The sequence below is a fragment of the Terrapene carolina genome, unplaced genomic scaffold (genome assembly GCF_002925995.2).
Source record: "Terrapene carolina triunguis isolate 2854851 unplaced genomic scaffold, T_m_triunguis-2.0 Scaffold131, whole genome shotgun sequence".
Lineage (NCBI taxonomy): Eukaryota > Metazoa > Chordata > Testudines > Emydidae > Terrapene > Terrapene triunguis.
The window spans coordinates 21,605,442-21,677,530 of NW_020664482.1; the positions used below are offsets into that span (position 1 = coordinate 21,605,442).

The 72,089-nt window shown below is 42.5% G+C and overlaps 1 protein-coding gene across 2 annotated transcripts; it reads left to right on the plus strand.

The window, feature by feature from the left end:
* The first annotated feature begins 15,899 nt into the window (after positions 1-15,899).
* On the plus strand, positions 15,900-54,684 carry CUNH8orf48 (chromosome unknown C8orf48 homolog). 2 transcript variants are annotated; one of them, XM_026653002.1, is made up of 7 exons: positions 15,900-15,935; positions 20,013-20,158; positions 27,273-27,535; positions 30,967-31,089; positions 49,353-49,585; positions 52,242-52,394; positions 53,863-54,684. In XM_026653002.1, exons 3-7 carry the CDS (start codon positions 27,328-27,330, stop codon positions 53,965-53,967), a joined length of 822 nt encoding a protein of 273 aa, XP_026508787.1. In that variant the 5' UTR covers positions 15,900-15,935; positions 20,013-20,158; positions 27,273-27,327; the 3' UTR covers positions 53,968-54,684. The 2 variants fall into 2 exon arrangements, with proteins under 2 accessions (XP_026508787.1, XP_024065047.1); XM_024209279.1 differs by lacking the exons at positions 15,900-15,935; positions 20,013-20,158 and adding an exon at positions 24,924-24,957.
* Positions 54,685-72,089: the final 17,405 nt, after the last annotated feature.

The following is a 72,089-nucleotide window of genomic DNA, read 5'->3' on the forward strand; positions in this document are numbered from 1 at the left end:
CAGGTGCTTCCCTCCGAGAGGGACCCGCCTCCGAATTGCTGCGGAACAGCCCGATGTGCCGCCCCTTCCCCTTGGCCGCCCCAAGCACCTGCTTGCTGGGCTGGTGCCTGGAGCTGGCCCTGAGCTTGGGACTCAACTGCAAAGAGTAAAGATACAGACCACTTGCTAATGTGCAAAAGAGCAATAAAATATAGACACTGAATGGCAGTAAAAGAGTGCGGGGGAAAAGCCTGGGGAGAAGTGGCACCCTTCTGATGAAGTGTTAAAGCAAGGTCTGTCTTGCGCACCTTTGGTGATTCTCTACTGAGTTGATAGATGCCCAAACTTTGCCATGCCAAAACCCCATTAGCAACTTGCCAAGACCCTGAACGCGACACCTTATCTGTATAGGAATTAGCATTTTTTTTTAACATCAAAAGTAAAAATATGCAACATGCCTATTCATTTGAACTTGTATCCTCAGTTAACAGGCATCACTGGCAATAAGCACCTTTAGTTGATCTGCTTTGTTTTACTCTTTGCCTTGTCAATAGGAGAGGGCAGCTGCAGGCAAAAAATTTTAGGCTACCGCAAGCTGCTGTTGGTGCTCGGGCAGCGTTCTGCACTCCTGTGATCCAGGTGGAAGGGAAAGATACCAAGTTACTTTTCCAAAAGACAAAGGGGTTAACCCCAGTTTCCTGCCCACACATTTATGTTCTCTTAGTGAAAGCTATTGGGTGAGATCAAGTGTTAGGATTATGCCAGGTTGTTTAAGAGAGAGCCACGCTGCCTGTCATGACGGGAGGTGAGATTCAATGAAAGGGGGCATCCCTTCATTCCAGCAACTGAATTCCATCTCTGGATATTGTTCAGCTTGTGATGGGATGGCTGCTTTATTTGTACATGCAGGCCACCATTCTGCCCACAGAGACACAGGTGCCCCCTTCCATTTACATCAGCATATCTGCAGGCAAAATTGAGTCCCTAGACTCTGCTACTTATAGTCTTTTGTGCAACCCATTTCTGGATACCCTGTAAAAGATATTTAAGAAAGCTAAAATTCTCTTTTATTAAACCCCATAATGCTGCTCATTAAAGGGATCATCCTGCATTCCTTATACACCCAAAACTCCCAGGCAGCAGGAATTTTGGATGTACTGACCATGCAGGATTAGGAGCTAGATACATCATTCCCTGATTCAAACATTTTTTAAAGTCTCATCATCCCTTGGCACCACAGGCTGAGTTTGGTGACAAGATGCTGCAGTACAGTCAATAGCTCCTTAAACCTTTTTGTCATTCCATTGACTGAATAATACCTTCATCCTTTCACTCAAGCCTGGCATGCTCCCTTGCACTGTGTATCTGCAGGACACCAGGCCTCTGGTAGCATGCTAAGTATTATCTCGGTTAAAAAGCAAGAGCTAGGTATACTTGCTCATACAGCAACTGCATAGTACCATCAGCAGATATTTCCTGAGAAATACAAAATTTCTGAATAAAAACCTGATGTTGCTTTATTTTCTATCAATCATAAAAATAGCACAAACTCTCTTTGTAACTGCATCGTAACAAAATGAAATGCAATGAGTGGGGATTGGATATTTACTTTGACACTAGATTGTTGTAATTCTATAACATTGCAATGTTCTAAAACACTGCAATGAACACTAACCGTTCTTGAGGTTATTTGGTAAATTCCTGCATAATTCTGAGGTACAATCAATACAGCCTGTAATCACTATGACGTTATAGGGTCTATACTAATGTGGTTACAAGCTATTTAGTGTCTTCTAAAAAAAAAAAAAAAAAAAAAAAATCTGTGGAATTTTGACTCAGTGTCATTTGCACTACAAGACCCAATTGCAGGGACAACGTTAGCAGAATTAAATTTCTGCAGTATGGATTCTTCAGTCTACATCACTGACCAGAGATTACTGAACCTTTGTGAAACCTGCAAGTGACACTGGCCAGTGATACTGATCACAGCCAGAACCTATGCTCTGGAAATTCATCATAGTGATGGCAAAGCCATAACAGTAGGAGATAGAGATTGTGGCCACCACCAGCTTTTCATCTCTGACTATCAGAGTGAAGCTGGGTCACAAACAACTTTACATTTTGTGACAAAGTTCTTCCTCTATCTTGGTGGGTCCTGCGCTTATTGGAGGATTTTCTTGCCGTAGAGATTCACCATGTGGGTTGGGGAACAGCCCAGAGACCTTCCCCTCTGGAAAAACCCACAGTCCAGGTCAATTGGGAGGTTTGGGGGGAACCCGGGCCCGCCCTCTACTCCAGGTTCCAGCCCAGGGCCCTGTGGACTGCAGCTGTCTATAGTGCCTCCTGTAACAGCTACATGACAGCTACAACTCCCTGGGCTACTTCCCCATGGCCTCCTCCAAACACCTTCCTTATTCTCACCACAGGACCTTCCTCCTGGTGTCTGATAACACTTGTGCTCCTCTGTCCTCCAGCAGCACACTCTCAGCTCCTTGCACCTCTTGCTCCCAGCTCCTCTCACACACACCACAAACTGAAGTGAGCTCCTTTTAAAACCCAGGTGCCTTGATTAGCCTGCCTTAATTGATTCTAGCAGCTTCTTCTTAATTGGCTCCAGGTGTCCTAATGAGCCTGCCTGCCTTAACTGGTTCTAGCAGTTTCCTGATTATTCTAGTGCAGCCCCTGCTCTGGTCACTCAGGAAACAGAAAACTACTCATCCAGTGACCAGTATATTTGCCCTCTACCAGACTCCTGTATCCCATTGGTCTGGGTCTGTCACAATTTTTATTGAACTTTTTACAAGCAAAATGTCATCCCAAGGCCCTTTACAGCAAGGGAGGAGTGTTCATTTGAAAAGCTAAACAAATCAATGATGTCTTATGGTGAGATTTAAAAAACATGCAACAGTTTTAGAATCATAATTATTTTAAATATATATACACACACACACAGAGTAAATTTAGTGATGGTAAAAGGAGCTGGACTGACAGCCCTGGAAACTGATGTCCACTGTACTTGAAGAATTAAGTGCAATTCCGCCACTGGGTAATAAATCTCATTAAGAGAGCCCAATTAATTCTGTCTACAATGTTAACTGAGAAATGCACACATCGATCAAGTACGGATGCTTATGCAGCCCTATGGTTAAAGGATATTGCAGTCTTAATGGAAGGAGAAATCAGAAAGCACATTCAACAATTGTGTTTAAAATTTACCATAACATATGAAGAGATGGGCTACAATAAAAGCCTATCAGTGCTTCTCACACAGCACTATTTATAGTTCTGTGCAGCAAAGAACACCAAGACATTAGTGTTAGTAAATCTTAATATTCTCTGACACAACTGGGTTGGGCCATCCATTAGCACCTTCAAATCCTTTAAAAACAAATATCAGTTCAAAGAATTATGCTGTTAAAAATATGAACTTCCTAGGCACCAAGGGGGACATGATAAACTGACCTATTTAGGAAAGACCAACAAAAAGAATTATTTGTCTTGTGTAGCTATTATTACTTCTATTTATGCAGTGCCATCTCCATTTAAGTTGTGCTGTATTTGTCAGGGATTTCCATGCTGATTGGCTAGTGGTGACAGCTGTTTACAGGAGCTCAACTGCTATCTATTACAATTCTGACCTTCACAGCCATTTTTGTCATGTCATACTCTGATATTCAGTGCTAGCCTGGGCAAGAATATCATACCACTTCCTTAGCCATGGAGAACTCTATCTGCAACTAGGAGCAGGGGGTTGAATAAAGTGCCTTCATTAAAAGAAACTTGATGCTGTCTACTATCCAGGTAAGATGTGAAGAAGGTGAAAGCTTCAGCATAAAGATATAGATGTTATAATAGGATTGCCTGGTCAGCACAGCATCAAAAGAAGTTCTCAAATCCACAAGCACCAGCATGAATATTCATCCAAAACCTGTGTTACCATATAAAGAGTTTACTGCTCTGATAGTTGATCCTGCACAATAAAGTGCTCATAAAAGTCAGGTGCTTTTTAAATTGTGGACATGCTATCTACAGATATTCAGGTTTCTACCCTTGCAAAGTTTGAGAGGGGGATGGGACACATGCATCTTCCCATGGTTTGATACTTAGCACTGTATTATACCCAAGAGCAATACTCTTGCTCGTTTGCTCTACATTTTGCCTACTTTCTCATAGTATAGCAGATGCACATGACACTATATTGGAAGGGTGGCCAAACTTACTGACCCTCCAAGCCACACACAACAGTCTCCAGAAGTTTGAGAGCCGAGGCACAGCTGCCAGGGCTCAGGGCTTCAGCCCCACGGGAGGCACCTGCCGGAGTGTGGGGCTTTAGCCCCGCTCCTGCTGAAGCCCCGAGCCCTGGCAGGCATGCCCTGCGGGGCTGAAACCCCACAACCCCCCTCCCTGCCGGGCAGAAGCCCCTTCCCCAGCACTCTGCTGCAAGGCCGAGGTCACAAGCTCTCCTCTCCCCCGCCAAAGTCTGGTAGGTGAAGAATGGGGGGGGGGGGGGGCGTGCGGCGCTTCAAGAGTCACATTTTAACTCTAAAAGAGCCACATGTGGTTCATAAGCCACGATTTGGCCACCCTTGCTATACTGCATGATTTATAATTTAATGGGTATTGGCGTTGGCACCACACGTAGACTACATATCGAATTACACTTGAATACTTGAAAGTCTAAACAATTTATGGCCACTGGTAATGCTAGTGCTTTATCACGTGTTGTCTTAAATAAGTTCTAACACAGCAAGTCTGTTGGTCATTGTGCGCATGGATGTGAGTTGTGTTTCCCACATTTAGTGCCAAACTCCCTGTAACATCAGCACACAGTGTGCTCACTGCTTTTCACTTCTCCCAGATAACCCAATGCTCAGCCCAGCCCTCCTCACCTGATCATCTCATTGTGGAGCCTTTGAGGACACTGAAGAAGAATTAGATGAAGAAACCAGGGACTCCTTGAAGCCCACCTAAAAGCAGTTGCTAGTCAAGGTACCTATCAGAGGAACTGTTATAATAAGAATGCCCAAATGATGACTAGAGCTGCTCAAATAGTCAAATTCATTGTCTGTGAGGATTAATTTTTTAAACTGCCAAGCAACCAAATTATTCACTATTTCTTCCCTGTCAATCATTGAACAAACTATTTGCTAATAATTCAACCAGACCCCTGAAATCATAGGTGAAATCTGAGGCCTAATTGCAGATGAGGGGGAAATTACTATTCTAAGGACATACAGCAAGACCTTCCACTTCTAACAATTTAGGAGCTCATACGTCACCATCCACACATCTCAAGAACCCCACATTATACATGATATAACTGAATATAAATGGGGAAAGGTCAGATTTGTCTGTCATGAGCTGGTGTATGGACTAAATAAACTTGCAGTTCACTCAGCCCACAAAATGGCCTTTTTTTTCTGACAGGGACTGTAAGATGGTGCAGTAGTGATGCCTCAATATGTAAGGAAATTTTAAAAATCTGCATTAAGCATATTAGGACTATGCAAATTAAATAATAAGTAGGCATCTGAAGCCATTGGGACTGCTGTCCAGAAGCAGCACTTTATGCAGTGATTTTTTTGGATTTTTGTTTTTTGACACTATCTTTTTTTCTACTTTGCAATTAAAAATACACATCTTAGTGTGCAGGAGTGACACTTAGGTTGCATTGTAGTATCAGTGTAAAAATGCCTGGAAAAAGAAGTGGTAACAGATATGAAATGCTTGCATAGCCTAGCACTAAATGTCAGGGTCCGTGCCTTACAGATGGCTGTGAAGATCAGAATTCCCAGAGATGGCAGCTGTGCTCCTGTAAACAGCTGCCACAGTCAGCCAGTCACATGGAAATCCCTGACGAACACAGGACAACTTAAATGGAAATGGCGCTAAATAAATTATAGGGGGCCAGTCTCCAGACACTGGAAATAAATGGAGTTCGCCGTTATTTCAAGTTGCATCCAAATTAGAAAAAAAGTTCGTATTTACCATAAAAGATTATAATTTAAAAAAAAGAAAAGAAAATAAATTTAGTGTGGGAAAAAGTTGGCAGCCTAGGTCAGAGCCTGGAAATCCTGCATCTATCACCAGATTAGGGACCGGCTGTGCAAGCTTTGCTTCCTGCCATCCAATATGCTTCAATACTAATGTGATTCATGACCCTCTAGGGATGAAAGGGAAGTTCAGTCTCCATGGCTCATTTAGTCCTTGGCCTCTCTGCAGAAACTGCCCACAGGAGGGCCAGTTACTGGTGGTTTCTGTGATGCAAACCTGGTAGTATGCCTCATAGTAAGGAAGGGACAGGACTTGGTTGTAATGAATATAAAGGAGATTCTTCACTGAAATTGCTGGACTCAGGCACTGTGGCTGACACAAAATGTCTTCCAACTTCATAGCTTAGACTAATCACTTATGGAAGGGACTGGCTGCAGACCACCAATTCATTCCACATCTACAAGTGAACCAGTATTACATGGTAGTGGCTTTAGATTACTACAGCTTTGACATGCATTTGAACTGGCAACCTAAAGGGGAAAGGTTCCATACCCCATTACCACATCTCATAAGCCCATGCACACATTGCAACAACAGAGGAGCTGGAAGCAAACTTTCCCAAAGTTAGGAATTGTACAGAACTGGAGGGGTTTGGTCCAAGCCCACATGGAGTCCAGGGCAATAAGACAGCTCTGGTAATTCACGAAGTTGGTCCCTGCTTTCCCACTCCAGTCCAAATGTACATGGTGCCCCAAGTTCAGACAACTGAATTTTAAGTCTAGGATACTATCTCCCCCACGTACCCCTTTTGATATTGTATAGTGGTATCACTGAAACCTGTTGCACAGAGATCAATATGATGTCATGTAGCGAAGACTATAATGCTTAAGAAGCATCTAAAAAACAGAGAAAGATGATGCATCTCTCCAGTTGACTTAACAAGACATTAACTGCATTTGACAGGATTTGTGAGCTGCTCTTTAGGTATGCTGAAAATTCCCTTTCATGCACAGACATTGGCAACCCCCGGTGCACTTCATCATTTACTCTGTCTGCCAACTGAGTATTAGCTTTCTGCCATCTATCTCCTTTCCTGACACCTATCTCCGCCCTCCTGTAGGTGGTTCTGAGACCCAGTAAAGTGAAAGACATGCAATTATTCTTCAGAAATATCCATCATATTACACTGTGAGAAATAGCATAAGATATACTTTAAGGGCTTATCCTGCTATGTACTCAAGAACTCTATGGTATGGTGATTCACCCTGCATGATAATGTATCCAGTGTGAAAGGAATAAGAAAATCAGAAATGGGAATGTATTTTCATGATCAGATTAGGAATGTTATGAAAGTATGAAGGATCTGTACCTTGTCATAGCAAGGGACGAGGAGTCAGGACCCCTGGATTCTATTTCTGTGTGAACTTGCGCAAATAATTTAACCTCTGTGCTTCAGTTTCCCTGTACAGTGTCTAACTTATATGTTTTGTGAGAATTTAATTAATGTTTCAAATATGCTTTGAGATTCTGTGATGAATCAATGCAGTATTTGGCCCAATATCTATACACTGGTTGCTTTTTTATGTACAATCTGCTCAGAACAATACATGACAGTATGCATCATATGAACTCTGCCTACCCTCTAAGAAATTAGATATTTTAATAAATTAAGTTAACATATATTCCATAATCAAGCTACATGAATTTGAAATTCCTGGTGCTAATGGGAACTCACTTAAAGTTAATTTTTCCCCAACTATCTCATGTTTTCCTACAATCAATTAAAATGCATCTGAGGGAATGACAAACCTGCTTGGTGGTTGCAATACCATTCAATTAAGAGCCATTAGTGTGTGCACCAAAGAGGAGCTGGAGGCATCTTATTGATATCTGACGGCCACAGCTAGCTATCAAAAAGGAGCTGGTAGCACCAGCTCAGTTTCTAGTGAACTGCCATCCACATCACAAGAGAGAAGGATAAGTGAACAGATAATATAGTAATGAGTAAAGAGCTAGACAGACATACAGACAGAATATCAGTCAGAATATCAAATGTCTGGGATGTTTGCCTTAGTCTATCACCCCAAAATACAAATATAACAGGCGTTTATTGCCTGTTCCCTGACATGCCCCCTATAGGGTGTGTATATGTACTGACATATATATACACTCTTAACTCAGGGGTGGGCAAACTTTTTTGGCCCGAGGGCCACCTATGGGTATGGAAATTGTATGGCGGGCCATGAATGCTCATGAAATTGGGGGTTGGGGTGCAGGAGGGGGTGAGGGCTCCAGCTGGGGGTGCGGGTTCTAGGGTGGGGCTGGGAATGAGGGGTTGGGGGTGCAGGAGGGAGATCAGGGCTGGGGTAGGGGGTTGGTGCATGGGACAGGGTTAGGTGTGCAGGCTCTGGGCTGCGCTTACCTCAAGCAGCTCCCGGAAGCAGCAGCATGTCCCCCCTCTGGCTCCTATGTGGAGGCACAGCCAGGCAGCTCTGTATGCTGCCCTGTCCGCAGGCACCGCCCCTGCAGCTCCCATTGGCCGCAGTTCCCAGCCAATGGCAGCTGTGAGGGCGGTGGCAGCGTGCGGAGTGGAGCCCCCTGGCTGCCCCTTCACATAGGAGCCGGAGGCGGGACACGCCGCTGCTTCCAGGAGCTGTGTGGAGCCACGGCACGCGTGAAGCAGGGCAACCCCCCGACCCTGCTCTCCGGCTGGAGCGCCGGAGTAAGGCAAGCCTTGGACCCCCCCACACCCCAGTGGGAGCTCAAGGGCCTGATTAAAATGTCTGAAGGGCCAGATGCAGCCCCCGGGCCGTAGTGTGCCCACCCCTGCTCTAACTAAAGAAAATGTCCATCTGCTTGTGACCAGATGCCAAATTCAAGGTTCTGGTGCCACTTTTCAAAGCCCTGATGGGATAAGCCCAAGCTACCTAAAAAATTGCCTCTTCCTCCACAAGTATGACCATCTGTAATAGCTAGTCTGTTCCCCTGGAACAGGGGTTCTCAAACTTGGTTTGCGGCTTGTTCAAGGTAAGCCCCTGGTGGGCCGCGAGACACTTTGTTTACCAGAGTGTCCACAGGTAGAGCCACTCGTAGCGTCAAGTGGCCGTGGTTTGCTGTTCCCAGCCAATGGGAGCTGCAGGACGTGGCGCAGGCCGGGCCACCGCTTCCCGCAACTCCCATTGGCTGGGAATGGTGAACCGCAGCCACTGGGAGCTGCGAGCAGCCATACCTGTGGACGCTCAGGTAAACAAAGCGTCTCGCAGCCCGCCAGGGACTTACCCTGAACAAGCCGCAAACCAAGTTTGCGAACCCTTGCTCTGGAACAATCAAATGCTGAACCACAAGGGTGAGACTCATGCTCACAGAAGACTTCTCAGAAACTGGTCTGTGATTGTGTTCTTCATTTAAACAAAATATTAGAAAGACCACGAATCTCAATGTCTTTGAAATAACATACAAAGTCACTTCTTCAGCTTGGATTTCTCTAATAATGATAGTAACCAATCAACAGAGGGATGGCAGGGGAGAAACAGAGATCCTTGCTAATTCTTTTAGAATCTGTAAGATTCTCAGATAACACAGTGATAAGCATGATATAAAAACCTAGTTAAGAAACCAGTTAAATATTGTGTTTAAATGGTAGAGCAATAAGTTAAACACTGTGTTTCTGTGGAAAGGCTTCAATTTCTAATAGAAGGTATTTACTGAAGTGTCAAAATGGCTCATCATTTTGAAACAGAGTCTGACAGATTCCAAAGGGAGCCAACCTATTATTGAGGAAAGCTGCTTAGCTGCTTCCAGTACTGATCTGAGCGAAGCCTGTGTTGAACTCTGCTTTCCCTTGAAAAGCTCTCCCTTTAGCAGCAGGCTGGGAGTGCTTCAGAAAAGTCCATGGAAAAATCCCAAGTGAAAACAATAAAAAAGGAAGAAAACTCAAGCATTTACTATATATGTTCTGGATTCACTTCTCTTTCAGACTCTGACTAATTTCAAGGATATACACAACCTGCCTAAAGAAACATAACTACAGATGCACTATATTAAAGTACCTGGATATGCAAAGAGTATCCAAAAAAGCACCTGCGATATTTGCAAACTAACTATTTTGCACTGGGAAAAAATGCACATTACTCTTGCAAACAGGTACACGTGAAGGCAAATGGTTAAAAATCCACATGCTAAATAAAGCACTGTGTATTTGGGAAGAAATCTAAAAATGATGAAAATGGGAAGACAGACAATAAGGTAAAGATAGAGGGCGGATTTTGTTCTCCCACTGGTATAAATGAGGAGTGTCACATTTCAGGGTAATTGCACCTGTATTTCCCCTCAGTGGTCCTGGAAGGGCATCCACGCTCAGGCTTCCGGATTCCATGGCTATTTCCTCTCTTGGGTTGAGACCGACATCTCTCTCCCTTCTGACCAGGGTATTTCCAGGTTGTACAGTTCCCTGCCTTCACTGTGTTATCCCCAGCAAACGACAGTTTGCCTGAGCAGGCCTGCTTGTTTTCTATTCTGAGGTGGTTAACCACATACTTCTTTCTAAGCATGCCTATTTTATCTTAAGAGAAAACAGGGTAAAAACAATAAAATAACCTACATGCATGCAAATAAGCCGACCAGAGATCACCCCAACCCTAACATGGGCTCTGGCAGGAGCAGTCCTTCCAAACCCCACCCAAAAGGGTTTCCTTGTGGTTTCAAGTATCTCACAACTTCAGCTCAGAACAAGCATACCGTCTTATATGGCCTCAGTAGGGCCAGTCCTTCTAACATTTCCCTAAGGATTGGGGCGCTCTGTGCTGGATCAGGAAGAAGGACTTGAGCCTGTATAAAACCAGGCTATTTATCCAAAAATCCTTTCTTTGGCTGGGTCTACACTACAGCGGGGGTCCGACCTAAGATACGCAACTTCAGCTACGTGAATACCGTAGCTGAAGTTGCGTATTTTAGGTCGGCTTACCTGGCGGTGAGGACGCGGGAAAGTCGACCGCCGCCGCGCTGCCGCCGACTCCGCTGCCGCCTCTTGCTGAGGTGGATTTCCAGAGTCGACGGCAGAGCGATCAGGGATCGATTTTACCGCCTCTTCACTAGACGCGGTAAGTCGATCCCCGATAGACCGATTGCTACCCGCTGGATCGGCGGGTAGTGAAGACATGCCTTTTGTCTGGTTGTCCCTGGAGAATCCAGTTTAAACTAGCATATGTGAACCTCTCCAGGGGCTGGCTTCAAAGGGTCTGATAACCAGAGCAATTATATTAGCATCCCCCTCCTTCTAGAGGAGTTACATACAATCCACAACAACACATACACAATTGCATTTTTAATACAATGGATGCAAAAGGTATTAAACCTAATTCAATAAGGTTTAACTTAATTCAGTAAAGTTTATCTTAATTCCACAAGATTTGTCCAGGATGTTGCAGAATATTGTTCAGTCTGTCACAAGCAGTAACTCTTTTGAAGTTAGTGGAATTATACCGGTGTAAGGTAGAGGAAACTCAAACCTAAGGAACTCAAGGACATGGAGAAGCAGACAGAGGCAGTTATTTTGAAGACAGCTTAATACTAGAACAGGGAACTCACTGTGCTTTGTTATTGACCCAGTTTGGTTGCCAGTTGCTGCTTGATAAACAGATGACATATAGATTTCAATTGAGCTTGCTGGAGAAATTGATAAAATGTATAACATGAACATCATGAATTTAGCTATGCAATTTCCAAAAGAACAAGGCATCATACTCTCTGGAAATGTTTGGGATGCTGAAAAATCACTGACATTGCATTACATATTCTTGAAATCACTCTCTGAAAAACATTTGTTTTAAACTTCCTTTTTCAGATGCTGTTCCCCCCCCCCCACACACACAGTTTCCCATCAAGGTTTGAATGTGTAATAAATGAAAAAAAATTGTTTGATAGTGTGCTTGTGTTTCCTCACACAGAAAGGCGAGTCTATCATCATTTTGGAGTGCTGGTGGGAGGAAGTGGCTGCACTTTCCTATGGATTTTAATGAGCTCCTCAAACCAATTTTAGGACTGTTTTATTTGAATTATGATCTGCTTTGTGTCTCGTATTTTAATTACACTGTAATCATAAGATGAGAAGGATCCAAAAGCATCTTACAGTCTACATATGCCTTTCCCATTGAAATGTTGCCAACTGTGAGGATGAACATGTGTGTCAGCTGTTTAACAGCACAGCACATTAGGACAAAAAGTAAATAATAATATATCCACTTGAAAGTGCAAATTAAAATTAGGAAAGCACAATATAATTACTCAGCTTGGAATCTAGGGCAAGTCACAAAGGCTAATACCCAAATCTTTGCAAAAAAAGACTTGGGATCCTTAGTATCAAAGTGGTAAAGTATCTTATTGTTTTAAGTCTCATCTAAAGACAACACTTTCAGCAGCATAATGTCCTCTAGCACCACATGGAGGTAACAGATTTGTTACTGACATGGAGCAAAAAATGCTAAATTACTTGATCTCTCATAGCACTTCCTTCAGGACCAGTGCTTTTCTTGGAAGTCTCTCATCCACATACTTACCAAGTCTGATCTAACTTTGCCTATAAAAGCTGACAAGATCACAATACAAGACAGTATGGCTGCTTCTAAAAAGGAAGTTTACCTTTTTCACAAAAGATTTTAGCCCCTCCCCATCCTATTCTGTAGCTCAATGGAAGTAGAACCCTACTGTGTCTTCTTTCTGCCAGGCAGAGCATAATTAAAAACAGACACCTGCCAGTCACTCCATTACTTTTACTGTAATAAAATGATTCTTTTTTATGTGCAGTGGCTCATGACTGGAGTTCTAAATATTTTTTACCATGGAGTCCCTATTCCCTTCTGCCTGGCACCAAATACTTATGAAATTAAGTCACTTAATTTTAACAAGGAGCATGTCCTTCAGCCAAGTAGTCCAGCCAAGATTACATAAACTGCATGTTTCCATAGCCACCAGAATATGAATAATCCTTTAGTTTCAAGATTTAAATAATTCTATAAAATTCAATATTTACCCATTAGAAAAATTCTTCAGTTTCTCACAAACACCGATCTGTAACATTTTTGTTCCATTTCATCTTGCGGCACCATTTAATTCCTGTCTACTTAAACCTGTATAGTAATGATGGCTATTAATATTTCATCTGTGTGCACAACTTCTGATCTGCCATGGACAACTGCCAGTCTCAAACAACACTAAGCCGCAGACCAGTCCATTTCCTAATTGAAGATATGGATTAATTGGAATTGAAACCACCATTTTCAAATGCAGCAGGCCCTCTGCAGTAACCCCTCAGAGAGAGACACATTCCATATCATTTTCTGTGCAATATTTTTAAGTTAAGCATTCTGTTCAATGATTTACAGAGTCTGGGTGCTACTTGGCAGCACTTTCAATGTCTATGCTGGTAAAGACAAAAATTCTTGATATTTTTAACTCTAAACACTTATTTCTCAGATTTCAAATATTTAAGTTTAACGTTTCTGGGTGAAAACACCTGGGTATATAATGAGTTACATAAATTTTATCCATCATCAGAGTATGGTGTGAGGCCAGTCCACCACTGGGTAATGAATTTCATTATGAGAGCCCAATTAGTTCTGTCCACAAGGTTAACTGGATTACAGTCACCTGAGAAATGCACACACCCATCGAATATGGATTCTTATGCAGCACTATGGTTAAAAGGGATATTGCAGTCTTAGTGGATGGAGACATCAGAAAGCATTTGCCTGTACTAAGACATTCAACAATTGTGTTAAATTTAAACATAACATATGAAGAAGAGATGAGCTGCAGTAAAAGCCTGTCAGTGCTTCTCACACAACACTATTTACGGTTCTGTATAGAAACAACTCCAGTACATTAGTGGTAGCAAATCTTAATATCCTCTGACATAACTGGGTTGGGCCATCCATTAGCATCTTCAAATCCTTTAGAAACAAATATCGGTTCAAAGAATATGCTGTTCAAAATATGAACTTCCTAGGCATCAAATGGTACATTACAACAATAAACTGACCTGTTTAAGAAAGACAAAAAAAAATTATTTGTATCCTGGACTCCAAACCAAATGACTCAAATGTGAAGACAATACTTGCCCTGAATAAATGTCAAAGGAATAAACCTGTTAGAGTAATATATTTTTCATGCACCAAAATTATGAATTTAAAAGGGATTGGGTGGATCAGGAGATTGAAATGAAATGTCAGAATCTTTCATCTCTAGGAAATCAATTCAAATTCTGACCAAGTCAGTAACCTAAAGTCATTACCTATTTTCATAAAATTGGTAATGAGAAAGTGTTGAATTGTGGGGAACGGTGTTTAGTGGTGAACTGTAAGGCTCTATCAGTTTTTGTTTTATTTGATATCTTAATTAGTGATCTGGAAGAAACTGTGAAGAGGTTGGCCTAAGCTGGTGATCATTTATGTCCCAGAGCATGAAAACAGGAAGCCTATCTTAAATTACTCCAAATTGTGTTCTTACTCATTTTGGAATCTTATTATGCTGTTAGCTTCACTAAACTCCTCAGATGGAAATACAACAATAAATAACAAGTGAATCCTTGGGTTAGAGATGTATTAGCACATGGTACAAATTTTCTTGATATAGAGGGCAGACCTTTCTGAATATATATATATTTTTTCATTTTCTCATAGTGGACCACAACTATAAGTGTGTTCTCCTTTCACTGTCACGCCACCAACTCTCATTTTCTGTCATGTGGATTATTTCCCCTCCCATTCACAATCACACAAAATCTCTGTAGCATCTTTAGCAATTTCACAAACGGAAACAAATAAATATGAGGAAAGTATTTAATGCAGGTGTCACTTTTTTGATTTGGCAGGCTGAGTAGAAAGGAGAAGGGCCAGCATAGTGTGAGCAGCCAGCTCTCTGTACATGCCAGCAAATGCTCTGCAGACCACAGCCTGAGAACCATTGCCTATCCATCTCCATCTTGCTCTTTACTGTCTCCCTCCAATTATGCAGTCATTAGCTACACCGTGTATCCTGATCTACAGTGGCTAACCTGTCTTGTACATTATTCTTTTGTATTACAGCAGTGCCCAGAAGCCTCCTTCAAGATCAGGGCCGCAGGGTGCTAAAAGGTGCCCAATGCTAGCCAAACATGGGCGAAGACGAGGTCCCTACTTTGAAGATCTCACAGTCCAAACGTGACCGTCCCAAGAGCGCAAGCCAAACACTGCGTGAAGCACAGATCCGGACAAAACATGCCAGTGACATGCTTCTGGAGGCAGGCCAGGGCCCGGGAAATTTGTTGGGGGGAGGGATAGCTCAGTGGTTTGAGCATTGGCCCACTAAACCCAGGATTGTAAACTCAATCCTTGAGGGGGCCATTTAGGGATCTGGGGCAAAAAAACTGAGCAGGGGGTTGGACTAGATGACCTCCTGAGGTCCCTTCCAACCCTGGTGTTCTATGAACCTCCTTGCCTGCACCCCTCGGCTATGTCTTGTCTAAGGCTACATGCAAACAAAGGGCTGGTTTTCACTGTCAGCCAACTCCAGACAGGATACTGGGCTGGATGGACCTTTGGCCTGACCCAGTAGGGCCGTTCTCATGTGCTGCCAACCCTATGCGGACACGGCCCTGGGGGCTTCTACCGCCACGGAGCGAGCTGGGGTCAGGCGTAGACTGAGCTCTATTAGCTGGGGCAGCCGGGGCCCGCGCCCAGCCAGGCCGCCCCGGCCCTTTCTCCGTCCGTCACTGGCAGGCTCGGAGTCCGGGCCCCCTTCCCCCGCAGCAGTAGCGGCAGCTGAGCCAGTCCGGCCCCCGGCCCGCGCGGCTAGAGAGCCGGGGGCAGCGGCCGCGCTCGGAACCCACGTGCGGGCTCTGGGGAGCGGAGGGGAGGCGCCGCCGCACCCGGGGCGGGGAGAGAGGCCGGGCTGGCTGCCCGGGCAACGGGAGCGGCCTGCAGGAGGAGGTGAGGCTGGGGGTTCCCCGTTCGGAGTCTCGTCCCCCAGAGCGGCTCTCCCCGTGCGGGGGAGGGGGCGACGCAAAGCCCCTTCCCCGGTTTGAGGGTCTCCCCGTGTTCCGGGGTGGGGGGCGGACACAGCCCCTCCCCGGCTTCTGGGGGTCTTCCTCTGCTAGTGGAGGGGGGATTTTAGTGCAGGAGCCTTTGCAATAACATTGGCTGCATCTTTGACACAAGATGTGCTGGCCTTTTGCATCTCTCATGCCCCGTGGGATCAAGCCTGGCTTAGAACTTAAATGGGAAATGGGCAAGGCAACACTCCAGTTTGCAGGAAGTTGTGTTAGCACTTGGCAGTTCATTGTGGTGTTGTCCTTCAGTGTGTCCTAGAAGTGCTGCTATGGAAGGGGGTGTGAGCGGGTTGGGATGTGCACCAGAGGATTAATGCAAAGCATGAGTACACACTGCTGGTCTAGGTCCAGCAGTGGATGGGAGCAGCAGGCTACATTCATTATTTCTTCCTCACTCCTGCACTCTGCAGCAACTGGATGTAGGCTGCTTGGTTACATGGAGTGGGAGGCTCTGAAGTTTATCCTGAGCTTGAGAATTCCTGTCCTTAGCCTTGCTGTACTTCACTGTATTTTCCTCAAGTAAAGTGCTTTCTTTGTGCCTTTCTCCAGTTTTCAGGAATATTTATGCCATGTAAAGATCCTTCAGCTCATTTAGGAAGAATTGGGATAGTAACACCAATGTATTCCTGATCAATTTCCAATTTGAGTCACTGCATTCTGCCTCCCTGCATTTCTCCTTCAGTTTCAATTGAGTACAGGGCTGATCACTTCATGTCCTAAAATGTTGGATAATTTAGTTGTGAGTTGCCCTATTCCACCCCAGAGTTAGCTGCATTTTCAACTGCATTTTTTCATTTAGAAAGCAGTCCCCTTACAGTTTGCGCTAGCATCCTGGAGAAAGTATAGATTATGCACTGAAATTTTCAATCTGCATTTCCCTTAATGGCATGTCTTTTCCTTTCCTTTTTAATAGCTGCCTTTTTATTTCTAATAAGAACTACAGCTGGAATTTGAGTAATCAGAATTATAGATCCCCAATATGTATTTTTCAGTGGAGGGGGATCTCCACCTTAGTAGCTGTTATTACATGCAAATATATGGGTTGTTTTCTATTGCACACAGGAAAAAAATATTTGAAACATTATCTGACAGATTATGGGGGTGTTGAGGAAACACCCCCACAGGACATGCCCCCAACTCTATTTTCCCCCTTATTCTCAGCTGCCAAACCTTCTTACAATGCCTAATGTAGTTGCCTCTCAACCACCTCCCCACTGTCAAACAGTTCTGCAGCCATAATTCAGCCCAAGGGTACTAAACATTTCTGCAACACTTAATGACAAACACCCCCTAAATCCATTATATTCTTGATGGTAACTTAGAACACCAACTTAACCAGTAGAAAGTATCCCCATTCCTGACGGTTGTACTATGCTCTTTGTCACTCTCTTTTCTATTGAGGTGTTGAGAATTGTACACACTATTCCAAGTACAATGTCACCAATATCACACAAGGAGAAACTGTGGCCTCCATAACTCACATGGTACCTCTTAAAAAAAAATTTTTTTTAAAGAACACCTTTATGCATAGTGAGTTGCCAGTTTTCCACGTGTTTGTGAACTTCTGTGATGAGCTCTTATTTCTATGTGACATAAGCCTAATAAACAAAAATGTGATTTTTGTAAAACCTTCCTTTGCTATAAAATTAGGGAGTATTCTGAAAGAAGATGATGTCACTACTAGAGTTCCAAGGGAAAAGAGCAGTCAAAAAAGCTAACAATATTAGGAACCACTAAGAGAAGGATAGATAAGACAACAGAAAATACAATGCCACAATATAAATCCATGGTACGCCCACACCTTAAATACAGTGTGTGATTCTGGTCACTCCATCTCAAAGAAGATACATTGGAATTGGAAAAAATACAGAGAAAGCCAACAAAAAAGATTAGGGGTATGAAACAGCTCCTGTAGGAGGAGAGATTAAAAAGACTGGCACTATTCAGTTTAGAGAAGAGATAAGTAAGGGGGGATATGATGTAGGTCTATAAAAATCATGAATTGTGTGGAGAATGTAAATAAGGAAGTGTTATTTACCCCTTCATGTAAACACAACAACTAGAGGTCACCCAATGAAATTAATAGGCAGCAGGTTTAAAAACATACATAAGGATGTACTTCACAATGTACGGTCAACCTATGCAGCTTGTTGCTATAAGATGTTGTGAAGGTCAAAAGTATGTTAAAGAAAGAATTAGATAATTCATGGAGATTAGGTCTATCAGTGGCTATTAGCCAAGATGATCAGGGATGTAACCCCATGCTCTGGGTGTTCCTAAGCCTCTGACTGCCAGAAGCTGGGACTAGCTGATGGGGAGTGGATCTCTTGATAAATAGCCCTATTCCGTTCATTGCCTCTGAAGCAGCTGGCTCTGACCACTGTTGGAAGACAGGATACTGGGCTAAATGGACCACTGTTCTGACCTAGTATGACCATTCTTAGGAAGTAGACTGAAATGAGTGATGTAAATTTTGTTCCCTTCCATTTAACAAGTTACATACCTTGCAAGCAGAACCCACTTAGGCCATGTCTACACTAGCGAGCTTACAACGGCACAGCTGTGCAATTGCTTGTGTAGCTGCTCTGTGCATATGGGAGAGAGCTCTCCCATTGACATAATTAAGCCACCACCAGTAAGTGGTAGTAGCTATGTTGGCAAGAGAGCTTCTCCTGCCGAGATAGTGTTGTTCACACTGGTACTTCTGTCGGTGTAACCTGTGTCGCTCAGAGGGTCCCCCCCCCCCACACACCCCTGAGCAACATAAGTGATACCGCCAAAAGTGCTAGTGTAGACATAGCCTTAGGCTATGACTTCACAAGTTAATTTGCTGACATTTGTTCATCATTGGAAACATACTGCTGCTAAGACTGCAAGTGGTCCTGATGCTGGTGCCAACAGAACAGTGTTGCTAAAAGATGTCCAGAATAGTGCGGGGTGGTAAATAGTTTTCCTGTTCTGCATAGGAATGAACTTGAAACATTTAGAAGCTTTGTGAGAAAAGCAACAAGAAACCCTCATTCCTCCATTAGCTAATAGCTCACTGGTTAAGGGACTACTTATTTGGTATGTGGGAGACCCTGGTTCAAATCCTGATCTAAATTACACAGAGCAGAGATTTGAGTTAGGGTCTTCCACATCTCAGGTGAGTAGCCCAATCACTGGGCAATTGGCTATTCTGGGGTTAAATTACATCCTGGATGTGAAAAACCTTTCTTGATGAGTGTTTCATTGAAGCTGGTACATTCCTGCAAAAAGAAAAAAAAATTGATTTCAACAAATCAATATTTTTCAATTAAAAACATCAAATCAGAAATAGCTGAATAGCTCTAGTTCAGAACATGTGGTTTGTGAAATCCATTTCCAAATCAGAAATATATCAAATTATACTTTGTGATAGAGCTTTACAAAAAATATTCGTCCTGCACAGGAATTACAAGTTTTCGAATGTTTCTTTATTTCAAACACTAATCTACATAGAGAATAGTTTCTTCCCTGATTTTACTTGCTAGTGCTTTAAATAGTTTGAGAATGTGGTGGCCCATTTGGAGTGTGAATTACTGCTTACAAAGAGAGAAGAGAGCACCTCTTTTCCTCAGGTTTTCCTCTAGAATCCTTCCCATGTTCTCTGGCTTCATGTTACAGCCATCTTTTGTTGCCACTTCTGTAGCTGGCCCAGGGAGTTACTACAGAGCATTTCAAATCATCTCACCTCCACGATTCCTCCCTCCCAAAGCCCTCAATAGAGAATTTAACCTGCTGTTTGCAAAAGCGAGTACATATCTGCTACATCCTCATTATTTTACATAAGACCTGCTGTAGTAGGAGCACATCTAATTTGGTCTGAAGTCTGTTTAGCTGTAATTTTGGCTTTCCAGGATATTCCAGCATTGTGTGAAAGGTTGCTGCTAGTACTTAATTCAACTTGTTTAGTAACTTACCACTTTGTATTGTAAAGACAAGGTGATGTTGGTTACATCTGATGTTGTGAAGTGGTTCCAGCTCAGCCAATCCATCATTTTGCTGAATTCCTCCAGTTCCTTCCCCTTCTACCACCTTCTATGCCTGCTGTGGCTGAAGCTTCACTTAACACCAAGGTATTAGGTAAGTGTGTGCGTTAGAGTACTAATTGACTCCCAGCTTGCATTTCTTATTGTTATCCTCCCATGGCCTTGAACTCAGTAACCAGTTTCAATCCTGCATTAATGCTGCTGTAACAAGCAGAAGAAGTACATCAATGTTTATTAATATTAGAAAAGTTTAGATCAGAAAGTTTGATTGTTGAACCAGCCTAAAAGCAAAATAGAAACCCTTTTACAATCTGACATTGAGACCCTATCCTATTGCCTTCATAACCTATTCATCATTATGGCAGCCACTAACAGATGCAGTAGACAATAGGCTGTGAAACACTAATTTGCATTTCCATAAGTAGCTCTTAAAGCTTAATACATTACAAACCATCCTTAATTGAGCCTCACAACGTCCATGTGTGGTAGTTTACAGATGGGCAGGCCAAAGCCTAGGGCTTAATTTCAGAGGTGCTGAGTACTGGCAGTTTCTGTCAAAGTTAGTTGGAGTTGAAGTAGAGCATCTTTGAAAATCGGCCCTTATGGGCCATATATTAAAAAGGTATTTATGCGCTTAAATATCCAATTAGGTGCCTAAGTGGGATTTTCAAAAGCACCTTGTGTTTGCTGTCGGTCCACCTACCCGCTAGGGGGCAGTGGGGAGCTACGACGTCACTGGCCGGCCTGGGTCACGCCTCTGCCACTGGGGAATTAGCGGCGGGAAGGATGCCAGCCAGTGTCTGTAGCGCGCCCCTCAGGCAGGGGAGCGCCGGCACAGGTCCCGGCATGGGTTGGCCGGGTAGGGGAATGCAGGCCCACCCTACACCACTGCGTTCCAGCCCAGGGCCCTGACAGTGGCAGGACGAGGGTCCCGCCACTGGGTCAGCAGGGTCCTTCCGCTATATAGACTCACCACTGTGCAGCTCTGTCCCTGGGCTACTTCCTACCCGATTGCTCGTCCGAATCCCTCTGGTCCCGCCAGTGCGTCGGGATAGTCCGCTGTTGGCAGCTCCAGCTCCCCCTCAGGCTCAGGCTCCTCCAGCTCCTCGGCTGCTGGCAGCTCCAGCTCCCCCTCCGGCTCCTCCAGTCCCTCTGGGTACTTGGCAGCAGGCAGTCCTGGCAGCCCCAGTCCATCCTCCAGGTGAGGTTTCCACGGGTCCAGGGCCTCCCCTGGCGTGGCAGCAGGGTCTGAAGGGAGCAGCCCGCGGTCTGCGTCTGCCTCCCTCCCTGGTGCTGCCCTGACTGAGCTAAGGGCCCCGCCCTTTATACTTCCTGCTCCACCCCTCCCCTTCCGGGGGGTGTAGCGAGCTTGGCCTGGCCCCGCCCACTCAGGCTGAGAGAGCGGCCCTTTACCCTCAGGTTCGGAGGGCAGCCACCCTGGCTCCCTACACACCTAAACAGATTAAATATCTAACACCAGTTGAAATTAATACTAGTTTGGTGCCTAAGTTGCTTGGCACTTCTGAAAATCCCACTGCATCTTTACGTGCTTAAATACCTTTGAAAATCTGGCTTTCACCAAGCTCACAGTGAGTCAAGCATATAGAACTGCAAATAGAACCCAGGAATCCTGCTCTAGACAGTAGGGCCCAGATCCACAAAGGGACTTAGGCAATGTAGCAGTCAGCATCTTGGTGCTGAACTTTTAGGGACCTAGAAAGTCACAGGAACAGCACTGTGATCCACAAAGCTTGAGTTAGGCGCCTTGACTTCCTACCCACCAGGCTACAGAGGATACATCTACACTGCAATAAAAATATCTGCAGCACCAAGTCTCAGAGCCTGGGTCAATTGACATGGGCACAAAGGACTCTGGTTGGAGCCTTGGCTCTGAAACCTCATGAGGGTGGAGCATCTCAGAGTCTGGGTTCCAACCTGAGCCCAAATGTCTATACTGCTATTTTTAGCCCTGCAGCTCTAGTCAATTGACCCCAGTTCTGGGACGTGATGTCTTGAGTTTTTTATTGCAGTGTAGCCATACCCAGAGGCATTCTCACTCTCTGATCTAATGACTGTTTAAGTATTTATCTACAGTGGAACAGTCACTGGGGCAGAGAGAGAGATTGACTCTGTAGCCTAGAAGTGAGGGCACCCAAATGGGAAATGGGAGACCAAAGTCCAGTCCCTAGTCCCCCTTAACCACTTTCTCTTTAGAGACATTGGAACAGTGTCAATAGGAGAGATTGAGGGAGTCCCCACATCAGAATATCATATAGTCAGTAGTTAGAGTACTCACCTAAGAGGTAGGAAACCCCTCTTCAAATCCTTACTTCCCCAGTTAGTGGATTTTGTTGGAAGAAAAACAGGCTGACCCAGAGGCAGATTTGAGTAGATGGGCTTCTTTATTGTGGTACTTGTTCTCCTGGACCCAATTGTCCAGTAAGCACTGGATTAGTTACATCATACTCTTTATCTACATTAGTATGTAAATTCCTACATTTATTATAACATCCCCAAAACCCTTATAGAGTAATATGAATGCCCATACAATGAATATTGATAACCCTATACTGAATATAAGTATCCCTGCCCCTGATTACTATTTACCTCATTAACATATTCTACCGATAAATTTTACTTTGAAGATACACTTCTTTTGCTATAATTGCAGTCATGAACTCCTTGCATCAGCAGTTTGCAGGGAAGGGAGAAAGGGACCATGACCCCAAACTCGCCTGTGCAGCTGGGAAAGAAAGGGAGAGGGAGATAACACTACTTTACCCCAAAAGGCATCCTCATTCCTCAGGCAGCTGCAACCTTATCAAACCCTTAACAAGGAGAAGGGAGGGGAGAGGGGTAGCCCTAAATCTATCATCAGACACAAAGATGCCTGCACTTTATCAAGTGGAGCTGCCAGTCATCTCTACCATTGGTGGTACTTCCCTGCAAAGATTGGTCTTCCAGGATGTATGGGGCGTTGGCAGTAGCATTGTTAGTCTGCCTATTAGCAGCATGGAAGCACTGCCCACCTGATGCCCTGTAGACCCATGGTTAAGTCCAACAAATCCTCACACCTAGATCATGCTACATCTCTGCTGATTTTTAATTTTAAAAAGAAGCAAACAAACAAAATTAAAACATTTAGAGTTTGGGGAAAGAGGTTTCTTGCCATATGAACTTTCAAGAGTCCCATATTGAGTTAATATAAGAACTGTCTTGACTGCTAAAATAATGTTTGGGGACAGTATCTCAGGAATTTATTATCTATGGGTTTAGAACTGTTTTGGCATTAGCAGCTCATTCAGAATTGACAGTAGAAATAAAGAGACATGGCTGCAGGAGATGGACATTTGTGTTCTGAAGCCTGGGAGAACAGGAGCAGCAGCTATTATTGATCAGATCTTCATTCAGGGACACATACCGTAAACCAGTGCAATGCCATTGAAGTCAGTGGGTTCCCAAGTGGCAGAATTTGGCCCTTAGTGATATGTAGGGCCAAATTCTGCCACTTGGGAACCCATATGTAGATAGGCTCATATTTACTTTGGCAAGCTGATGATATTAGCTAATACATGGATGTGACTTGGTGTCAGGTCAGATATTTTCTTATGTATGTTATAACTGTATACTTAAGATTGAGGACAGATGAAAGAATCCCAAAGGATTTACATTACAAAGATTATTACCCAGCTTGTCTCAAACAAAATGTCATAGGTGATGTTATCAATACACAGTTCCCATAACTTTTTTTTTTTAAAAAACACAAAGTGTTCAAGGTACATAACATTGACAGAGGTAACACTTTTAGAGAGGTGTTAAGTTTCTGATCTTGTACGCATAGGCTTGCAACATGACCCATACAAAATGGATTTACAAATATATTTCTGGTTAGAAATTACAAATGCCTGTATATGGACAAGGTTCAGATTAATTTGTCATACCATTCAGCCAGCTATAATAGATCCTCTTTTTTGGGGCCCTGATCCTGTGCTATGGAACTCAATGGGAGTTCTGCCTTTAGCTTCAGTGAGAACAAGTTCAAGCCCTTTGTGTTCTGTTCAAGTTCTATAGAACTTCTGTTCACCACTATACACAGATCAATGTTAGCTGAAATTTAGGAGTATACTTAGAACATTGAATGCAACACATAATTTGGAAGTTAAATCTCTATGTTGCAAACTTTTGCTTTATGGCATTGGTAGGGTACATATTCAGCTAAGATCACTTTAGTTTTATAGTTATATCAATGGGAAAAAGTGAGCTATTGACTACGTGGGGTCTGATCCTGCAGTCCTTATGCAGGAAAAATTTCCATTGAGGTCAAAGATGGTAGTTACATGCGTGTCTGAATGCAAAGTTAAATATGGGTGAAATCCTGTCTCAGCTGAAGTCAGTGGCACCTATTGGTTTTAATGGATCCAGGATTTCACCTTATGTATGTACTGCAGATTCAAGCATTCTAATTAGTTGTGTATCCGTGTTTTGCTCTCTTATTGTGCCAACTTAATGTTTGTATGCAGTGTAGAGTTTAAGTGTAGGCCCTGATCCTGTAAAGACCAATGCTAGTGCAGAACGTTAAGCACTTGAATAGCTCTGGTGACCAAAAAAAACCCCACACAGTATCAGAAGAAAACAGCATTTCTATACATTTGGCTATGGCTACATTTTAAAAACTTGATCTTGCTTATTTTATCCTCTTCCACTAGGGCTAGGTCTACACTACCCGCCTGAATCGGCGGGTAGAAATCGACCTCTCGGGGATCGAATTATTACGTCTCGTCGGGACATGACAATCGATCCCCGAATCGACACTTACTCCACCAGCGGAGGTGGGAGTAAGCACTGTCGACGGGAAGCCGCGGAGGTCGATTTTGCCACCGTCCTTACAGCGGGGTAAGTCGGCTGCGATACGCAAATTCAGCTACGCGAATAGCGTAGCTGAATTTGATGTATCTTAAATCGACCCCCCTCCCTCCCCCCCGTAGTGAGGACGTAGCCTAGGATAGTGACCTACCCACTATTTCTTTATTCATGAAAATCTTGCTCCAGTATATATTTTGAGTACTCAGTGGGACTACTCTTGCTTAACATTTAAGCACCTGCATATTTGCAGGATTAGGGCCTTAATCATTCATTCCAGCATTCTTCCTTTACAGGAGTTATTTTTTGTGAATCGGTTTTTAAATGTTGCCATCATTATAAAGACTTTGTTCACAGAATAAATCATTTTTAACATGCAAGTACCTGTTCTCAGAATCTTTAGCCTCAGATAAAGAAAAATAATGACTCTCTCTCCAAGGACCAATTGTTTTGTTAAATTATAATCTTTTTTCAATAAGAGGTTGAGCTGTATTTAAATAGAGATTGGCTTTTTTTTATTTGACTTGGGCATTTGAAGTTTGGAACTGATCTGTTTTACATGAATGAATGAACAAAAAATGCAAATTGGATCTAAAATGGATGGCAATTTTTATTGCTCAAGAAATGTGGGATTAATATTTTATTAAACAACCTAAATTAAAGACTAGGGAAGGAAGAGTACCTGTAAGTACTTTATCATGTGAAGACATTTGTAGGCATACAAAAAAAACTCTGATCAGGCTGCTTCTAATTCTCTGTTTGCTGTGCTATAACAGTACCTAAATTGAGCAGAGCGTTTCCATGATTAGAATGGAGGAAATGGTTAAGACATAATCCTAATGAAAGAGGATAAAGTAAGCACATTTGATGCTTTAAAATGTATTAATGACCAATTATGTATGTGAGTATTGTTTTCTTCCCACAGTTTGGGTTGGGTTTTTGTTTGTTCATTTTCTTTTTTCCAATTTGGAATAAATCCCCATTAATTTAAGTATATCAAGCAGTTGATGTCTGTTTTCTTTCCAATTTTCAAAACAAAGCTGAGTAGTCCAAGGACGCTTTGTATTTCTGAGTGGCCAGTGAGAGGGATAAAAATCCACAGCAACAATTTCAATTTCTTGGTCATTTTTTCATATGAAAAATTTTACCCACAATTTAGTGTAAATTCTTAACATTAATTCTTAATACCACAATTGCATGGTTTCTTTTTAAAGCCTTTTATGAAAGGCAAGCTATCAAAAATTCTGCTATAGAAGGCAGTCATCGTAAAGCGGGATAGCCTGAATTCCTTACTTAGGGCTACAACCTTGTTTACATTGAGTAGTACATTACTCCAGGAATAGTTCTATGAATAAGGGTGGTAAAATCTGGTTGTCTGTTTTTACTCAGGCAAAATGTCCATGGACTTCAGTGGGAATTTTGCCTAAGTAAGGAATTCATAACTTGGCCTCAGTCTATTTGTAAATCTGTGAAGAGTATAAAAAATAGAAATCTAGCTAATTTGACAAATTGTCTGGTTCTGCACATTTTTAGAAATTAAAGGATATTGTCTTATGGTAGTTTTGATATCAAGAGACTTCAAGTATATACTTTAATCTTGTGAGCAACTACAGTGATAAGCCACATTTAGTACAGTTATGGCTGAAGTAATGATCTGTACTTATCTGCAGTAGTAGGTTATAGGGTATGTACATCTGCAATGAGGTTAAAATAAAATCACTTAAATTTTGATATATTGCAGATTCATGAAATAACTATTTCAGACTCGTATTTTGAGGTCAGGAGCGGTGCCAGAGTTTGCTGCCCTTAGGGTGACCAGACGGCAAGTGAGAAAAATCGGTACGGGGGTGGGGGGGGTAATAAGAACCGATACAAGAAAAAGACCCAAAAATCGGGACTGTCCCTATAAAATCGGGACATCTGGTCACCCTAGCTGCCCTAGGCGGCAGCGCTCCTCCTCTGAGCATTTGGCAGCGGGGGTCCTTCCGCTCCGAATCTTCGGGCACTTCGGCGGCGGGTCCTGGACCGAGTGAAGGACCCGCCGCTGAATTTCCGCCGAAGACCTGGAGCAGAAGGAACCCCGCCTCCGAATTTCTGCTGAGGGCGGCAAAATGCTGCCCCCCAAATCCTGCCGTCCTAGGCAACCGCCTACGGTCGCCTAGTAGAAGCGCCGGCCCTGTTTGAGGTTGAACTATACCTTGCGCGCGCACACACACGTCTGTAACAGCTATTTGTAACTTGACTGAGTAAATTGCACTGATGATTTACAGAGCAGTAGTCCAGGTGAATCTTTTTAAGAGCCATGTGTTACCAAATCTGTTATGGCTTTTTCTTTTTATTATTTTTAGTATTCTACTTTGGTGACCAGCTGGATTGAATACTCGGTGCTTTGAAGAGGAGTAGATGGAATCAGGCCGGAGTTGCAGCACTACTCTTTCAGACTATTTTGAGGATACATTTGAATCCTTTAGTGAGGAGGAGGAGGAAGCCTGCAGGCAATATGAGAGTGAACCGTTTGAATCTTATTGTTCCACAGAGGAGTTGGAGTGGCCTGCTGCTGTGTTAGATATATCTGAAAGCGTATGGCAGTCAGTAAGCCAGGATGATGAAGGTACACAAGGTTTCCGTGCATTTGAGTCAGTCCTCCACCAAATTTTAAAATTACACAGAAGGGCACAGATCAGCGAACACAAAATAAAAATTACATCCAATTTTCTTGCTGTGCACAGCAACAGAAGCCTCAAAACATTGGCTTCCTCAGCCAGCTCTGTAATTTTGCTGAATCAAGACTTAATGGAGAGTATAATGTACCAAATTGAGTGTTTAGGTATGGAAGCCCTTATTCAATCTTACTGTGTGCTGGAGTTTTATTGGTATGATAAACAGGTCTTAAAGATACCTTGACTGAATTTCCGTTTCAGAAAAATAACTAGACTGTAAAAATAGTTTCCCAAGGGAATTGTGGAAGGTCCATCACTAGGGACATTTAAAAGTAGACTGGAGAAAGACCTGAAAATGTACTGTTGTAACCATGTTGGTCCTAGGGTGAGAGAGAGAGAGAGAGAGAGAGGGTGGTTGAGATAATATATTTTATTGGACCAATTTCTGTTGGTGGAAGAGAGAAGTTTGAGCTATACAGAACTCTTATTCTGACCTGGAGAAGAGCTCTGTATAGCTCAAAAGCTTCTCTTCCACCATCAGAAGTTAGTCCAATAAAATATATTACATCACCCACCTTATCACTAAAAATATATGTAACATTAACAAACCTACAGCAGGTAAGAGTAAAAGAAGCAGAGGGAGGAGGATAAAAGCTGACATAATAGGGGTCTTCCTTCTTTGACATTTTGGTAGTGTTCCCCATCCTCCTGCAGTCTCCTTTTCTATCCTTTTGTTTAGTCTGGGAGATACAGTGGTGACTTCAAGCCATTGATCAGCTGCTATTTTTAAACCTGTCACATTCTCTTGGTATAAGTGCTTGTCCACTCTAAGATAAATAATTTATTTTTAAAATGTGTTAGCTAAAGTGGTTTAACTAACATGTTTTAAAAACTAATATAGACAGAGTAAGTTGCGTTTTAACTTGCGGTAGTTGTTGGTGTCATAACCCAGCCTCCCACTTTGGGTTCACGTTGGCTGGCTAACAAATGTTAAAATATAGTTAACCCTGTCTGAACTAGAATTTTAAAACGTGTTAGCTTAAAACATTAGCAAACATGCCTTTTATCCTAGTGCTCCTTATGGTATGTGTACACTGCAATAAAATACCCAGGGCACAGCCATGGCTGGCTTGGGTCAGCTGACTCAGGCTTGGGGGACTCAGGCTGCAAGGTTAAAAATTGCAGTGTAGACGTTCAAACTGGGGCTGAGGTTAGAGAACTGGGCTTTGAAACCCCTAGAGAGCGAGTCTCAGAGCCGAGGCTCCAACCCAAGCCCGACCATCTACACTACAATTTTTAGCCCTGTATACTTGAGTCAGTTGATTTGGGCTCTGAGACTTGAGGGTTTTTTTTGACTGCAGGTTTTTTATTGCAGTATAGCTGTATCCTTAGTGTCTTTCCTTCCCTCCCTGACCCAACAATACATTTGACCTTTCTCTCTACAAAAGTAACTAGCACTGCTACAGTTAAGGATCCAGCATAAAACTTATTTAGGCATGAAAGCTTACTATAGGCCAATTTCTGCCCTTGGATTCACATGTCTTAAATGGAAATCGTGTGCACCCAAGGGCAGAATTTAGCCTTATAGATCAATGTGTCAAAGATCTGCATAATGAGATGTTTGCCTTGGTGACTTGTTCATGCCACATTATATAAGTGTCTTCTTCTAGCCTTAGTTCCATCTGTTTGGGGTCAGCTCTTCTAGTCCTTCCATCTGGGAAACACCCTAGTTCATATGGGGCATGTTAAGGACTCATTTAATTGATTTCTTTGGCAGTTTTACAGCCAGCTGCCAGCCTGACACCATTCCTCCTCCTTTTTCAACCAGGCTTGGGACTAGATACAATGGAATTTAAGTGAATTGTCTGATATGTTAAATTTAGTGACTTGGTTCTGGATCTCTGTTTTCATAGTGCATACATTTTAATAAAAAAACCTTCTGCAGAAAAATAGTTTAAGTGCTCTTCATACAGCCAGAACAGCATATCTAGAGGAATAATCATCTAGCACACAAAAGTAAAATATGGACGAAATTGACTAGTTAAAGGAATACATATAAAAAGTGAGACAGCCTTTTCTTGTAAAGAATACTTGTTAAAGAGGGGGGAAATCTGCAAGATTTGACTGTTTTCAGCTGTGCTATATACCTGTTTTAGGGCAGGTCTACGCTTAAAATGCTGTATTGGCACAGCTGCGCTGTCTGCACTGACTGGAGAGAGCTCTCCCATCAGCACAGTTAATCCACCTCCCCAAGAGGCGATAGCTGTGTTGATGGGAGAAGCTCTCCCTCTGACATAGGACTGTCTACACCAGAGATTAAGTTGGTATAACTGTGTTGCGTAGGGGTGTGGATTTTCCAAAGTAAGTCTGTACAGTAACTCCTCACTTAAAGTCATCCCAGTTAATGTTGTTTCATTGTTATGTTGCTGATCAATTAGGGAACATGCTCGTTTAAAGTTGCGCAATGCTCCCTTATAACATTGTTTGGCAGCCGCCTGCTTTGTCCATTGCTTGCAGGAAGAGCAGCCCATTGCAGCTAGCTGGTGGGGGCTTGGAACCAGGGTGGACCTGCAGCCTCTCCCCTGTTCCGCAAATCAGCTCCCCGCTCCCCTACGTTCCCTGTGCAGCAGCCGCCCAGCAGGGTACCAATTGCCAGCAGTTGAGCTGTCCCTCCCCCCACTGCCATGTGCTGCTCCTGCCCTCTGCCTTGGGGCTGTTCCCAGGAGCCTCCTGCTTGCTGTGCAGGGGAGGGAGGAAGAGGGGGGCTAATGTCAGGGTGTCCCCCCCTCCTCCCCATCTCCTATACCTTATCTCCATGGTGGGGGGGGGGGAGGAGGAAGAAGAGATTGTGTGTCCAGAGAGATTGAAGTGTTCTCCTAGGATAAATGGACACAAGTCAGATCTTAGGAATGGCAATATACAAAAACCTTTAGGAGAACACTTCAATCTCCCTGGACACACAATAGCAGATTTAAAGGTAGCCATCCTGCAGCAAAAAACCTTCAGGATCAGACTTCAAAGAGAAACTGCTGAGCTTCAGTTCATTTGTGAATTTGACACCATCAGCTCAGGGTTAAACAAAGACTGAATGGCTAGCCAACTACAAAAGCAGTTTCTCCTCCCTTGGTGTTCACACCTCAACTGCTAGAAGAGGGCCTCATCTTCCCTGATTAGAGATAAAGAGGTTAGTTCAGACTGATTTTTCCCTGCATATTTATACTTGCCTCTGGAAATTTCCACTACATGCATCTGACGAAGTGATTATTCACCCACGAAAGCTTATGCTCCAATACGTCTGTTAGTCTATAAGGTGCCACAGGACTCTGTCGCTTTTTACAGATCCAGACTAACACGGCTACCCCTCTGATACTTATTTTTATAGGTGATCACTCTGAGTTGTCAGACTCAGAAACCATAGAAAAAGAGTTGACTGGAAAATGGATCAGCCGTCTCAAAAATAAAGATAACATTAAGCAAGGCAAATCTATCATCAAAACACACACAGGTGAGTTCAAAATCTATTAAAATCATTGCTTTTTAAATCTGAATTTTTCATATTTTAGTTGTATATTTTCAAGTCTGTCCAATAAATGAAAAAACAAAACAAATACACTTTCATTCCTCCTGTAAGTTTGTTTTAGAGACACCTCTTTGCCTTCTGCATCTTGTATAAATTTGTTATCTGTGAAATAGTGATATTGGAGACCCCACAGGCACATTAGTCACTAGAGTTGCATGAAGTTGCAAAATTTAGATTTGACAAGATTTCAGGTTTTGATTAAAAAACCTTCACAATTTGGATGCATTTTTTTAAACCAGCTACAGAGCTGGTTGGAATTTCTTGTTTTTCTTTTTTAAATTTGTTTCAATTACATTTTCTTTAATGAAATTTACAGTTTCCCCCCACCTCCGCAGTGGTTCTGTTGGCTATAACATTAGCTGCTCCTAATCTGTGACAACATAACCGCTTTAACCAAGACAATGTAGTATTATGTAAATAGAGAGAGGAATGCTATTCGCATGTGCTTGGCATGCCTGCAAGAGTGCTGTCTTCAGGGGAAGGTGTTTAAAGTCCCTCTTAAATTTTTTCCAAGGAGGTCAGAATCTAAGTTCCCTGTAAGCTGCAGGGCCACCTGGCTATGCAGCAGCCTATTAAGCGCCGTACAGGCGCTCAGGGAACCTGCCTGTGAACCTGCCTGGGGAGGGGTGCCCCTCCCCAGCCCCAACCTGCCACAGCTGGAGCAGCCCCGGGCCCCAATTATGCCGAAGCCTGGATCTGCTGCAGCCGGGGGGCCCCTACCCCGGGCCGAACCTGGCCAGGGCGGCCCTGACCCAGCCACGGCTGGGGCAGCATGGCGCGAACCCATGTGGCTTGGCCCGGCCCAGACCCCACCGCGGCAGCCTGGCCCAGACCCAGACCCGGCTGAGGTGGTCTGGCCTAAACCTGAGCAGCCCAGCCTGGACCTCTCACAGGGCACCCCTCCCCAATCCTAGCCCTGGCCGGACCTGCGGGGACCAGGGGAGGGGCACCTATCCTGCGGCCTCAGACCCAGAGCTGCCGCGCCAGGTAGAGGCGTCTCTCCTCTCCAGCCCAGGTGCTGCTGCTGCTGCTGCTGGGAGAGAGGGTTGGGGAGTGCTGTCTCCCCACTGTAGTCCCAGAGCACCCTCCTGCACCCCAAGCCCCTCATCTCTGGGGCCATCCCACAGCCTGCACCCCAAGCCAGAGCCCTCACACCCCTGTACCCCAAACCCCTGCCCTAGCCCTGAGCCCTGTCCCATACTCTGAACCCCTCAGCCCCACCCCCACCACATGAATTTTTTTATGTGCACTGATATGGAGGTGATATGTCACACATCACCTCCATATTGCTGCACATAAAATTCATTCTGCACATGGGTGGGAAAAGTTAGAGGGAACACTGGTCAGAGCCACTTATTTAATTTTAAAAAATTATGAAACAAGGACTTTTACTTCAATTGTTGGCAAAGTGGATTTTCTTGAGTGAACGAACTCAAAAGTTTTTGGGTCATCCCTAAGTCCTTGATCCAGCAATCAGATCTCAGTCAAGTGAAGTCCTATGGTATCTGGGTCCCCAACTATTTTTAACCCCTCTTCACCATGAAGAACCAAAAAAACCACCACACACAAGCAGGGAGGGGAAGGGGCCACGAGCCCAAACCCCTTTTAAAAAAAAAAAAAAAAAAAACACTTAAGCATGTGGCCAGTAGCCACACAGTTGTGAGTCAGAATTCCTGACTCCCAATCTGTAGCTCTGACTGTTCTATTACAGAGCTCAGGGATGCCATACATGACAGTGTGATGGGGGTGTATCTACCCTACGACACTTGGTGTAGAATGCAGGCAATGATAGGGACGTGCTAAAAGGTCCAGATAAGGAGGAACAGATGACGAAACCCTCATGGCGGATATGGAAACAGAAGCTCCTGAAGTGGATGCTGGAGAGCCAGCAGCAGCAGCAAGTGGCCCAACGACAACAGCAGCAGGCCCAGCAGATAGCCACCGAGCAACAGTTCCAGATGGCCCAGCATCAGGAGTAGCAGCAGCAGCTGGTCCGGGAGCTAGCCGCCCAACACCAGGTGCGGAAGGAGTGCCTGGTTCAATGGATGGTGACGCAGCTGCAACTGACCAGGCCACCTAGACTTGCCCTGGCAGGACCAGAGGCAGGGGACTTCTTGGTGGGGTACTGGTGCAACTCAGCCAGATGGGCCCAGCAATGATCCAGAGGCATTCCTTGTCATTTTTGAGCGGGTCAGCACTGCCACCCGATGGCTGCAGAGCACTGGGAAACCCTGGTGGCTCCATATTTGACTGGCCTAGCACAGTCTGCCTACCATAACTTGGATTCTCATGAGGTACTGGATAACCCCAAAGTGAAGGCAATCATCCTGGGCCACACTGCCATTAGCCCCAACACCTACTGACAGCTGTTCTGCCAGGAATGCTAACCCTCCCTTGGAGCCTGACTTCAGACAGTGTTTCAGTACTATTGCTGGAGATGGCTAAACCCAGAGAAGTTGACTAGGGCCCAAGTGATGGAGGTGGTAGCCTTGGAGCAATTCACCCAGATCCTCCCCACCGGGGGAAATAGTGGGTGCAATGTCACCACCTGGCAAACCTTGCAGAGGTGGTATCCTTGATGGGGGACTATCTGACCACTGAAGGGCCCAAACAGCAGAACCCTAAACCAGGGAACCCTGGGGGGCAGGGGCCAGACTGCCAATAGAGGGAAGCATAGGCCCAAAATGGAGAGGCCCCAGAACAAGCCAGGGCTGCTGCTGACCAACTCATGGCGGGAGCCGAACCACACATCCACCCTTCTGTGAGAAAGAGTCCCATCAGGTGGACTTGGGGTACTGAGACCTGACCCGTGCATGGGAATACCCAAAAGCCAATGCTATGAGTGTAGTCAAGAGGGGCACTTCCAGTGTGATTGCTGTTTTATGGACTGCAGCCATAGCCAGGCGTGGGTGAATAGCACCCCAGTGACAGCCCCTCATCGATTCAGGGTGCAGTCAGATACTGGTCTGGGCTAACCTGGCGAAGTCCCCGGACCCGCTGGGGGCTCCTGTCCACCTGCAGTGCATCCACGGGGATGTATGACCATGCCCGACCGCCAGGGTGTGCCTTGAGGCAGGGTGCCTCGGTGAAGTATGCTGGGTTGGCTTAGCCCCAGCACTGGTGTGCCCAGTGATCCTGGGAAACGACTGGCATGGTTCAGAGAAGTCCTGCATGAGTGGGAAAACCGAATCTAGAGGAAGGGAACCCTGGGTCAGCAAAGAGGGGACTTCTGGGCCCTGAGGACCCAGGTGAAGGTCCCCCAAACACCAGTATAATGCCCTGCATTGGATGAAGCTGGACAGGAATGCCTGGCAGTTGATAGGAACTTCCTAAGGGAGCAGAAGGAAGACCTGACCCTAAGGCCTTGAAACAAGTCAGACCCTGAAGAGGAGGGGGCATACACCAACGGCTACCCTAGGGGACACATTTTGAGGTCCATAACCACCTTTACTGGCTGACCAAGGATCCTCAAGCACAAGAGGACCTCTGATAATTGCTGGTCCTCTGGAGATTCCAACAAGTCCTGTTACGGCTGGCCCATTCAGTGCCCTGGCGTGGGCACGTGGGGTGAGAAAAAAAACTTGCAAAGGGTGGCTGTGATTAGGGTTCTAAAGAAGCCACACTGAGATTGCTCAATTAAGGCAAACTGTAGAGAATGGGACAGACAATCCCCAAAACTGGTGGTTATTCTAATACTTGGATTTACCAAGCTAGCAACAAAACAGCTTCTACAATACCTTACTGGTAGCACAGAAGCCAAAATACAGTTTCCTTAAAGCAACCCAGCCTTGGGCTTCCACCCAGACAGCCAAATCTAATACGATGAGGATTATTGAAAATCTTGTTCATTATATAAAAAGTTCTACCAATCCCAAAGGATCGGACACATTACCTCCCAGGTTAAATATTTCAGATCTTACCCAAATATACACTTACAGCCAATTCTTATTAACTAAACTAAAATGTATTAAAAAAGAAAAGAGTGTATTGGTTAAAAGATTATACATACAGAAATTAATACAGTACTTAGGTTAGTTTCATAGTAGATATGGTGAGCTTTAGAATTGCTAAGAGTCCTTTTTAGAATTAGTTCATCAGGTTATAGTTCAGTGTCCAAATATTCAATATCAGGGCTGTGAATTAAGCTTAAGCAGATCTGAGATGAAAGGATCAGGTCCCAAAAGCCCTTTATACATTTTCTGGGCATCCTCTTGACCCATGCAGTCCTTGGGGGAACAATAGGCTTTTGAAGTAACCTTCTATTTCCTCAAAAAGAACAAGAGTACTTGTGGCACCTTAGAGACTAACAAATTTATTAGAGCATAAGCTTTCGTGGGCTACAACCCACTTCTTCGGATGCATATTGAGTGAAACATTGAGGAGATATATATACACACACATACAGAGAGCATGAACAGGTGGGAGTTGTCTTACCAACTCTGAGAGGCCAATTAAGTAAGAGAAAAAAAACTTTTGAAGTGATAATCAAGATAGCTCAGTACAGACAGTTTGATAAGAAGCAAGTGAGAGAGTACTTACAAGAGGAGATAGATTCAATGTTTGTAATGGCTCAGCCATTCCCAATCCCTGTTTAACCCTGAGTTGATTGTGTCTAGTTTGCATATCAATTCCAGCTCAGCAGTCTCTCGTTGGAGTCTGTTTTTGAAGTTTTTCTGTTTTAAGATAGCCACCCGCAGGTCTGTCATAGAATGGCCAGACAGGTTAAAGTGTTCTCCCACTGGTTTTTGAGTATTATGATTCCTGATGTCAGATTTGTGTCCATTAATTCTTTTGCGTAGAGACTGTCCGGTTTGGCCAATGTACATGGCAGAGGGGCATTGCTGGCACATGATGGCATATATCACATTGGTAGATGTGCAGGTGAACGAGCCCTTGATGGTATGGCTGATGTGATTAGGCCCTATGATGGTGTCACTTGAATAGATATGTGGACAGAGTTGGCATCGGGCTTTGTTACAAGGATAGGTTCCAGGGTCAGTGTTTTTGTTCAGTGATGTGTGGTTGCTGGTGAGTATTTGCTTTAGGTTGGGGGGTTGTCTGTAAGCGAGGACAGGTCTGTCTCCCAAGATCTGTGAGAGTAAAGGATCATCTTTCAGGATAGGTTGTAGATCTGATGCGCTGGAGAGGTTTTAGTTGGGGGCTGAAGGTGACAGCTAATGGTGTTCTGTTATTTTCTTTGTTGGCCTTGTCTTGTAGGAGGTGACTTCTGGGTACTCGTCTGGCTCTGTCAATCTGTTTTTTCACTTCAGCAGGTGGGTATTGTAGTTTTAAGAATGCTTGATAGAGATCTTGTAGGTGCTTGTCTCTATCTGAGGGATTGGAGCAAATGCGGTTATATCTTAGAGCTTGGCTGTAGACAATGGATCGTGTGGTGTGTCCTGGATGGAAGCTGGAGGCATGTAGGTAAGTGTAGCGGTCAGTAGGTTTCCGGTACAGGGTGGTATTTATGTGACCATCGCTTATTAACACAGTAGTGTCCAGGAAATGGACCGCTTGTGTGGATTGATCTAGGCTGAGGTTGATGGTGGGATGGAAATTATTGAAATCATGGTGGAATTCCTCAAGGGCTTCTTTTCCATGGGTCCAGATGATGAAGATGTCATCAATGTAGCGCAAGTAGAGTAGGGGCGTTAGGGGACGAGAGCTAAGGAAGCGTTGTTCTAAGTCAGCCATAAAAATGTTGGCATACTGTGGGGCCATGCGGGTACCCATAGCAGTGCCGCTGACTTGAAGGTATATATTGTCCCCAAATGTGAAATAGTTGTGGGTGAGGACAAAGTCAGAGTTCAGCCACCAGGTTAGCTGTGACATTATCGGGGATACTGTTCCTGATAGCTTGTAGTCCATCTGTGTGTGGAATATTGGTGTAGAGGGCTTCTACGTCCATAGTGGCCAGGATGGTGTTTTCTGGAAGATCACCGATGGATTGTAGTTTCCTCAGGAAGTCAGTAGTATCTCGAAGATAGCTAGGAGTGCTGGTAGCGTAGGGTCTGAGGAGAGAGTCCACATAACCAGACAAGCCTGAGCCATTACAAACATTGAATCTATCTCCTCTTGTAAGTACTCTCTCACTTGCTTCTTATCAAATTAGCTCAGTACAGACATCTTGATTATCACTTCAAAAGTTTTTTTTCCTCTTACTTAATTGGCCTCTCAGAGTTGGTAAGACAACTCCCACCTGTTCATGCTCTCTGTATGTGTGTATATATCTCCTCAATGTTTCACTCTATATGCATCCGAAGAAGTGGGTTGTAGCCCACGAAAGCTTATGCTCTAATAAATTTGTTAGTCTCTAAGGTGCCACAAGTACTCCTGTTCTTTTTGCGGATACAGACTAACAGGGCTGCTACTCTGAAACCTTCTATTTCCTAAGCATCACAGGTAATTAGCTACATGGATTAACATAAGGCAATTGCCTATCTCTGCCATTTGCAGGTAATTTGCTATATATTCAAAGAGAAATCAAGACAGTGATATCACTATATTTACAGTTCATTTAAATGTTAATATCTTCTTTTGATCTCTGAATTAAGAGATTACAGCAATAGACAGGAGCTATTGGATTACATTCTAACAATATATATGTAAACACAAAACCACAAACATTATCTATCAATATGTCTCTAAAGGTTGAATCTGGGTCAATTAGCGTGCAAATTGCTTAACCCTTTCTGGCCCCATGTCATAATGGCGCTTCAATTCTGACCTGGCATGCACAGGAGGTGTGAGACTTGTGTCTTGTGCCCATAGTGTCAGCAAGCCGGCCTGAGGGGGATACTGGGGGCACCTCTGATCCCAGTTGCAATGCCGTTGAGAGAATCGGCATGGACTTGGTGGGATCCTTGGAGAAGAGCAGGTCAGAGTTCTGTTACATACTTGTAGTTGTGGACTATGCAACCCAGTACCCCGAGGCTGTCCCACTACATGCGACCACAGCCCCCACCATACCCACTGAGCTCCTCAAGATCTTTGCCAGGGTTTGGGTACCCTGGGAGATACTAACAGACCAGGAAACAAATGTGTTGTCTAAAATGATGGCAGAATTGTGCCACCTATCAAACATCTGAGCCCTCAAAACAGTGAGCCACCCACAAACTAATGGCCTGGTAGAGAGGTTCAACAGAACCCTGAAGGCCATGCTCAAGAAGTTTGTGGATGACGACCCGTGGCAGTGGGGTCCCCCAGGCCTCTATGGGATTCTCCTCATTTGACCTCCTTTATGGGAGACAGCCCGGGGGGGGATCTTGGACCTGCTCTGAGAGACCTGGGAGGAGTCCAAGGTCATGGGGTCGGTCCCCTATATCTTATAGATTGGGGAATGTCTCCAGGGTTCACACTGGAGAATTTACTTCAGGCACAATGAACCCAAGAAGTTAAGTACAATCGGGGGACCAAGCTGTGGACCTTTGAGTCCAGGAACAGGGTTCTACTCTTATTGCCATTGTCAGAGTCCAAGTTACTTGCCAAGTGGCAGAGACTGTTTGAAGTAGTTCAGAGGGTGGGACCAGTGGATTAAGAGATCTGGCTAGTGATATGACGGAGGGATCTCTGGATATATCATGTTAAGCTCCTGAAAGTGTAGAAGGCCTGAGAAGGCCTTCTGATCACCCCTTACCCTCCCAAACCCAAGCTGGGACCGCTATATTGGGAAAGACCTTGACCAGAGCAACAGCTACAATTACAACAGCTGGCCCAGGCCTTCGCCACCGTGATGTAACCAGCCACCATATAGCCACCAGCCCAGGGCAGAAGGTCTCAGACCACCACCGTCTGCTTCCCAAAAGATGTGGGAAGTGGTCTGGAAGGAGCTTGAGGTGATGCTTGCCCTGGGAGTCCTGGAGTGAAAACCCAACGGGACAGTGAGGTTCTGCATAGACTTCAGAAGGGTCAAAGCCATCTCACATTTCAATGTCTACCTGATGCCATAGATAGATGAGCTGCTGGAATGACTGGGAAGTGCAATTTTTTTTTTTTATCAATACTAGGCTTGACCAAGGGATACTCACCCTCTGACCCTGACATCCTGAAAGAAGATGGCCTTCCCTACATTGTTCAGCTTATACCAATTTGTCACCATGCTGTTCGAACTGCATGGGGCCACAGCCACATTCCAATGGCTGATGGGTTGACTGCTGCACCCACACAACTGGTATGCAGGAACCATTCCTGTTTCATCTGGACTTTTCAAAACCCTTCATCCTCCATATGGACACCCCAGAAGTCGGAGTTGGGGCAGTAGAGTCACAGGAGCTGGATGGGGAGGAACATCCCATGCTTTGCTTAAGCCAGAGACTGTTCCCCTGGGAGACTAAATATTCAATGATTGAGAAGGCCTTGGCGGTAAAGAGGGCATTCAAGGCCCTGAGGTATTATCTGATAGGTAGCCCCTTTCACCTGGTTACTGACCATGCACCCCTCTGGTGGATCAACACCATGTAGGACACGAATGCCCAGTTTCTGCAGTGGTACCTCTCCCTTCAACCCTACGAGTTCATTGTACATCATCATCCAGGTAGGGCCCATGCTAATGAACACTTCTCCCAGGTGGGAGGAGAGGATGAAGAGGGAGGGCCCCCGCCGGGTCCTATCCTGAGGGGAAGGGTGTGTGACAGGGTGTATCTGCCTTGCAAAAGACAGTCACAAATTCAGACAGTTTTGTGGATCATGTCTCGTCAGTAGGAGAGGGGCACTAAGGATTTATCTGGGGAATCCCTCTAAGACCACTGTTTTTAAAATACATCAGAATCATATAATTCTCATTTAGAAAGATCTTTATACTACAGGGCCCACTAATTTGTGCTCATTTAAGGAGTGATAAGTAATGATATAGCATTAAGGAAATCTTTCACCTCTGATTTTTTTCCCCTCAGGGTTAGGGATTGTCAGGTTTAATCCTTTGCATCCATAATTGTATTTATCACCAGTGCAGTGAAGGAAAAAGATGAAGGGAGGCAGGGGCGAGGGGAGAGAGAGTTTCATATGATGTGGTCTACAAATGTCTATTCCTCTTGGAGTTAATAAATGCTATAGTCTGTAGCCATAAGAGCCTCTTATTGTTTTATCTACTTGGAGACTATCTTGATTACTTCTTAATTGTTTTTATACATAATTGAAGAGGAGCTCATCTAGTACTAGGCTGCTGTATAATTAATGTCCCATCAGTAAACTTAGTGAAATTCTATCAGTATACACATGGAAATATTACTCTTCAAGTAATGCAGCAAAAATTTTCCAAATCTTACCAGTGACATTGTTAGATATGAATAAATCACATGCCTGCCTATGGGAATACCCTGAAATAGCCTTTTATGTTTTAAATTGTAATTTTCCTTCTTTCAGGTTCCAGATAAAAACAGGATATTTGCTTTAAAAAAACAAGAAAGCTTCTCTCTTTATTATTCTTTCCTACCTCCTTAGCCTGTTTTATTGAGTACATGCACTTCAGAAGTGACTGTATGCTAATTATCAGGGCCGGTGCAAGGAAGTTTCATGCCCTAGGCGAAACTTCTACCTTGCGCCTCCCCCTTCCCCCCCCCCCCCCGCCGCCCCCCCCCCCCATGGCAGCTCCCCCCTGCTCTGCCTCCTCCAAGTACGCCACCCCCGCTCTAATTCTCTTCCCCTCCCAGGCTTGCGGCGCCAAGGAGCTGATTGGCGCCGCAAGCCTGGGAGGCGGGAGAAGTGGAGCAGCCGCTACGCTGGGAGAGGGAGTCTGAGCCGCACGTGTCAGCGCGCCGCCGGCAGCCCAGCCCAGGAACGCTGTAAAAAAAATTGGGGGTACCACTTTTTGGCACCCCCAAATCTTGGTGCCCTAGGCAACTGCCTAGTTTGCCTTAATGGTAGCACCTGCCCTGCTAATTCTACATAAAAAGATGTCATATACCTATATAAAATGACTAACTATAAAATTTACCATGAAAAGCAACAATTCTTAAATTGCAGATGTCTGTATTTCTGAAAGTTTAACTGGGAGAATTTAATAAAAAGGTTTAGACAAGTGCTTAATTTAGAAGTCTAATCTCACCTCTGGGGGCTTGTCTATGCTAAGCTTGTTCCTCTTAAAATTTCTCCCATATGGTATCACTGCATCAGTTGAAGCAACAGTGAGGGCTCTAATACATCCATTTTAGCCACTGGGTTGTCTAGAACGGTTCTGAGCAGGGTTTGATGACATGGTGGTTAAAATACATGTCAACACTAGCACTTCCACCATCACTGGTGTGGATGGAGCTGTACCAGTGGTAGCAACACAGGGAAATTTTAGAGTAAAAAAGGCTAATATAGATACAAGCAGTGAGTACATGTAAACTTCTATTTCAGTGGTGTATGTGTTTTTGTATGTGCATAAAGGGGAGCAGAGAGACCTATTTTTGTGAATCTGAGGTTTTTGGGTTTTTTTTTAACCTGGCCTCATATATTCCTGTCTGCTGAATAGATCTAGTGTCTCATTTTTGTGTGCACAGGTTTCCACATGCCCAAAGACAGTAACTATTGACATATTTAACACACTACCCAACTAGGCTTTAAGGAGCTGTAAGGTTGAGAGGCAAACCATGATCATCTTGTGCTGGTTGATAGCATATAACATGCATTAATGAATTAAACATCACAACATCCCTGAGTGGTGGGTGGGTATTATCTCCCATTCTACTGAGAGAGAGAAACTAAGGCACAAAGAGACTTAATGACTTTCCAAGGTCATGTAACAAACCTAAAGTAGTGCCAGAAAGAGATCCCAAACCTTTGGACTTTGCCTTTGCTGTAACTACTCATCCCTGCTTCCTGTCCTCTCAAGGAAAGAGACAATGCAGAATAGTTAAGGCTGACCCGTTCTGTTGTACTTAGGTACGACAAATACATGAAGGGTTATGGAATACATAGAAACATATGAGGTGTCACACCAGAGTGAACTAGTCAGGTATGTTGCCTCTGGCTGATATTCTGGTTCTGATGCCAAGCCCAAGTAAACAGGCTTGTTGTAGGAGGGGATTCAAGAGGCGGTTTTTGGCGATGGAACCCTCCCCCTGCATAAGCTGTGGAGTGGCAGCAGACTGCACTGGAGAAGGGAGGGTTTGGACAATACATCACACAGACAAAATCCAATGGCAGCATACCTGGACTTAGTGTCCTCTCCCCCGAAACCTCCAGCACCATGGATTACAGTTCTGCAACATGCGGGGGGGGGGGTTGAATTCCTGCATGACCCCCCAGAAAACTGCTCCCCTGTGTTGGGAAGGACAGGGCAAGAATTCTGTCTATTCCAGTTTGAATTGCAAGTTTTTTGTACTGCATTGGCTTACAGCTGACACTCAGAGGAAGGGAGAGGCATCCCTCTCATAATGTTCTTGATTGTGCAATATGATTTCAAGGATCTACTTCTTGACAAGACTCACCCTACCCCTGCCGACATAGCCAGTTTGTTCCCTGAAACTGGAGGGATATATACATTTTAGTTCCCTGCAATAGCTGCACACAATTGACCTAGTTAAGAACACAGAGCCAGTCTTCTCTTTTAATCTATTAGTTTGCTCAACAATTTTACTATTGTCAGGTAAAATAATATATGGCACTGTGACAGAGTTGGACTCACCACTGTGGCACCTCCTGCTGGTCACTCCAGGAATTAGTTCAGTCCACAGGGAGCACCTTCTGCTGGTGGTGTCCCATCCATCATCTGTTCTCTGCTGGTGTCCAGACCCACGTTGTTCCCCACTTGGCAACATCCATTTCAGACCACTGCCCTCCGACAGTGCCCCCTAGTCTAGCCTCACCCCCTTCCAAGGGGTGGGGGTTAGCAACAGTCCTTGCACCTGCCTCAGTGGCCAACCACAGCCTCCAAAGTCTAGCCCCTTGTCTCAAGGGCTAGTTGCAGTTTGTCTTGGCCACCCTACTGCAGGGTCAGATGCAGTACAGGGGGGGGGGGGGAAGAGAACAACCCAGGCCCACCCACTACTCTGGGTCCTGACCCAGGGACCCTCTAGTGGCAGCCTCCCTGCCCTCCTCTCCCCTTGTCCAACTGTCCCTGGGCCACTTCCCATCTGGCCCCTCGCACCCTCTAGGCCCTTTCTATCGGGGCCCACAGTCTGGTAGGTATTGGACCAGAACCTTCCTATGCTTCCCCCCGAGCTTGCCCAGCACTGCTCTGTCCAAGGTGCTAGTCTCCTGCTCTGGAGACAGACCTTCCCCCATGAAGGTCTGGGACAGACTGCCTACTGCTCTCCTGGGCAGCCTTTATATAGGGCCTAGCCTAGCCCTGATTGGCTGGCTCTAATCTCAGCCCTGATTGGGTCTCAGTAGGCCCTTCCCTGATTGGCTGCCGACCTGCACAGCCGCTCTGGCCTACTCTAGCCCCCTCTCACATGGGGGTGGGGCAGCTGCCCCACCACAGGCACCTTTCCTCTAAAGAGATCCCAAAGCACTTCACAAATATGTACTATGCCACTGAAATCTAGCCACCTCTGAGGTAAACTTCTAGTGCACAACCCTGCAGGATAAAGGGAAATAAGGAAGTTCTATGGCCTTTGCTATACTGGAGCTCAGACCAGATGATCACAGTTGTCCCTTAGAATCTATGAATCTATAAACCCTCACCCTTAAGAAAAGTGCTATTAAAGCTTTAATGTCCATGGAGAGCTAATAAAGCAAAGACAAATACCTTTGTAATGTCTCATCTGGAAGACCTTGATCCTGCAAGGTGCTGAGTGCCCTCAATTCCTGTTGATATCAGTCTTAACTTAACCAGGCAGGAGGCATTCACACCTTAGCAGATGTGGCTCCAAATGATCAAATACTTATATTTAATAATAGTAACCTGATTTACCAGCTAGCCTGTAGCTACTCTGTATTATACAGTATACACAAATATTGTGAACTCCCTTTTTGCCTATTAGGCACGCAGCCTGCTAATCCATATCTGAACTGTCTGCATATTTAGACAATTTTGAAAATCGATCTTGATATGCAGAGTTAAAATCCTTCTGAACAGCACTTATCATTCAAGCATGGGTGCTGCTTTTCACAATTAATTTTCCTTTACCCATTTTACAATTTCTCTTGTTAAAATAACAACAAAATGCTTGCCAAGTTTCTAGTATTAAATCAAAGTTTTTATTTGAATGATAAAAAGTGCAAAATAAATCAAACACTGAAAAACTAGACATTTCTTTTTATTTTATTTTCACTTATATAACATTCAAACTGTTTTTTGGGGTGGGGGGGGAGAATTCCATGTGGAAAGCAGGGTTTAAAATATAAACACAGCTACTTACTTATCTACATGGTGTGTGTTCAATGCCATTATAATGAGAGCGGCTGGGTGATTCAGTTTGTTGTGCTTGAATTCCCTAATGTTCAATGTTTTATGATATTATGAAGTATGTAAAATACAGTTCTATTTTGATGCCCTTCTCCGAGTCCCTGAAAATAAGGACTTGGGGATGACCCAACATGCCGGGTCCTGGGAAACCAAGCATCAGTGAAGCATGTTTCTGGAACAATAATCAGCACTGTCAGGGATTGTCTGTAGAGAGATACACAGTGACATTTACGTCTGCCACTGCAAATGGAGAGTGAGCATTCAAGCATGTCTAGCCCAAAGATGGAAAGAAGAGAGAGAAGACAGAGAAGAAAACTGTATTAAAACCAAACACTCTGTGTATGCCGTTTCTTAGCATGTGAAAGACAGGCAAATACTGTACATATATGCAGGAGTCTGAAAGGATTAGAGATTAATAATAATGTACAATGGTATGGAATACCAGTTTTTACAAATTTACAGTGTGTAGTAACTTAACTCATTCCTTTTTATTAGCTGCCTCTTGTTTCAGTAAAATTTGAGTCCAAGATTCTCCAACTGTTCATTTTAAAAAAATAGTCTGACATTGATTGTGTCTGCCGAGACATTAAATCAGTGACTTATGATATGTTGTGCATCTGAGAGTCGAAGATCCCATTGCTTATTTAAAGGAATAAGGGACAATCTCACCGCCCTTGCCAACATTCTTTCTCACAATAAATTTGATTCTTATTTCTAGATTAATAGTTTCCAGGGCCAGAAGGGACCATTGTGATCATCTCTAGTCTGACCTCCTGCATAGCGCAGGCCATTGAATATCCTCAAAATAATTCCTTTTTGAATTAGAGCCTATCATCTAGAAAAACATCGTCTTGATTTAAAAATTGCCAGTGATAGAGAATCCACTACAACCCTTGGTAAATGTCCCAGTGGTTAATTACCCTGACTGTTAAAAGTTTATGCCTTATTTCCATCCATATTTGTCTAGCTTCAACTTCCAACCATTGGATCTTGCTGCTAGAGGGTTCTAAAAAGCCAATGGTGAGCATGAGCTTTTGCTGGGTTCATGGCATTTGATGTGTTTGCATAGTCTGAACTAACATATGCTGATGCAAATCAGATGTAATGCCATTTAAGTTAATGAAGTTAGGCTGGTTTTAAAATGGGGTGAGATGTGGATTGAATGGCTATATTTTATTTTATTAAAATTTAATATATAACTTGGTAAAGTGCTATGATAGAGCTGGCATATGGAAGGCACTGTTTCAGAATACATGTAATTCCATTTTAATTAAAATGAGCCATATACATTCATGCTTTATGTTAACTCCTAACTTGCCAGGCTATGATTTTAGTCATTGCTTGACAATGATTCTATGCACAACCTCCCACCTAGAAAATTCCTTTTAAAAGGAAGATAAAAGTTTTTAGGGCAGCCTTGCAAAGTGGCGCGTATTTACCAGCCTATGCACAGAATCTTTTTGCCCAGCCTTAACATGATAATGAAAATATATATTTTACATGCGCATAAAAAAAGACAAAGAAAAAAGAAGACTCCCCCTTACCCCACAGATTAGTATGTAAATAGATATTGGCAAAGATGATGTACCAGCTATTACTAGGACAGGGAATAAATGTTCAGAAGTGTATGGGCTGTGTTTCTGTCCCTAAGCCCTGCCTGAGAAAGTCCTCTACTGCTCTGATCCTCAGAGGTTCTGTGAAGTTACCTCTCACTTGATTTTAAGAGGAACTAGGTTTGGAATAGAAAACCCTTCTAGGGAGCTTGAGCCTGAGCGGTGCTGACCACCTACAGCAATTCTGAGGATCATGACCAGAATTTGGTCTAGTGGCTTAAGCCTTAAGCATGATGGCTCAAAATCAACCTTAAACTTGCAGCTTCCTGTTAATCATTTGATATTGGCAGACAGAACACCAGATTAGGGGGACCTGATCGGACTTGGTATTTCCTATCTTCCTATAATTTCTGTGCTTGTCTGAGAATTAAAGAATATATACATAGACTTAGGGAGAAGTTGCTTAAAAGTGACCTGAAGAATTTTTTACTTTTCAGAAACTTCATTCAGGATTTTGTGTTTCTCCTTCCATCAGGTGATGGTAGAATTAATTCCAAAAGTGGCTGAAAGTGCTGCAATTCCTTATGCTGTTTCTGGTGCTTATGATACTGTCAGAGTCTTGGTAGATAATCAAAGGAAGAGCTGAGTTTTCAACTGTTTTGTTTTCGACTGTGTTCATTTGTAATTTTTAAGTCTGCACATAATATCAGTTATTGACTTGGAATTCTGTAAAAAAACATTCAGTTCCTTAGTAACATGCGTTAAAAAAAGTATGTTCAATGACCGGGGCATGTGTGGGTCAAGCCTAATGGTCAGAGAAGAGAGTCAAAACCAAAGACAGAGTGAGGTACCAAGCCAAAGGTCAGAGTCGGAGTCAGGTGCCGAGCCAGGGGTCAGAGCCAGAGACAGCGTCGGGGTAAGGCAGAGGAGCAGGGGCCAGCAGTAGTAAGGAACTGGGAGTAGATGGGGGTCTGGAATGGGGGACTGGAACCAGGAGCATGCAGAGAAGCAGGAAACAGAAGCAGATAGGAAGGGAGGGCTCAGGAGACAGGTAAGCAGGAAGCGTCCAACATCACAGCCAGCCAAAGATTTCTTCTTGTGCAGACAATTTCCTATTGTTACTTCCTGGTTTATATAGTACTCCTTAGCCAGTCGGGGGACTGGATGTTTCCCCCAAGCAGGAGATTTGGAGACGGGGCCCTCTGTGAGTTAGTCCTTCCCTGGACCCTTCCCTAGTTACTCAGGTGAGCTGCTGGGTGGCAGTCGTGGCCTGAGGGCTGCCTGTGGGCTTGGGTTTGAGCCCTGTGATTCCTCACAGTATGTTGTATATATGTATCTCTGTGAAATAAATAAAACTCAAGTACTGAATTTTTGCAGTGGTAGTTTTCTTTTTTGCTTTATCCATTCTGAGAGCAGTACATGTGAACATGTGCACAGTTGATTAGTGTAATTAAAACTCGATGCCTCTCCAGTGTATCAGTCCACCTTTGTAACATGGCCTATGTGCTGCACTTGTAGGAGAAAGGACTTGATGGCTGCGATTATCTTTTCCAGTCAAACCTCTGTGATCTTACCTAAGAAAAAGGCAATTTTGTTGTATTGCTTTTAAAGTATGGCTCATACTTATTCATGTAAGTGGGATACGAGGTAATACCATGTCTTGCTTTGTTGTTAGTGGAATTGATACACCAAGTCATAAGGAGGAATAAATTACCTTGCTATAATTGATTCTGAACTGTGGCTGTTACAGTTCACTCGCTTTCCTTGTCGTCCATAAAGCAAGGCTTACTGTTTTCAACTTCACTTAATCTTAAATATAGATCGCTTACTCTTTATAAAGATAGGCTGCATTTCTGAAAGGATGTTCTGTTTCCTTCCAAGATTCCAGAGCTACATCTTGTAGACGTCACATTAAATTCATCACAACATATTTAAGAGGAATTTTGTACGCTAGCTTATTATTTTTTAATATTTGTATTGTGGGGATGCCCTAAGGCACCAGACAGAATTGGAGCACTACTGTGCGAGGTGCTAGGATGTAACTCTGGAAACTTGGTGTTTGTCTCTGAGGAAGACCTGGTGTCTGCCCTGAAGAGTTTACGATCAAATTTTAGACAAGATACGACAAAGGACTGGAACAGCCTATAGGAGGGAATTGTTACAGTGGTACAATTACACTGTCACATAGACTTGGCAGGGCACAGCTTGATGTTTCTGAATAATATGAATTTAAGCACATGCAGTTGGGTTTTGGCAATCATGCAAAAGCAAGTTGAATGTGGATATAGAGAAATACTCTTTATCCTCCATAAAACACTTAAAAACAGTGCAACAGATGAAAGCTGCATGGAGCCATCACTCAACAAAGCAATGCTGCTAATGAAATATGCAAATAGTAACCACAAGAAATTTGTTACTCATTTTATCTGTTCTTTATGGGCTGGATCCAGTGCCCATTGAAGTCAATGGAATGACTCATGTGACTTCAGTGGGTGTTGGGTCTGGCCTTAAATTCATTATTATGCTACTATCTTAATTGTAATTTCTCACTTTTTTATTTATCATTAAATGCAACCTGAAAGGAAGAAGGAAATGAGAGAGTGAAAGATGATGTTTAAACAGAACCAAATAAAGAATTTATTAGATGAGCATTGAAACTTGGGAGGAAAATGTTTGCTAATGAAATAACATTGTCCTTTAAAAAAAATGTGTGAAGATGAACTGTAGATTATATAATATATTTTAAGTGTTTTCCAGCAGTAGCTTTTAATAGAACTGTAACTACTAAATGTGTGTGTGGTTTGCTATCAGATCTGGAGTTCTGACTTCAAATGTTAATGAATTTTGCTCTAGCAGATTGCAGTTCCTGCTAAGAAGGGGTTAAATCCAAATTAAGCAATCATATGGTCTCCAATAATGTATTAAGTGTCTAAACTAAGGGTAACTTCTGTATTGTTTTATTTACCACATTTACTTTTTCTCTTTAGTAAATCTGCATTTGTCTTGTGTGCTCTACATCAAGTACTTTCTTTGCATGTGATCTTTATCCTATCCCCTTCCTTTTGGACTGTGTTTCCTTTCTGGTGCATCATAGAGGTGTTTATACTTTGCATTTTTCTAAATGGATTATACCAGATTTACATGTAAATGTTGCATTGCTATTATGAATGCAAATACCTTCATACCTGATGTTGCAGGGTTTTTTTAACTACATGATAAGAGGTCACAATAGAAGACTTGAGATTCTTCTCCTCTCTGATATAGTAATTGCGATTTTTGTTTTGATGATGCACTGTTGACAGAAATTACTGAAGTATCAGATGAAGAATTGGATGCTCTGCAGTCTTTTTGCGCCATTAAGATAAGCCAGATCCATCATCAGTTGAACTCTAAGCAATCAAACAGCAGCAAACATAAAGATCTGCAGCATGGATTCACTTCAGAGAAGCCAGTGACAGGTGACTTGAACTGTACTATTCCTGATCAGCTGGTGAACAGAATCCATCTGAAAAATATCAGTGAGACAATGAAACAGGTACTGTAACCAAAACATAAATCATGCCTGTTTGTTTGTTGGTTGGTTGGTTGGTTTTGGAGGGCTCCTAAAGAAAAATTGAAACTATACGGGCCAAATTCTGCTGTCCTTACTCATGCAAAACTCCCATTGACTTCATTGTGAGTTTTGCCTTAGTGCGGACTGCAGGATTTGTGTTTCTGATTTTCTCATTAAAGACCATGCTGCAGAAATGCTTTTAATAAATAGCAAAATTATATAAAATGTTGCCTACTGACAAAATTCTGATTTTTCATTGCGACATTATAGACGATATGAGTAATTCACAGAGGCAGGGGTGGATAGTTATTGTCAACCTCTATGACCGTTAGGTTAACTGGGGAGTAGAGTAGTAAGTGATGCTTGTCAGGCTGCCCTTGCCCTTTTGTGTACAGAACTGTTCTGGAAGTTACTTGTGGAGTCTGGGGGCAGCATCAGAGAAACGTGCTCACTGTCCAGGAGGTTTGGCATCCCTACTATAACAGTGCCCCCGTTGGTTAATGTACAAAGTGGCATTGGCTCTGCTCAAAAGAGGTCAGAAGCTGTCTTGCTACTTCAGCCACAGAGGGTTGACAGGATTGCAGTCAAAAGAAGTGGTGGATGACTGAAGCCTCCAGGGCAGTCTGGGAGAGTAAAATATGAGAGCCCTTCCTCTCCCCTTTTGTATAAACTCTTTATTGTAGTCCGGAATTAGGAGTGGCTATCAGGACACCAGCACAAAAACAGAAATATGTGTAAATATATAATACATTCTGGGCCAGATGTTTCCTGGTTGCAAGAAGGGAGGGCACAAAAAAGGTCACCCCTTATGCCTCTTCTCTGCCCCAGTTGCAGTCCCTGGTCTCTCCTGAGGTCATGCTTCTCTAGGGAATATATGAATGTGGGCAGTAGGGGAGTGTTTTTTCAGAAGGGTAAATATTGCTGGATAGATCTTCACCTTAGGGTCACTTGGCCATGGATGTATCTGGCCTGTGGCATAGTTTAGCTTTTGATTGGAAAACTGACATCAGCGTTCCTAGATAAAAAAGATAATATCCACGGAGACAAAGGTAAAATATATTAACACATAGGTATGACTTTAGCCCGTCACTGCGAATGACACATTAGCAAAATACCTTTTAAGAGGTAAGGTTACATGGAAAATTGTTGGCTTTTATTTGTCACTCTTTTGCACGAAAAACAAGAAGTGTTTAGGCATATTTTAATAGAAACATTCCTAAATACCTGATCTTTTTTTTTTTTTGGCCAACCTTTAATTTTTAACACTTGCCTAAAGAATAACATGTGCCTGATAGAATCTGGGTTGCATCAGTGAGTTTGGTAAGATGTGCATGTGTCATTTTAACAGTTGGAAGGGCTTTTCTTTTCTGCTCCTTTCCCATAGGACAGGCAGACTGAGACAAACAACGCCTCTTTCCACTGTGTGTGTGTCAGGAATCACAAAACTGTTGTTTATTCTCCAATGATCCTTGAATTCTAACTTTGTATTTGTAAGGGGGTTTGAATATGTTACTGTGACAGTCATCACCTACAGATGCCTTTACCCATAAATCTTGGTGTTGGAAAGTGTCTGTGCCTCATTTTGAAATGGGTACAGCATGTCTGCATCGGAGAATAATTTTGATAGAACCAAAAAATGAGTGGTGAATAATAATTGCAGTCATGTATTTTGCTTCAGTTACTACCACATACATTTGCTTTAATTTACTGCCATACAGCATGTAAAAGTAATTGTTAAACCATTCATCAGCTAACCCTGTGCCAAGTGAACAGAGAATAGTGGGGTTGGTTTTTTTTACTTGTTTCTTTCTTTTTGGTGTTTTTGAAAGTCAGTTCTGGGATATCGAGAGCTTCATTTTTTAACAGTTTTGAAATTACAGCTACTTACCTCCTTTCACTACACTAAAATGTAATAAAAAACAGCTACTAATAAATTTGTTACAGTCTGTAAGCCTGATTCTTCTTTCGCTTACATTGGTTTTACTCTGGTGTAATTCCATGGAGTTAGTCCTGATTTACATCTGTGTAAGTGAGATCAGACTCAAATCCTATATAGATATATATCCTGAGATTTGTATAAAGCCTTTAAGCACACTCAAGATTTTGTGGTAAATAGGCTAACACACTTTAATAAATATTGTTATTCAACACTTGAAGGAAACTGCTTGTTCAATTTTACTTTGGTTTTAATTCAGAACTGTATGTACATATTTGAACCAATATCGCTTTAGGGTTCTTTTTCTTCTTAAAAGTTGTGAAGATATTTATTGTCTTTTAAAAGATGGCATGTAGGTTTCAGTTAGCCTGCTACAAGAAAAATCTGTTGTATTACCAGTCAGTGATATGATGGCTGAAAAAAATCAGATTAACCTTAAATGAAACAAAGTTACTGCTGCTAGAAAGGGTAGCACATGGGGGAAAGCAAATGTAGTTTAGTGTAAAAGTCATTCAGACCGGCTCATCAAGATGATATTGTGAAAAAGATTATGAAGTAATTTATGGCTCCCTAGAAGAGCAAATCTTTCTCTTCAAAAGCTATATATATATCTATATTTTTTATTTGTTATTTTTTAATAGACGCGATCACCTTGCTAAGATATATGTTACTCGTTCATTTTTTCAACTTCTCATTTTACAGGTGAAAGAAACTAAACTACACCAGCCTTCACAATGCCATGATTGTAAGAAAAAATGGACAGAACTGGCCAAGATTACCTTTCTCAGACAAAAGAAGACTTTAGTGGAGAAAGCTTTACTCCAAGATAAATTAGAAGAACAGATTTATGTCAAAGTAAGCAAATGTTATTAAAACAAACACTCCGGTGCATTTTGTACACACTTGCAGTTGAGGAATCCATGAGCCAAATTGCATCCTGATTTATGACCATGCAGTCGCATAGACCTGCATGCAATGTGAGTTGGGATGGAATCTGGCCCCATGTCGTTACTAACCTGCATGGGGCTAGATCCTCACCTTGTGCTGATCATATCTATGGAGCTACTCTGATTTACATCAGCTGAAAATCTGGCTCACCATTTTCCAGAGGTTTTTTATATTGGGCGTGTCTTGATTGCTTTCCCATGATCTGTTTTCTGATTGGCTAGCCAGGAACAAAGTAAATTATATCATTGTTATATGATGCTTGCTGGTTACATCCACACAGGCTTCCATCCCATTTTCTCTCTTTTCAAGGAATGGGGTGCAAGGTGACTGCCGCATTGCATGGATGCAGGGGCAGTTTTACTGTCGCGGAGGCTGTTCCTACTGCTCTTTCTTAACCATGACTGTATTATGGTGCTGCCATTTGAATTTCATCAAAATAAGAAGTGTTCTCATAGGGTTTCAGATAGAAACCTTGTCTATTTTTCCTTACAGCTTCAATGAGCTCAAGATGGCAGCCACCTTGTGAATTATAGATTTGGAATGCAGAGGTTTTTCATTTACAATATTCTCCTGCTTGGCATGCACACTTCATCTCTTATCTTATGGATTCTCAAATCACCCTGTTTTGTACCTGAAGCGAGTTTTGTTGTTGCTAGTTTTCCCACTACTCTTCATTCTAACCTATCTAAGTATTTACACCATGCTCATCATCAAGGTTCATGAGTACCTGATGCAACGGAGGGGAGTTAGACCTAGTGAAAACTGGCCATAGTCTCAGGGAAAGAGGAGGAAGAGTGGCTCTGCAACATACTCTTTCTATCTGTCAGTGTTACAGAAGCCCTTCCAACCCCATATTCTGCTATTCAGACTCTTTGTTTCTGTATTATGCCTGGGGAGATGGCTGGTCTGCAGCAGCATCGACAGTTCAAAAGGGATTTCCTCTTGGAAGATAATGTTGACCCGATTAGCATTCTGTCCCATGGATTCCTACTTTCATGCTAGGAAAGCCTTCTGGAGTGGGTTGCTGTAGGCCCTGACAGCATGGGTGTGCACCTAGGGAACTGAATAAAGGCAGTGAGCCTCTTTGCCCCTGCCCCTGCCCATCTCAGATCTCAGATGTCCTGAGATCCCTGGGATTTCTCTGGTTTGCTGGCTCTCACATCCTGCTCAGTCTGATGTGGGGAGAATCCTCGTTCTCTGATGCAATGTTCTGCAGGATATTGTGAGCTGTAACTCATTAAATTTGCTGGCCCTTCTATGGGTAGCTCTGCACAAGGGATAATTTGGCCCTTAAGATGGCCTGTATCGTTATAGTATGTGACAGATGGTAGGAGTCCAAAATAAAATGCCTCACTGCAGTTTTCTTTTATTTCAGGACTCGCTCACACTCCTAGGAGAAATACACAAAAACCTCCCCAAGCTTTCAGAGGATCCAAGGAGTATATGGCAAAGACTGAATGAGAAAGGTCAGAAAGTGTAGAGCCTGATTATGATGAGCATTAATCAAAGAATGTAAGAGCTGGCAAAAATCTTCTGGTGACACTCATGTGCCTAATGCCTACTAATGAGAACTGTTTTGTTAGTGACAAACTGATCAGTGGGCAAATATTCCTGCAGGTAGAACCAGATATTCCCAGAGCACAGGATTCCAGCTGACAGTCCTGCTCTGTGTCCTTCCCGAATGCAAAAGCTGCAATACAGTGTAATCCAACCAAATACATTTTTCAAATTATGGAAGCTGACATTTTTTTATTATTATTCTGACAAGCAATAACTATTGTTTTTGTGGGTTTGCTTATGGGATTTCAGAGCAGCTCACTGCTTCTTACATCTGTACAAAAAATAGATGGTTCTGTTTTTCTGGGTGGGGAGGTGTAATTATTGGGCTTCAGCTCAATCTTTACCTTCTGCCTCCTGTTAAATTGAAAGCTAGAGCCCCAGGTGGAGGAGAGAAAGAGAAGGTTGCAGAGTAACTGTAAAAGGAATAAAATGAAACTGGGCATTTATAGAACTGAAATAATGAGAATATGAACTGAAATAAATCAGTAACCCTGAGGATGCCAATAGGACAAGAAATGGCATTAAATTAATCATAGAACCTGTCTGGGGTGGATGTTTAGAAAGAGAAAGAAAACAAAATACAGAATAAAACTGGAATAAAATGTCAATTAAGATAATATTTTGACTGTTTTCTGAACTTGCTGATGCATTTGCTATCACTTTCTATCGATTCCTGAAAAGGAATGTCACTATCTCATTGAGATTATCTCTGGGTGAAAGTCTGATACTAATAGGAAGTCCAAGGAAAGGGGCTTTGCACAGGAGATCTCTGGAGGCAGGAAGCAATGAAATCCTTCTGCTCACTCCAAGCAAGGCATGTGGGCAGCAGAACTATGACCACTACTATGGTCACCATCATGGCTTCTACTGACAGCTGTAGCGTGTTCCATCATCCGTCACCGGGGATGTGTAGCCAATGGATCCACATGAGTTGCAGACCCGCTGGCCTCTGCAACCTCCATGTTTTCAGCGCATTTGGGCCTTCCACAGCAATTGAGGATCTGGGAAGACATTTGTCTATCAAATGTGTATATGAAGGAGATCACTGCCTAATAGTTCAGTGGCTTGTTAAGACATTAGAATGGTACTTTGGTGTTGCATTTTTTTCCCTTTTGGTAAAAGAAAATCTATTGATGGGGTTGATTTGATGTTCTGTTTAAACAAACTACAGGTATGCAGTTGTTACATATACTATGTACTGTAGCTATCAGATCAGTGTACCCAGGGTTGTGTGTTTAGCCACATGGTTTCACGATGCACAAATCAATATAAAGCATGAAAATAAATTAGGATGGCGGGAATTAGAGGTTCACTTAGATTATCCTTGATCTTGTGGTATGAATAACCTCCATGAATGATTTCATTAGTTTTGCCTGAGTAGGTTAGGCCTTCAGTGAATCTCTAGAGCAGTCTTAAATTCTTTAGTACTAGCTGTTCTCATTCTTTCACTGGCAGCTTATTCCACCTTCTAGCAACCCTCTGGGCATAGTAGCCCATCCTAAGAACTCCCATTAGCATCACTTTCAGTTTTAGATCACGACTGCAACTTATATAGCTATCTTATATGGTGAGCAAGATGCCACTGGATTTTTTTTGTTAATGCACCATCCTTAGGTATCTTAAAATCCCCCATAAGTCTCCTATTTTCCACTTTTATAACCCTGTTCACATTAGACATTCCATCTCTGCCCCATATTTGTCTTGTGACTCCACTTCCCCTCCCTTCCCAAACTCTGCCTAATTCTTTGTCGACCTTTTTTGAACTCCACTAGCAAAAGTTCCCCCGTTACTCAACATAAGGGCTCATAAGGGCTCTGTTATGGAGCAGTGGTAGCAAAGTGCACACACAAAAAGGGAGGCCATGCCTAAGACCCTCTGAAAATTTACCCTTGCATAACACAGTGCAAAATAATACATCTGTGTAGCTTTGTTTCACTACTAAAAACAGGGAATATTAAATACAGGGTTCTAAATACATGTTGATAGGACACAACAGTGCATTTGAACTTTGCTTTTGCTGTCCAGCTTGTCACTGGAAATCTTGAAGTATTTCTTTTTAGCTCTTAGTTCTCAACTGTTTGTGTAAATACACTGAATTATAAGTTCTTTCAATCAGGCACTTACCAATTTTATTTTCCCGCAGTGCACCATTCACACCCAATTTAGAGAGGCAGTTCAGAAAATTCATTTAAAAATTCAGCACCCGTATGGTCTGTGATGTGTATCTTTTTCTGCTGCTCAGTACTGCAGGCTCAGAACAGTTTTGGAGTTCTTCTCTTTCATATTTTATCAACAGTAACTCTGGGATCTGAACACTTATTTTCTGTTACCTGGTTGCAGCTATTGCTGATGTACAGTATGAAGCAAATGAGAGAGCTTGCCCTGTAAATTACTTATTTCATACTCCTGCAGGGACTGAGACTAGTAACCAAAGAATTTTGACATGGAGACCACAGAAAGGCACCTAGATCAGTGCTCTTCCTTTTACACTCCCCAGGAGCCATTTATTTTTTTGAGAGAGATTTTTGTTTTGATCTGCAGAAACATCTTTAAAACTGTGATCAAGAAAAATGTATTCATCTGGTTTCCTTGTCTGTGCTCATTGGGGTATAAAAGGAGCAAGACTGATGCGGGGTGAGTCATACAAGAAGCAGATGTGGCACTGAAACAAATTAGTCCATCCATTGTTAAGTGTCATTTAGAGTTTTTCTTTTTTGGTTTTCATACTGCACACTCTTACCCTTTTTTAATCCTCTGAATGATTTGTGAAGTACTAGAGTTTATTGCTATGAACATCTTGCAAATGCAGAAGTAATTTGTTTTTGTTACATACACTGATTTATTTTACATATTCATTAGTAATGGTTTTTGTGAGGCTGCACTTTATTTCTTGCTAACCTGACCATAAATGTTGCTGAATTGACAACCTGAAAGATTATTATCCTGAAACTAGCACCAGACTGATACAGCATTGGCTACTATGGCAGTGCAATCTTCCCCTGAACTGCCCCACCTCTCCCTGAAGAGGTCAACTCTGAGGGGGATGAAGTTAACTCCAAGCCCATTCATTCCTTAGCCTCTTTTCTGAGCACCAGTTATAGGAGTGGACTCTATGATATGGATGCTTGCCACTAGAAAATAGGCCAAAATGTCCATTTCATTCCCCATAGGCCACTGCAATACCTTAAGATGGTAATGATGTTCAATTGCTACTGACCTGGGCTGGATTTAAACAAGGGCAGAGGTGAAAAACTGTATATCCCATTTCCGATCCCTTGTGCTCTCTGCTGCTTGGCTAGTTTCTTCACCAGTAAGCCTTATAGCAGTTTTAAATTTCTTCATTGTGTGCAAGCCACACTCACTGGGAGAGAAGTTTAGAAGTGCCACAAGCTCTCTAGTGCCCCCTGCCTTGTCAGAAACTCATCCCTGATCAACAATCTACGTAGCTTCATTGGTGCCAAGATTATACAAATTCACCTTTCCTTCCTTGAGACACCTTTCACTGTAGCCAATGTCATCAGAGCCGATGAAGCCAGTCCGATCCCATTCATTCAAATAGAAAGTTTGTCAGGAGCGTTGAACTGGTGGCAATGAAGTGAAAGGTTTACTGCTTTAAAGAAGAGTGCCCTCCTGTGGGAATGAATCATCGTATGGACATAGTGCCCAGCTTCTACGCCGCTGCAAATCTGGACTAACTCTACTGATTTCAGTGCAGTTAACCCAGATAACCCTGGTATCGAGTGTGAAAGTTGTTCTAATATGTATAGTTTTTAAAATAATAATGTGCCCCGTGTCTTCAAGTTACAACTTAAATATTATCTGGTATAACAAAGAAATTACCTTTTATTGTCTCCACTGAATAAAAATGTAGCTGGACACACAAACTTGCGCAAATTGCTGCTGCATACAGTATAGATGTTATAGTAAGTGGCACTTTGTTAAAAATTTAAAATGTTTCAGAGTTTTTTATTTTCACAAATGTATATATCAATAATGTATGGATTAGGTTTGCATTTTTGTCCTCCCCAGTGTACTGTCCCTTTCTCTCACATAGTTGATATACTATAGGTCTTTACCTACACAGACATGAAAATGGGATTGATAAGTTATGAGGGGTGGTGGGGGGAATGCCACTTTGCCCTTTCCCCAAATAAGGTAGTGGGTACCTTGTTCTTTTCAGAACATGCCTTTCAAGTTGCTAATAAAATAGATCAGGGGGCCCTATGAAAGCATTATCCACCTTCTGGACATGGGCATTCACTGCTTGCTTATTTATTTATTTATTTATTAATAAAATAGTACTGTTTGTTCTCACAATGAATAGTGTGTATGATCCATAAATACATTGTAAAATAGATCCATAGCATGTAACAGAGTCTGCCTTTCGAATATCCTATGAAAATCCATATTTTTGTTGTTAGCACTGTTAAGAACATTTACATCTTTAATCTTCTTGCCAGTTTTTAAATTGAACTTTTTTGCCTACAGAAGCAAGTGTACAGCATTATCACAGTATTATAGCTTGTTTAAAAATACATACAGCACCAGCTAATGGTAATTGCAAGCAAGCTATATACTTGAGCAGGGTTTTTGTTTGCATTTTTTACATATTTTCTACATTTTAAAACAGCTACTTATACTGATGTTACATCCAACACTTTGTTAGAAAATATTACTTACATATGTTACCCACAATAGAGTCGGCATCTTTTGCATGACATAACATTACAGGCTACAAAAATAGAAACACGCCATTGTAAGCCTGGTTAAAAATAATGGCAAGCTTTAAAAAAGTGTGTTCAGCTTGCATGCTCCTTAATAAGTCTGGGACCATCATGTGAGGTGCTGAGTGCCCTCAATTCCCATGGACCCTAAACAAAATAAATGGAATTATTATCAAGATACAGTCTGCTAGCAAACATAGGGCTCAATCTGTGCATGGAACTCTTCTTGAAGTCTGTGGGAGTTCTGCCCCAGAAGGCTTTCAGGATTGGGTGGTAATTGGGAAAATCCTGTGGACCTTACTCAGATAAAGCTCTCATTAGCTTATCAAATTTCGAGCCAGATCATCTGCTAATGATCAACTCCTATCAGCTATGCTGATTGATACGAGCTGAGACTCTGGCCCTTTGACTTCCATGGGAATTTTGATAGAGTAAGGACAGCAGGGTTTGACCTACTGTCTTTTTTGTAAATAAAATGCAGATTAAAATACATGGTTGCATTTATTTTACTTTGCACAAATGAGACAACTGAATATTTTTGACTTATAAGGAAGCTGTTGGAAATTTCCAAACTATTAAAAATTCTTACAAATTAGGTAAAACCAGGATATATTTAGGTGGATATTTCAATATGTAGCTTCCAATAGTTAGTTATTTTTCACGTTCAGGTAATGCAGGAATATTTCATGTTGGATTGATTTCTTTTATGAAACAAGTCCTGACATGCTTTGGAACATGCTCTTTTCATGGTCTCGCTGATATTCCTCTTGCGCTTTCTGCAGTTTTTTACCCCTCAGTTGCCACTTGTGGAAACAATAGGTCACTAAGGATGTCATTATCAAAGAGAAAATAATGATCAGCACTATTATTAGTGCAACCGTGGATGAGAGGGACCCTTCTAGCTGTTTAGTTTCAGTGTCTCCTGTTGCATTCAGCTTAGCAAAGTTTTCATATTCCGTCAAAGCCAAAAGTGCAGGTACAGGAGTTTCATTGAACTTGGGCCTCATTGGGATTCAGTAGTTGCTCTCACTCACTCAAAATTTCTGAAGAAACATGAACTAGGATTCCCACGTAGCCGACGTTGTCCATAAGAATTTTTTTTCTCGGCTTCTCAAGGCATAGATGGGGCTCAGAAGTATTGTTTGTTTATGAAGCCATGCAGTTTATAAGGAAGAGGATGTGTCAGAAAGTTAACAATGCACGTCATCTATATCCAAACGGTGTATAAGTCAGAAACTGGTGCTCCACTGTCACCTTCTCTGTCAGAAGAAAAAGCTGCTGATCTCACTGTCAGTTTTTGAATCTTTGTTTGGATTGTTGAATGGATAATTAGAGAAAATCAAATCAATTTTCCTGTAACATTCTGGTGGCGGGGCTCCTCCTCAGGCTTAAAGGAAAAATAAGCGCTACAATGAGCATAGTTTACATCTTATGAATTTGCTTCACAGTGAGTGTTTTCTTTCCCCTGAAGTATTCCCCAAAGAGAATAAAATCAAAGGCAGATTTTTTGCTGAGAGGCAGACTTGGTTTTTCTAACATCATAGTTTCTAACAAAATCAGTTACAGAAAAAAATCTTTCATTCTAATGAACGGATTTTTTTTCCTCTTCTTTAATATTTGTTCTCACATTCACCTTGTCTGGAAGAGATTTTATTTTTTTGTCCTTTTTAAACTGGTAATTCAGAGATGTCATCACTGATTGCAAAGCTGGGGTCTGGAAAAATTACCTAGGTTAAGAATAACATAGGGTTAGGTAAGAGTTTTGCTTTCATCAGCTGTCACATGAGCTAAAAGCTAGAATCTTAAAGACTTGATTTTGTATACTTGTGATATAGCTTAAAACCACAAGAATTGTTTTATTACTGTTTGCCATGAATATTGACATAGAGCCCAATCCTGCAAAAATTTAATCATGCGAGCAGTTCCACTGAAGTCAAAAGGGGTTAGTCTAGTGAAGGACAACTGGTGTGCGGAAGAGTTTGCAGGATCAGAACCTCATTGTGCTTCAGATGTCATTTTGAAGTTCAGTTTAAAGTCAGGAGGGACCATACCCTGCTGTCCTGACTCTGGCAGAACTGCCATTGAAGTAATTTATTTCTCCCTCCAGTCAGGATAGCAGGATTTGGCCCCATAACATTTTCTTTTGGGAAGGAGAGTGATGATCATTTTTAGAGCTATTTATTTGAAATAACAGATTGCTCCAAACCCCCTCCACCCGACTTCCAAATGCTTCAAGGCCAAAATTAGGTCTTGGAGATGTTGCATCACAAGCATTTGTTCTAAGATTCTCCATATAACAGGATGCAATTGTAACTGATCCTACTTATGAAAAGCTGTGGCTCATCCCACTCAGGCTAGCAGAGAACTGAGGGTCTGTTTTACTAATTAACAGCACTTCTAAGCCATTCTTGACTGTAATAAAGACTGTTTACTATAGATTAGCATTCTGTTGATGTTAGAAGATGTAAATGAGCAGTTCTTGCCAGTTAGAAACAATATGTTCACAAAGTGAAAAATAAATGTCTATTTTAAAGAAAGTTTAAAAGCCAGCATTTAGTTTAGCTTAGGACAACAAAAAACTTGCTGGTAAAGAACAGGTATAGTTATAAGAAAACTATAGGTGGAGAACACCCAGCTTCTTTAATGAGTAAGTCTACTGCTTGCACTGTTCAAAAAGGATATCTCAGGAGGTTTTGAGCAACACGGTTATTATAGTGCTATCCAACTCCACAAACAGCACCATTGTCAAGCAGCCTAAGGCAGGAAACTGGGATGAAGGGATTTAAGACCATTAGGAACTGCCTGTCTGATTTTCAGTGTTGCTGAAAGCCCACCACCCACTCTGAAGTCCATGGGCATGGAGTATGCTCAGTGCCTCTGAAAACGTAGGTCTTGTCATATCTTACCCAACCAAACATCCATCTAACGTAGTATCCCTTCTCTAACTGGCTTTTACCAGATACATCAGAAAAAGATGTAAAATCTTCATAAGACACCCGGCCAGGTATACAATACTATAATGTGAAGATGAGTGGGGATTCTTCCCGGCTCCATTTGACAATCAGTGAAAGTGGCCATGTTTTCAAAATCAAAATTGGGGTGCTTTTATGTCAAGATATTTTAGGACTCTAAACTAGAGCTCTGAATTCTTGCTCCTTTCTTTGGCTGAAAAGCAACAATGGTCTTGTGGTTAAGGGATAGTTCTACGGCCTATGTTATGGATGAGGTCAGACTAGATGATGACAATAGTCCTTTCTGAACTTAGAATCTGTTTATCTGTAAGGCAACTGGATTGACAGTCAGAATCAGGAGGTCTCAGCATTCAGTTCCTAGCTCTGACACAGTTTCCCTCTGTGATTTTGGGCAAATCACGTATAAGAAAACAACAGGTGCCTTAGTTCCCCATCTGTAGAATGGGGATGTTAATGCTTCTTTTGTCTGTCTTGTCTATTCAATTTGTAAGCTTGTTGGGGCAGGGAAAATATTTTACTATATGATTATGCATGCTTTGCAGAGTGGGGCCCCAATATCAGTCAAGGCCTCTAGGCACTACAGTGATAAATAATAATCTGCTCCGCCTGCAGCAGTGGAGTAGCTCAAAGAAAAGCTTTTCTTTGCCTCTTCCTCCTGCATGTCTCTATCCATTGCTGCCCTCCCGTTCATGCTTCTGGCAACCATAGAGAGGAGGGAAGTGAGAGACAAAGGAACCACAGGATACCCCCTCTTTCCCAGCCGGAGCAGAGCTTTTGTACTGCCTAGACTGAAACTTCTACTCATCAGACACACACTGCAGTGTTGTCATCTGACATGTTATGACAAGAATTGACCCTGAATACTGGTTGAAGCAAAACCAATACTCCTTATATGAAGAGTTAGACATGTTAAAAAATGTATAGCAGTACAACTACCTCTGGAACAAACACCTAGTAATTATAAAACCCTGCAGGAAATACCTTTTCACACAATGTTTAATTAGACTGCGGAACTCATAGCCACAGCAAGACCATGAATGTAGCAAGATTCAAAAAAGGATTGGACACTTTTGGATAACAAGAATATCCAGAGTTATAAAAAGTTAATGCTAAAAAAGAATGTTGGAAGGGACATAAAATGTCATGTTTCAAGGTTTAAGCCAATCTCAAACTGTAAGAGAGCAGGATGAGACCTTCATAAAATAACTGATTATCCCACTGCCTACTGCAAGGTTTTTTGTACCTTCTTCTGAAACATGTGGTGCTGGACATGGTCAGAGACTGGACTAGATGGACCATAGGTCTGATCCAGTCTGGTAATTCCTATGTCCCTATGAATCTTTTGACTGATGAAATTAAAGCACAAGGTATTTCAGGGATCCCCGCAGACACTGGAACAACATATGAAAAATCAGAATTGTCCCAGGATGTATTTTACAATCAGTTTATGTTCAAAACATGAGTATTAGTAGCTCTGGACTTTTATTTTAGCTCATGGTACGGCACATATTATTATTTTTTTTTTCATAAAAGTGTTTAATCCTTTTTTAAATAAAAAAGAACCTGAAAACATCCTCCAACTGAGGCAATTTCATCCTTTTTCTTATTCAGTCTGCATTTTAAAAGTGCAAACTATACTGTGTTGTTAATCTGTAATTCTCATCAGTCTTTTAAGTAAAACAGAGTACTTTAAAAGTAATGACCTTCAAAGATCCCAATCTCCATTTAGCAATTAATCTGTGTTCATATGATCTGTTCTTTTGAGCAGAAGGGTAGCAGTTAAAATTTCCAACCACCTTCAGTATTTTGCGAAAATTGTTGCAGAACCTTGGAAGATGAATACATTTTCTGCATAGTGAATGTATAAGAGAAGAAAGAAATCCTAGCATCTGCTTCTATTGAAGTAACTGATATTTTTGCTCCTGAAACCTCTGCTGACAGGATGGGGCCCTTAGTGCTATGTTTAAATTTAGCCCAGGGCCTTTAGGGTTGCCTTTAAATCATCATATTAGCCACACACAAAAAAGTACACACATCAAATTTCAGAGTGGTAGCTGTGTTAGTCTGTATCAGCAAAAAGAACGAGGCGTACTTGTGGCATCTTAACCGTGGTCTACACTGGGGGGGGGGTCGATCTAAGTTACGCAACTTCAGCTACGTGAATAACGTAGCTGAAGTCAACGTACTTAGTTCTACTTACCGCGGTGTATTCACTACAGTGAGTCGACTGCTGCCGCTCCCCCGTCAACTCTGCCTGCGCCTCTCGCCGAGCTGGAGTACAGGAGTCGACCCGAGAGCACTCGGGGATCGATTTATCGCATCTAGACTAGACACGATAAATCGATCCCCGCTGGATCGATCGCTTCCCGACAATCCGGCCGGTAGTGAAAACATACCCTTAGAGACTAACAAATTTATTTTGGCATAAGCTTTCGCCCAAATAAATTTGTTAGTCTCTAAAGGGCCATAAGTACTCCTCGTTCTTTTTACATATCAAACTGTGAGTGTAAGGTCAACTGCTCCTCCCACTGAAATTTAAAAGTCAACAGCCTCTCATAGGGAAACTTCCCATTTAAAAACTATTCAGTGGGATCTATGCCCTTTAATACCTAATTTCATTCGCACAGTCATTTAGGACCAGAAACAGCCCTGGGCCCTTAATATGTAGGAGAGTTCTGCTGTATTTATCATATACACTGCTAAACTTGTGCCAGAGTAGAGGGAAAAAACACTTCCAAGTGGAGAATTTGCCTGCCCCTGCTGGTTTTCCACCACCTGAACTTTTTAGAATTTAAAGACTCAGGGTGAAATTCTGGCTCCATTGAAATCAGTGAGAGTTTTCAAGCAAGGACCGGTAGTTAATTACAGTGTAAATGGGAAAAAAAGACAAAGGCAGATTTGTTTCTAAATTAAATGGTTTTCAAAGGGTTTTTTTTACTAGTTATCATTGCATCTTTTGAATAACAAAAGAATCTTTAATGTGGAACATATATTAAAAGCTAAACGTATTTCACAGTAAAAGCTCACACAAAACAAGAATGTCCCTCCTTGAAGTTGACCCTCAGCAATAAAAATGCAAATGTATTTGGTTCATTCTGAATATTGGGCAACAAATTATTTCCTATGTTGTTTGGTTGTTTTCATGTATCATGAAAGCGAACGTGAAATGTCTTTGGAGTCTCTTGCTTAAGCATTGTTGGAGTTCACTTTCTTAGAGATCTAATACCCCAATAATGTGTACACCTAAATTCCATTAACGTTTAACGAGTATATTGAGTACATTACAACGGAGTGAATAAAACCCTTTAATTTTAAGGTGACAAAATGTCTCGCACTAAGGATGTATAAGGTGGCTCAGATTGTTGATCAGAAACAAAAGAGTATGCTAGTGATACAGTATGTATCACAGTTTAGAGTCAGGTTCTGCTGCCCTTGCTCATGTTGAGTAGCATCTTCTTATTCTGAGCTACAGTACTACTCAATTTGAGTTAGGGAAGCAGAATTGGATTGTAAGATCCTTAGTGCAGGGATTGTCTTTTCTTGTGTGTTGGCCTCTAATAATTTTATTTGACTGAACCAATATACATTCCTGAAGTGTGTTCTCTGTACTTCTAAATGGAATTCTCCAATAGGGAGTCAGCAGGTGGATTTTGAATTTTCTTGCAGTTTTGGGAGAGAGAGGAAAAATGGAATGTTTGATTATCATTTGCATGAAAAGCATTCTTTGTCCTCCCCTTCTTTGCCCTCCCCCCAAATAAAAGAGTGCCTCAGACAAAGATAACTTTGTTTAATGTTACTCAACAGCTTTGTGACTTCATATAGGAAGCTGCCTGCCCTGTATGTGAGAGCAGAATACGACCTACTCTATTTATCACTGTGCTTTTTAATAATAAACTAACAATTTGCATTTGACTCATTTGCAGAATCCTTTAAAACTAAACACTGGATCGGAGACAGAGCTTTCCTCATGTTTTTTTCCTATTTCCTTTTTGTATAACTATGTTTTGCCAATCTTTATTGCAGTTAAATTAGGAAGGGCTGAATATTGTGAGGTGCTGATGACCTTTACTTCCACTGGAAGGATTGGGCCCAGAATTTTCAGGTTAGGTATGAGAAATGTTAATGAGTCTATGAATATATACTGTGCATTTTTGTAATTGATCCAGATCTTACTTGTCTGAATTTCAGATTGTATCAGCTGAATAGGAATGGATTAGAGGGTCTTATAAATCACCAACAAATGTGGGAAGTGGTGTCATCCACTAGTGGCCAAAAGATCTTCTCTAAGGCTATTAGGGTGAGCTATAATTCTACTCCAGTGAAATCAGAGGCAAAATTCACATTGGTTTCAGTACAAGCAAGATGTCTGGCCCCTGAGTTGTAACATACACATCCTCCATTTTTAAATAAAATAGTATTACCTCTAGCAGTTGTAGCATCTTAAATATATATTTGGGGATTTTTGTATATCTAGTTATAGGGTGTCATTCTTCCTTCAGATATCTTGTAGATTTTCCTGCTGCCTTGTGAATGGTATATTGTGTTTTATTGTATTACGGAATAGTGTTCCTGGTTTTTCTGTTTTTACATCTGTTTGATGGAGGGATATTTGTAGTAAATATATCCATCATGGTGTAAGCCAGATATGTAAATATTGCCTCTCTTCCTTCAGAGCCTGTGTGGCAAGACAATGAGTAATATACGCCTATGCAAAACAGCAGATGAAAACCAGAGTGAGAACAAATAAGGGACAGGGAAAGACTTCAAGAAGCAAATAGTATGAGGTTTCTGGCTGGCAACTGAATTTTAGTTGTGCAAGGGATTTTTCATAGTCTCCGGCACAGGACCAATGGCCATATTTTTAAAGGTGTTTAGGCATCCTACGATGCAGATAGGCACTTCAGTGGTATTTTCAAAAGCACTTACAGTGCCTAGGCACTTCTGAAAATCCCACTAGGTGCCTGCCTCCATCTTTAGGCACCTAAATACCTTTGTAAAACTGGCCCTCTGTTCCTGAACCTGTGAAGAGCTGAGGAACCTGGACTCCCGCTAACGTCATGGGGAGCTGACAGTGGTTCATACATCACAGAAGATGCTGGATGCCTTTTAAGATAAGGACTTAAAAGTAAACTTGGGGATATTACAGAGCAGAAGCCTCATCAAGGCATGCTTGTGATGTCACTAAGTGTAGGAATCAGCACCTGATCAGTTTAGTTGAGAAGTCCAGAAATACAACCTACTTTTATTTTAACCTTCCCAACCTTGTGTCCCAAAGTAAAGCCACAACCTGTGCTACACCAGACTTACATTTATGCACACACCCCTCCCAAAAATAACATTTTGCATTAAAAAAAACCCTTTGCTATTATGTCCTGTGATATAACAGGACACTTAGATGAAGATTTAAGCAAGTCAATTAGTTCTTTAATTAAATCTATAAAATTCCAGCCCTAATCTCTCAGCATACTTTACTCTATTTTTATCTTAATGAGAGAGAGAACTCAGCTTCTAACAGTTTTCAGTCTGGTGACTCCTGTTTAGCTTCATTAAACTGTATTCTGAAATATGACTTTGATTTCTAGCTGTTTTAATAGTTACGTTTTGTGGGGGGATAGTGTTTATTTCCTATTTCTTTCTCTGTGTTGTTGCCTTCTCCACTGCAAAACAAGGCTGCAGCCTTTAGTGTTACTCATAATACTCTTTTCAGCATTGGTGTGAGATTCATGAACTCAACAGAAGACCCAGTCCTGTTCCTATAGACACCAACTCTAATGAGACTAATTTCTCCAAGAAAACACTATAGTATTTTCAGGTAGCTTTTAGGGACAGATTTAAATTGACAAAAGCAAGTCACTTCAGAGCTGAAACTGACACTGTCCTTAAGAACATAAAAATGGCCAATGGTCCATCCAGCCTAGTAGCCTGTATTTGACAATGGCCAATTCCAGATGTTTCAGAAGGAATGAACAGAACAGGCAATTTAGACTGAAGCATCCCCCGTCATCCAATCTGAGCTTCTGGCAGCTGGAGGTTTAGGAACACCCGGAGCATAGGGTTGCATCCCTGACCGTCTTGGCTAATGGCCATAGATGGACCTATCCTCCATGAACTTATCTAATTATTTTTTGAACTCAGTTATACTTTTGGCCTTCACAACATTCCATGACAACGAGTTTCACAGGTTGATTATGCATTGTGTGAAGTAGTACTTCTTGTTGTTTGTTTCAAATCTGCTACCTATTGATTTCATTGGATGGCCCCTAGTTCTTGTGTTTCATGATGGAGTACATAACACTTCTGTATTCACTTTCTCCACACTGTTCATGATTTTATAGACCTCTGTCTTATCTCCCCTTACTTGTCTCTTTTCTAAGCTGAACAGACCCAGTCTTTTTGATCTCTCCTAGTACTGAAGCTGTTCCATACCTGTAATCATTTTTGTTGCCCTTCTCTGTACCTTTTCCAATTCTAATATCCTTTTGGAATTCCAATTCTAATGTTCTTGCTAGCTCAATGAGCTGAATTCTGAGAAGCTGAGCACACACAATTCCCAATGATTTAGATTTAGTGCAGCACTATTCAGCATGTGGCCTCTTTTGCCTATATATTGCAGAAGTCTCTAATATGTGTTTTTATACACCATATTTGCTGCTCAGTTTAGGCAAAATATAGCATGTTAAGGATTACTGAATTTCCTCAGTTTTTCTGGTTTATATAAAACTCTTAAGGATTCATATTTGATTTTTTAATTTTTTTTATTTTAAACTAGAAAATCTCAAAGTACAGGAAAGATGAAGCAACAGACCTATTTTATTGTTTTGTGTTTCACTTATTTTTGAAATTCATATTTATCTCATTGACCTTAATGGTTTCTTCTCAGTTGTGGTGATCTAACATGTTAATTGTGTGCAGCTATGACTTAATACACATTAATGTCTTCTTAGGCATGATTACTGTCTTTCATGCACTGCATATTTTTATGAATTAATGCCCCCCAAATCAGTGCTTTTCTAGTTATACATGTGCAACACTTATTTTAACTTCAGTATGTATGTTGGGGTGAAAGGGTGGCTGATAGTCTTAAGCTCTGAGAAACTTGTTTGCTAATATTTTACAGTGCAGTTGTGAACCTGTAGGATTAGATAATGATGATGGTTGTGTTGAATAACCCTTACCTATAGCAGCCCTTCTGGGCTATAATGCAGAGTTTTAGCCACTGTCATAGGGTGTTGTTCCTTTCAGGTGTCCACATTCAATTTATTTAAAATACAAGTTAGGAAATCAGTATATGGAGAACCATGTTGTATTGTGATGTTATTCTCTGAACATTTGAACAGGTCTGTTCCTTTAACTTATGCACTTAGAAGTAGGCTTCATTGTTAAAATTGTTTTGATATTTCTGGTCTCAAAACTACATACAATATATTTCCCCTCATAGGATGGTTCTTGAGGATAAGCCACAATTTGTTTTTCCTGTCAGAAAAACAATCTTACATAATCAGATCCAAAATGTCCCTCACACAAGCAGGCGCATCCTTTCGTCCTTCTTGGACAACTTTTTTCTTCTTTTAGTTCCACATTCTTGTCCTTCCATACCTGTCTCTACACTGATTCCCACCTCTCTCACCTTTCAAAATCAGGGGTAATTATCAAGCATACTAGGAGATCTATAAATGGTCTAGATTTTTATGATACATTATTCTGTGAAAACACAATTCTGAATTCCAAACAGACCCTAATGTCTCTCAGAACCTGCATATCCAATGCTTAAAATCTCTCAGTGAATGTATGGTAATTTTTTTAAAGATCAGCTTGTCCCCAGTGCTCCATCTTACATCTCTCAGAGTCAGAGCAAATGCTCACCAGCCCAGATCCAAGTGGATTGTTTTAGTCAACCCATAAAACACGGAATGGATTAAAAACCTGAAAGCTGCTTGGAACTGATTTTTTTTTAAACCGGAAGCAGAATCCTCACAAAATAAATTAAAATCTCAAAACCTTCATTTCCCTTTCCATTAACTTCTGATTTTCTTTGCAGATGCAGGAAGGTTCTGTTTCAGAGTTAATGGATTGGTTGTAAAAGGGAAATGAATGAATGAGTCTCTCTTCTCCCCCCACCCCTTCCCTTTTTTCCTTTACCATGCTCGTGATAAATATAATTATGGATGGGATGTTTCCATGGATTTTAAATGAAAAAGAGAAATGGCAAGACTGAAACTCATACAGGGATAATATTTTTTGAAGTTGCCAAAGAGCAGAAGATAATGTTGTGAACATTCAATTGCTCATCTAACTCATTTAGAAAAGAAAGACTCTCACATTCCAGCCAGTGTGCCTGTTCTGGATGAATAGACCCAGCATAACACTATAATGTATTCAGCACTGTGGGAATTGCACCTTCCAAGATGTGCAGGAAAAATAACAAGTTGGAGGAAAGAAGTGGAGTGGGTGAGCAGTGAGGGATGGTATTTTGGATGTATATACAGAGTATCTGTGGATTTCTGGAAGGAGATCACATTTATTTCTCTTTCCCCCCACTCCCATCTGTGGGCTGGGTGTTGTCTGGATCCCTAACAATAAAGAGTGATAGAGCAGGAAAAGCATCAAGCCTCCTGTTTCCCCCACCCACACTTTAAAACAGAAGTAATCTCCTTTGGGGGATAGAAGAACTAAGGTGCAGTGGAGCTGGGCTCTGTCTGAGCTGAGGCTGAAGAACAATGCAGTGAAGGAGAGGGAGACAGACTTTCCTTTGACATTCTGGATATTCTAATGGGGGCTCGCTTTGCCTTTAACTTAAAAGAGCACAGTCAGAGAACTGAGAAGTTATATGAACTGCATTACATACCAATGGGCATGACATATATTAGTGTGTGTTACATGTATGGGTGTAGGCGTGTGAAAGGAAGGTTACATGTTCTAGGTATGTGCGGAAGAGAATGTATGGTATGTGTGTAAGGGTGGGTTACATTTTACGTGTGTCTGTCTATGTGTGTGGAAGAAGGGTGCATGTTCCATGTGTGGAAGGGGGTCCCTGATGAGTGCATGTGTGTGGAAGAGATGGGGGTACAATTACCTGTGTGGGAGGGGTAGAGTGCCTGTTATATGTATGTAAAGAAGGGGTGTGTGCATGGCATGTATGTGTGGAAGGGGGAAGGGGTGCGTGTTATCTGTGAGGGGGCAAGGGGCTGTGTGGGGAGAGTGCATAGTGTATGTGTGTGGGGAAAGGGACTGCATGTTACATGTGTGTGAATGCATCATGTATGTTTATATAGAGTTGGGTCATATATAAAAGGAGTCCACTAAACCGCTCAAAGTGCAGCAAACCGCCAAGGTTGCCTTGTAGCTTTGCCATCATCGGAAGTGTTTTGTCTCTCCAAGTCAGGGCAGGGCTGTGCCGTGCGGGTCTGGAGCTGTCCAGGTGCTGAATTTCTCTCCAGCCGGTTTTATGCAAAGAGGCGACGGCTTGCGGTAGCTGACTAAAGCACAATGCAACACTGCAACTTCCTGCCAGCCGCTCTCTTTGCGATGCAGCCGCCTGCCCCTCCGGACTAAAGGCACGTCTGGAGCATGCATTGTTCAGTGCTCTGATCGCCTCACGCTTTCCCCTTCTTCAAGCCCCAGGTGGTCACAAAATCAGCTCATTAGACAGGTTTCCCGGGGAAAGGCCACACGTGCCCTCTTGCACAACAGGAAAATAAAGGGTTTAGAATTTGTTTAAAAACAAACAAAACCACCCCCTGCCGAACCCGCCACTCCGCACAAAGGATACAATTGGATTCATCAGAACCGTGCAGCACTTACCTGGCCCGGCCACATCTTTCTCAGCCCCAGGGGCTACTCTGGAGAGGGAGGGTTGTCAGGGGCTGTGGGGCTGGCAAAACAGCCCCGAGCATGAAGTCTGCCACGGTGTTAACTAACCATTCTCCTCCGCCGTGCTCTTTAAAACGGAGAGGCAGCTAGTGCTGGATATGCGGGTTGGTCGTGCTGCAGACCCTGCGAGGCTGGAATAGCTGCACACACCAGCCACCTCAGCAGCACTCACTGATCCCAGCCAAAATGTTCAACTTTATTTAGGAGGAAGAATGGATCACATGAGGAGCTTCACCAAGCTGGGAGGAGCATGTTAGTGCAAAATCAGGTCACTAACGTAAAAAGCGAGGACTTAGTCATAGACACAAAGATTAATAGTGTTAGCATAATCCGGGCATATAAAGCAGGCTGAGACAAAGCCAGGATACTCACAGGAATTAAAAGCATCGCTGTTTTCCTCTCTTGTCTATGTCATTTATCAGGCTAATCTATTGCTCTTTTTAACAGGCGAGTTTTACTCATTTAGTCAAGAATAA

Excerpts from the sequence above, each read along its gene's own strand:
- CUNH8orf48 (XM_026653002.1), top strand. The coding sequence starts at position 27,328 with ATGGAATCAGGCCGGAGTTGCAGCACTACTCTTTCAGACTATTTTGAG. Across the intron at positions 27,536-30,966 it reads AGTAAGCCAGGATGATGAAG|GTGATCACTCTGAGTTGTCA; the intron begins GTACACAAGGTT and ends TTATTTTTATAG. Across the intron at positions 49,586-52,241 it reads TCAGTGAGACAATGAAACAG|GTGAAAGAAACTAAACTACA; the intron begins GTACTGTAACCA and ends CTCATTTTACAG.